Below are 72089 nucleotides of genomic sequence, written 5' to 3'. Positions count from 1 at the left end.
GTCTCCATCGTCTCCGTCACTGGGGCCGTCGGCCCCGCCCACTCGCTGTGCGTCACCAGAATGACCGCACATGCCCCTCGTCCCAAACAAAATGGCGGCCACGGCCCAGGTGCCGGGAATTAAACTCAGGGCTGAAACCGCGGGACCCGCTAATACTTATTCGGTTCGCGGGGCCTTTACTGGATTTTACCAAGACGGATTGCACCACCTCTCCCACCGCTGGCTCTGTTATTCCTCCGGAACCACCCCCTCCCCGCCATGGTCGGGAGACTGAAAAAGGGGCCTTCAGTCAATGTGCGCATGCTCCAATCTGCTCAATCGGCGCCTGCGCACTTGTGTCCTTTGGGGTAGACATCGCGCGCCCTCTTCAGGAATGTCCTAGAACTTCATCCTGCAGCCAAGTCTCAGGGAGGACCATTCAGTCAGACTGTGGTCTTCTCTCACTCACTTTCCTTCTCTTTAATTAGCTTCACAGATTATGTGAAGGGGACAGTCTGTGGTCAGGAAACAGAACCAGGTATCATATTATAATTCGAAAGATTGATTTTTATTTTATGATTGGAATATTGTTCAACTCTGAACTTGGAAGGAGAAAACACCAAGTGAGGAGAAACTGTGCACCTGTCCTGTGTGTGGATGAAATCATCTGAACTGTCAAGATATAATCACAGTCACGCTGGGAGAAAGTATGGGAATATGAGGAAAGTGAAGGGGGATTCAAATCCCCACCTCAACTGGAAATTCATTAATGCACTCACACTGAGGAAAGGCCATTCATCTCCTCCAAATGTGGGAGGGGATTCACTCAGTCTTCTCAACTGCAGGCAGACCATAGAGTTCACCCAGATAAAAGAACTTTTAAAATGACAAGACTGTGGAAAATGCCATTTAATCTGGGCAACTGATGTGCCATTGATGTATTCGAACAGAGGAGAGACCATTCAGGAGTTCTCACTGCGGCATTAAGTTTAGGCAATCATTTCAACTCCCGACACACCAGCGAGATCACACTGGGTAGAGGCTGAGAACCTGCTCTGACTGCGGCAAGGCGTTCATTCAGTCATCCAGTTGCAGATATATCGGCAAACTCAGACTGTTCCCCTGAGCCGAATCAGAAGGCATTCTATATCATATCCTATGTGCAAAAACACCGGTGAGTTCACACAAGGGTGAGACCATTTCGTTACGCTGTGTTTAGGGAGGGATTTACTCACTCTTCTGCCCTACTGGGAGGCCAGTGAGTTCACACTGAGACCAGGCCTTTTAAACGTCCAGACTGTGAGACGTGCTTTAAAGGTTCCAGGAAACTGATGTTCCACCAATATGTTCACAATGATGAGCAACCTTTCTGGGGCTCTCACTGCAGGACCAGGTTCAGTCAATCATTTGACATCAAACATCAGTGAGTTCACACCAGGGAGAGGCCATTCACCTGCTCCGTGTGTAAGAAGGGTTTGCTCACTCATTCCACCTGCTGAGACACCGACGTGTTCATAACGAACTACAGCAATGAGATTGTGCTGTGAACCACATCCAGGCCCAAGCAATGTTCACTGAGTCTGTTTATGCTCAGGTTCATTAACCTGTGTGAGACAGGTTTAATATTTTGGATAATAGTCAATTAAATTAGTTTTGCATTAGATATATTGAGCCATTTTAGCATCTCTGATGCAAGTTAGTTCCTTTTTGAAGGGATCACCCCCACTGTGGCATTTCACCATTGGCCCTACTGAAGGTTGAAGGTTCATGGATTAAGAACTCCAGAAATGGACTGGAGGACAGTCAAGTTTCAGTATCTTAAGGAATAGCTGGTGAGAAACAAGAGAATACCTGACTGAAATCTGGGCTTTCCTTGACAGTGTATATCTAGGGTGAATGATACCTGACGCCCTGATCTGTCTGACATTCAACCAGGTTGGTACAAGATAGGCTCAGTTTCTTCGAGAATACGGACAAATATTCCTCACAACTGAAGGCATTAAATGTAGCCATTAGAGAAGTGGAAAGGTCTTAAAAAAAGATAGTGAATTATTGTTATAGAACTGAACAAAACCGAAATGTTGCTAAAAGAAAAACAAAATTGAACATTTCTGCCCGACACTGGTCAGGATTAGAAGACAAGTAAGCAAACTGAAACAGGGAGAACCAATTGATGAGTGATAGGGATTGCCATGGAGATGGAGCAAAAGCTATCAGGATTTGGGTAATCCACGATGGAGGATGGGAAAAGCTTTGGCTGTAAGAACTGCTCGCTTTTAGGGTATATTAGGTGTTGGAAGTGAGTTTCTCGAATTCCACAAGCAACAATTACTGTTTCTAAGCCGTTGCATTGTTTTGGAAGTTTGAGAGAAAAGATCAAAACAATCACGCTTTAAAAAGGAGGAAGTGAACAAAGGTAGTGACCACATGGTCAGGGAGAGAGCCAGAGAGGGAGAGAGACAGAGACAGAGACAGAGACAGAGACAGAGACAGAGAGAAAGAAACCTACACTGCTGACTGACACAGCAGTGAATCTGCACAGTTACTGCCTTTGCTGTTTGAGTTCAAGTGTTTCCGGACATTGGGGTGCGTTGAAGAAAAATTGACAAATAGCAAAATTCACAACTGACATCCGAAGAAACTATGTTGGAGAGCACACAGCACAGGAGCAGATAAGTGCATGGTTTTTAAGTGTAATACTGCTGTCATTTTTAAGAGTGAATGGAGTTGGTTATTTTTTGTTTTTTTTTAGATCTGCCCTTTGATTAAAATTAAAAAATATGAAACATAGATATTAGGTTAGACTGGATTAGTGTTTTCTTGAGTGCATAAGACTATGCTATTTTTTGTAGGTTGTTACGGTACAAAGATGGCCTTGAGTGGAGTGATGTGCTCTTCCTGTCAGCTGTTGGAGACATAATCATCAGTGATTATGTGCTGTTCCTGTGATGTGCTCTTCCTGTCAGCTGTTGGAGCTGCTGACATAATCATCAGTATTAAGGAAACTCTCCCATTGGGGAGAGTTTCCTTAATACTGATGATTATGTCAGCAGTAAGTGTGTTTGGTTCTGAATCATATCAGATCGCATCGATCAATTGAAGCGGCAGTTTGAGGCAATGAGGAATTTACAGGAACTAGGGGCATCTGACGGATGGTAGTTTTAAGGAAGGGAGAAAAACCAGGAAAAGTAGGAGAGGGAGGCAGGTAGTGCAGGTGTCTCCTGTGACTAACCCCATCTCAAACAAGTATGTTGTTTTGGAAAAAGTAGGGAGTAATTGACTTTCAGGAGAACGCAGCATGAACAGCCAAGTTTCTGGGACCGAGACAGGCTGTAATGTAACGAGCGGTATGTCGTGTACCAAGCGATCAATTGTGAGAGGGGACTCTCTAGTCAGAGGCACAGACAGATGTTTCTGCGGCCGACAGCGAGAAATCAGAATGGTTTATTGCATCCCTGTTTGCAAGATCAAGGCAGAATATTCTCAAAGGGCAGTGGGACCAGCAGCAGGTGACTGTGCACACTGGAATCAATGACACAGGAAGGAAAAAGAATGAGATGCTGAAGAGAGGAGAAAGAAAATTAGGCAGGAATTTTAAAAGGAGGTCCTCGAGGGTAGTAATATCTGGATTACTCCCGATACTGTGAGCTAGTGAGGCTAGGAATAGAAGGATCGAGCAGATGAACGTCTGGGAAAAAGTGAAGACTGCAGATGTTGGAGATCAGAGTCGAGAACATGGTGCTGGAAAAACACAACAGGTCAGGCAGCATTTGAGCAGCAGGAGAATAGACATTTTAGGAAAATGTCCTTCATCAGGAATGAGGCTGTGAGCCAAGGAGGTGGAGAGATAAATGGAAGGGGGGGTGGTGGGCCTGGGGTAAGGTAGCTGAAAGTTCATTAGCTGGATGGAGTTGGGGGTAAAGGTAAAAGGTGGGAGGGGAGGGGAGGGTGGAGTGGATAGGTTGGAAGGAAGATTGACAGGTAGGACAGTTCATGAGGGCGGTGCCAATTGGAAGGTTGGGGCTGGGATTGGGGGGGATGTTGAGGGGGAGGAGAAATGAGGAAACTGGTGAAATCCACATTGATAGTGTGTGGTTGCAATGTCCCAAGGCAGAATGTGAGGCATTCTTTCTCCAGGTGTCGGGTGGTTAGGGTTTAGTGATAGAGGCCCAGGACCTGCATGTCCTTGGCAGAGTGGGAGGGGGAGTTGAGAGGTTTTCAGCCACAGGGTGTTTGCGTTGGTTGGTGCGGGTGTCCCAGAGATTTTCTCTGAAGATCTCAGCAAGTAGGCGACCTGTATCCCCGATGTAAAGGAGACTGCATTGGGAGCAACGGATACAGTAAATGACATGTGTGGAAGTGCGGCGAAAGCTCTGATGGATGTGGAAGGCTCCTTTGGGGCATTTGGGAAGTGAGAGGGAGTTCGGGGCACAGGTTTTGCAATTCCTGTGGTAACAGAGGAAGTTGCCAGGAGGGGAGGGTGGATTGGTGGGGTATGGGGTATGGACCAGACAAGGGAGTTGCGGAGGGAATGACTTTTACAGAAAGCAAATAAGGGTGTGGAGGGAAATATATCTCTGGTGCTGGGGTCCATTTGTAGGAGGCGGAAATGGCAGAGGATGATGAAAAGCATCCGGAGGTTTGTGAGATGGAAGGTGAAGATCAGGGGGATTCTGTCCTTGTTTAGCTGTGGGAGCCGGTGGGTTTGTAGAAGATGTCTGTGTTGAGTCGGTCACTGTTGATGGAGATGGAGAGCCCCAGGAAGGGGAGGGAGGGCAGTGTCCAAATGAATGTATAGCTGTGGAGCTGGTGTATGGGAGAAGGGATCACATTTTAGATCACTAGAAGCTCTTCTCGCGTAGGAATGACCTATACAAGAAGGATGGATTGCACCTGAATTGGAAGGGAATTAGAGGGAGATTGCTGCAGTTGCTTGGGAGTATTTAAAGTAATAAAGTGGGGGTATGGGACCCAGGGAGATAGTGAGGAAAGAGATCAATCTGAGGCTGGTACAGTTGGGAAGAAAAGCAAGTCAAACAGTCAGGGCAGGCAGGGACAAAGCAGAGAACAAGGTAGGACCGATAAATCAAACTGCATTTACATTAATGCAAGGGGCCTAACACGGAAGGCAGATGAACTCAGGGCATGGTTAGGAACATGGGACTGGGATATGAGAGCATTTACAGAAACATGGCTCAGGTATGGACAGAACTGGCAGCGTAATGTTCGAGGATACAAATGCTACAGGAAGGATAGAAAAGGAGGCAATACAGGAGGGGGGGAGTGGCGTTTTTCATAAGGGATAGCATTACAGCTGTACTGAGGAAGATATTTCTGGGAATACATCCGGGAAGTCATTTGGGTGGAAGTGAGAAATAAGAAAGAGATTATTACCTTTGCAGGACTGTACTATGGAGCTCCACAAAGTCAGCGGGAAATTGAGAAACAAATTTGTAAGGAGATCTCGGTTATCTGTAAGAATAATAGGGTGGTTGTGGTAGGGGATTTTAACTTTTTAACTGTAGACTGGGACTGCTGTAGTGTTAAGGGTTTAGATAGAGAGGAGAAAGTGAGGTCTGCAGATGCTGGAGATCAGAGCTGAAAATGTGTTGCTGGAAAAGCGCAGCAGGTCAGGCAGCATCCAGGGAACAGGAGAATCGACGTTTTGGGCATAAACCCTTCTTCTTAAGATAGAGAGGAATTTGTTAAGTGTGTACAAGAAGATTTTCTGATTCAGTATGTGGATGAACCTACAAGAGAAGGTGCAAAACTTGACATACTCTTGGGAAATAAGGCAGGGCAGGTGAGTGAGGTGTCAGTGGGGGAGCACTTTGGGGCCAGCGACCAGAATTCTATTAGTTTCAAAATAGTGATGGAAAAGGATAGATAGAATCTAACTGTTAAAATTCTAAATTGGATAAAGGACAATTTTGGCAGTATTAGGTAAGAACGTTGAAAAGGTGATTGGGTGCGAAGTTTTGCAGGTAAAGGAATGGCTGGAAAATGATGAAGATTTCAAAAATGAGATAATGAGACAGAGTGTTCCTGTTGGGGTGAAAGGCAAGGCTGGTAGGTGTGGGGAATGCTGGGTGACTATAAAAATTGAGGGTTTGGTCAAGAAAAAGAAGGAAGCATATGTTAGGTATAGACAGAATAGATTGAGTGAATCATTAGAGTATAAAGGCAGTAGAAGTATACTTAAGAGGGAAATCATGAGGGCAAAAAGGGGGCATGAGATAGCTTTGGCAAATGGGATTAAGGAGAATCCAAAATGATTCGACAAATACATTAATGATAAAGGGGTAACTAGGGAGACAATAGGGCCCTTCAAGGATCAGCAAGGCAGCCTGTGTGTCGAACCACAAGAGATGGGAGAGATACAAAAGAAGTACTTGCATCAATGTTTACTGTGGAGAAGGACATGGAAGATATAGAATGTGGGGAAATAGATAGTGACATCTTGAAAAATGTCCAGATTACAGAGCAGGAGGTGCTGGATGTCTTAAAATACATAAAGGGTAAATCCTCTTGCTGAGATATTTGTATCGTCGATAGTCACAGGTGTGGTGCTGGACGACTGGAGGTTGGCTAACGTGGTGCCACTGTTCAAGAAGGGTGGTAAGGACAAGCCAGGGAACTACAGCCCAGGGAGCCTGACCTCGGCGATGGGCAAGTTGTTGGAGGGAATCCTGAGGGACAGGATGTACATGTGTTTGGAAAGGCAAGGACTGATTCGGGATAGTCAACATGGCTTTGTGCGTTGGAAATCATGTCTTACAAACTTGATTGAGTTTCTTGAATAAGTAACAAAGAGAATTAGTGAGGCAGAGCGATGGACGTGATTTATATGAACCTAAGTGAGGCATTCGACAAAGTTCCTCATGGGAGACTGGTTAGCAAGGTAGGATATCATGGAATAAAGGAAGAACGAGCCACTTTGATACAGAACTGACTCGAAGTTAGAAGACAGAGGGTGGTGGTGGATGTTTGATTATCAGATGGAGGCCTATGACCAGTGATGTGCCACTAGGATCGGTGCTGGATCCACTGCTATTTGTGCAATACCACTGCTAGAAAGATTGCATAATTGGAGCCAACACCCCCTCTCAATTTAATCATTCACAGTTCAAATATGTGGTCGTTGAACTCTGACTCACTAATTTCTCCTTATTTATTTTCAGTGGTCCTCTCAGCTCATGCCCCAAAACTCATTGATGTACAAATGGAATTCCTTTATCCAGTCGTTTGGATTGTCTTGACAATAAGCCCTCGATATGGTCTTCTCTAAGCTCACTTATGGTCTTTAAAGTTTAACGCCACCTTTCGAACACTCCCTTACCATGCTTGTTGGTAAGCAGGTGATAAGCTCCCCATGCTGAAAATGTGTTGCTGGAAAAGCGCAGTAGGTTAGGCAGCATCCAAGGAACAGGAGAATCGACGGTTCAGGCATAAGCCCTTCTTCAGGAATCTTCCTTCTTCCTGAAGAAGGGCTTATGCCCGAAACGTCGATTCCCCTGTTCCTTGGATGCTGCCTGACCTGCTGCGCTTTTCCAGCCACATGTTTTCAGCTCTGATCTTCAGCATCTGCAGTCCCCACTTTCTCCTCCGATTAGCTACCCATACCTTCCATGCATACATTTGATGTAAAATTTGACCCTTGACCTGATTGTGGGTGGTCTGTATCGAGTTAAACATTGGTGTACCTCTTCTACAATCTTTCTAGCAGTGGTATTGCACAAATAGAATGGCCTGTGAATATCAAATGGACGCATCTATAATTGTTAACAAATACTGATAACCACTTGTTGTTTTGTGTAGGGGTCCTACACAATCAAGTAAGACCCTTGTAAAAGGTTCCTCAAATGCAGGGATGGGCATTAAAGTTGCCGGTTTTATTGTTGCCTGAAGTTTTCCGGTTACATGACATGTGTGACATTTCTGGCAATTTTCATCTCCACCTAAATGAAGTCCAGGCCAGTAAAAATGTTTTTGTATTTTGCCGGGAGTTCTTCTCACTCCCACAATGACCCACAGGTGACTGATGTGCTACCTGCCACACCTCCTTTCTTTAAGTCCCACGTTCCCATCTGCCTGAATGTCTCATCAAGACATCATGTTTAAGTTAGTAACATTTGGGAATGCACTCAGATTCTTCTTCTGTCTTTGCTTTTCAATGCAATTGCTTCAGTTTTTCATCTTTCTGTTGTAGCTGAGTTCATTTCTCTGAACTAAAAATATCCATTAGTTCTCCATCTGTTCTTGTTTTGTCTGAGCCATTCAATCAAATGTGGGCTCTGATAATTCTGCTTCAACTTGCTTTTCTGTATTCTTTGATTCCTTCTCCTGTTTCAATTGGTGACTTTATGACCTTGTTACCTCTCCGTTAATGTTTTCCAATTTTTTCATGATTCACATAGCAGTGATGATCATTGTATTTTATTTAGAACATGAGATAATCCATCCACAAGAATGTTGAATTATTGCCCTCTATTAGAATGAAGACGAAGTTATTGATTTTTACTGCCCAATTCCAACAGCAGACCTTGTCCCAACAATAGTCTTCACTCCTGACCGAGAAGTCGGTGTTTTGGGCAGGAAACTCCATGAAAGGCTTATGCCCGAAATGTTGACTGTCCTACTCCTTGGATATACTGCCTGACCTGCTGTGGTTTTCCAGCGCCACACTTTTTGTCTCTGATCTGCAGTCCTCAGCTTCTCCTTTTCCCTCAGATGTCTGGTCTGGTCTGAAGTAAGCTGAGGGGTACAGATGCACTTGCAAGGAGTTTTGTGGTCCTGGAACATGCAGAGGGAGGAGTGAAAAGGCTGTTGTATGGAGACCTGCAGGGGTTGTTGGGTTAATTGAGATGTGGGTGAGGGTATCCCAGTTGGAATGCTGAGATTTGGAAGTGACATGACAAATTCTTGAATTCTGTGTCCTCTCAAATGGAGAGTTCCTAAATCATCTAACAAGTGTGTCTTGGACATGTCAACAGAATGGAAGCATGTGACGTGTGAATTTACTTCCTGCATGGTGAGATTCCTACAGCCAGGCAGCTAGTGATGGACCAAAGGGTCCGCTTCAGGAATGCTGAAGAATGGTATGACAGCCCTGAACATCGACTATATATGGAGAGAGTCCCTATTGGCTGAGAGAAATGAATGGGAAGATTTCCATTGGTTTGCCATGAGCTATCAGGGTGACCAGACATCACCTTAGACGCTAAAACTAAAGGCATAAAATGACACTCTGTAAGTGTTAGTGAGAAACTGGTGATAAAAGCTGTCTGTTATGAATTAGTATCTTCGTCAAGCAGCAAAGTTACATTGCATAGAGGCACGCAATCTGAAATACATCAGAGCACCTTCCAGCAACTGGAGCATGCTGGTGGCCTCTGACAAAGAAAGTCGTTTCAAGGAAATATGATGTGCTTCAAAATGCCACGGACACAGAAATGTACATCCGCGCGTGCGCGCGCGACACACACTCATACTCGCATTCACACTCACACACACACACACAGAGACAGACACATAGCCATGGATATGCACAGACATACACACACACACACACACAGACACACACACAAATACACATGCACACACACATACACAAATACAGACACACAAATACAGTCACACACAAGCACTCACAGAACAAAATGACATCCTGTGTTAAGAATGAACAAAGGTGCACCCCAACCATCACACCTTGACTCTTGGGAGGAGCTATGTCATTGAAATTTGAGAGGTTATGTCTCCACATTATTTTTCGGGTGGGGTGATGAGTGATATTTTGAGGTAAATGGGAAAGCACTAATGTCCACGGTTTTCTCAGGGCAATATCCTCTTAAACATTGAGGATAGGAGCAGGAGGAGGCCATTCAGCCCTTTGAGCCTGCTCTGCCATTCATCATCATCCAGCTCAATAGCCTCGTCCTGTTTACTCCCCATGACCTTTGGTCCTATTTGCTCTAAATGCTACATGTAGCCGCGTCTTCAATACATTCAATGCTTTGGCATTAACAAGTTCCTGTGGTAATGAATTCCACAGGCTCATCACTCTTTAGGTGAAGAAATGTCTCCTCATCTCCATCCTACATGATCCACCCCGAATTCTCAGTCTGTGTCCCCTGATTTTGGACACACTCACCATCAGGAGCATCCTCCCTGTATCTACCCTGTCTCGTCCTGTTAGAATGAGATCCCCTCCCATTCGTTTAAACTCCAGCGAAAACAATCCTAAGCTAGACAGCCTGTCCTCATATGTTCGTTCCACCATCCTCGGAATCAGTCAGGTAAACCATCGCTGTACTCCCTCCAGAGCAAGAGCATCCTTCCTCGGAAAAGGAGACAAAAACTGCACACAGTGTTTGAGGTGTGGCCTCACCAAGGCCCTGTACAACTATAACAAACCATCCCTGATCCTGTACTCGAAACATCTCTCAATGAAGGTCAATATAACATTTGCCTTCTTGACTGCCTGCTGCACCTGCATGCGTACCTTCAGCGACTGGTGCACAAGGACATGTGGGCCCTGCAGCACACTCCCCTCTCCCAATTTGCAGCCAGTCAGGTAGTAATCCACCACCTTCCTTTTGTTTCCAAAGTGAATAACCTGACATTTATCTAAAATAAACTGCATCTGCCATTGATTGGCCCACTCACCCAATCTGTCCAGATCATGCCATAGGGTCTCTGCATCCTCGTCACAGTTCACCCTTCCACCCAACTTGGTATCATCTGCAAACCTTGAGATGTTACATTTTATTCGTTCATCCAAATCATTAATATATATTGTTAATAGCTGGAGTCCCTGTGGCACCCCACTAGTTACTGTCTGCCTATTTGACACGGGCCCATTCAGCCCTCCTCTGTTCCTTCTCTGCCAACCAGTTTTCCATTTATCTCAGTACACTTACCCCAATCCCATGTGCTTTAATCCTGTACAGTGACCTCTTAAATGGGGCATTGTCAAATGCTTTCTGCAAGTACAAATATACCATATTGACCAGTTCCCCTTTGTCAACTCTGATAGTTACATCTTCACAGAATTCCAATGGATTTGTCAAGCGTGATTTCCCCTCCATAACTCCATGCTGACTCTGTTTGATTTTGCCACGGCTTTCTCAATGCTCTGTCATAAAGGGTAAAGGATTTGAGAATTTTCCCCACTACTGATCTGAAGCTTACTGGTCTCGAATTCCCTTTCTCTGTATCTCTCTTTCTGAGTGTTGGAGTGGCAGTAGCTGCCCTCCAATCTGCACGACTGCACCAAAATCTAAAGAATCCTGACAACCAAACCCATCCACTATTTCTAGAACGACTTCCTTAAGTGCTCTGGGATGCAGATTTATCAGGCCCTGAGGATTTATCAGGTTCAATCCCCTCAATTTCCCAGCACCATTTCTCTACTAATATTGACCTCCCTCAGTTCTTCCCTCTCACTAAATCTTGCATTCTCCAGGATTTCTGGTACTTGATTTGTATCTTCAAGTCAGAGAGTCCTAAAGCACAGAGACATGTCGTTTGACCCAAAGTGGTCCATACTGACCAAATTGTCCACCCATGCTAACCCCATTTCCCTGCATTTGGTCCACTTCCTATCCATGTATTTGTCAAAATGCCTTTAAATGTTGTTAACGTACCCACCTCAACCACTTCCGCTGGCAGCTCATTGCATACACGTGCCAGCCTCTGTGTAAACAAATTGCCCCTCAGGTTCCCTTTTGTACTTTTCCCCGCTAACCTTAAACTAATGCCATCTAATCCTCGATTCCCCAACCCTGGCAAAAAAGACTGAGTGTATGCCTCTCATAATTTTGTACAGTTCTGTAAGGTCCCCTCTCAGTCCCCTAGACTGCCAAGAAAAGAAGTTCTCGCTTGTTCAGCCTCTCCTTATAACTCAGACCATTGAGTGCGAGCAACATCCTTATAAATTTCTTCTGCACTCTTTCCAGTTTAATAACATCCTTCCTTGAGCAAGGTGACCAATACTGAACACATGCTCCAACTGCAGCCTGACCAACCTCCTGTACAACTGTCCTTTTTTGTGAAGACAAAACTAAAGTATGTATTCAGTTGCTCAGCTGTTCCTTTGTCCTTTGTCATCCATTTCCCCATTTCTATCTGTAGGGACCTACATTTGTCTTCACCAATCTCTTTCTCTTCACGTTCTGTAGAACCTTGTAGCGTTAGTCTTCATGTTCCCTGCAGCTTACTTCCTTTTTACTGTGTTTTCCCCATCTTAATCAATCCCTTGGTCCTTCTTTGCTGAATTCGAAACTGCTCTCAAACATCAGACCTATTATTCTTTTTGGCCAATCTCTATGCTTCTTCCTTCAATTGGATACTGTCTAATTTCCTTTATAAGCCATGGATTGGCCCTGTTACCCATTTTGTTTTTGTACCAGACAGGAATAAATAGTTGTTGCAGTTCCCCCATGATTTCATTGAATATTTGCCAATGCCTATCTACTATCGCACCTTTAAGCAACTTCCACTAATCTATCAATGCCAACTCATGCCTTATGTACCTTCATAGTTTCCTTTATTAAAATTCAGCACCCTAGTCTCCAAATCAGCTGGCTCACTCTCCATCCTGATAAAAAAGCTGTATCATGTCATGCTCGGTCTTCCCCAAGGAGTCACACGCCGCTAGATTGGCAATGATTCCCTTCTCATTACACAGTACCCAGTCTCAGATGGCCTGCTCTCTAGTTGGTTCATCCACATGTTGGTTAAGAAAACCATCCCATATGTAGGCCAGGAATTCGCCCAAGAAGACATTGTGGCTAATCTGATTTGTCCAATCTGGATGCAGAATAAAATCACCCATGATCACAGATGTCTCCATATCATTAGCTTGGCTAATTTCCTGTTTAAGGAGAAAGTGAGGACAGCAGATGCTGGAGATCAGAGTTGAAAATGTGTTGCTGGAAAAGCGCAGTAGGTCAGGCAGCATCCAAGGAGCAGGAGAATCGATGTTTCGGGCGTGAGCCCTTCTTCAGGAATGCGGAAAGTGTGTCCAGCAGGCTAAGATAAAAGGTAGGGAGGAGGGACTTGGGGAGGGTCGTTGGAAATGCGATAGGTAGAAGGAGGTCAAGGTGAGGGTGATAGGCCGGAGTGGGGGTGGGGGCGGAGAGGTGAGGAAGAAGATTGCAGGTTAGGAAGGCGGTGCTGATTTTGAGGGTTGGGACTGAGAAACGGTGGGGGGAGGGGAAATGCGGAAACTGGAGAAATCTGAGTTCATCCCTTGTGGTTTGAGGGTTCCTAAGCGGAAGATGAGGCGCTCTTCCTCCAGCCGTCGTGTTGCTATGGTCTGGTGATGGAGGAGTCCAAGGACCTGCATGTCCTTGGTGGAGTGGGAGGGGGAGTTGAAGTGTTGAGCCACAGGGTGGTTGGGTTGGTTGGTCCGGGTGTCCCAAAGGTGTTCTCTGAAACGTCCCGCAAGTAGGCGGACTGTCTCCCCAATATAGAGGAGGGCACATCGGGTGCAGCGGATGCAGTAAATGGTGTGTGTGGAGGTGCAGGTGAATTTGTGGATGGATCTCTTGGGGCCTTGGAGGGAAGTGAGGGGGGAGGTGTGGGCTCAAGTTTTGCATTTCTTGCGGTTGCAGGGGAAGATGCCAGGAGTGATTACTTCAGATTCAGATTACTTTACAGTGTGGAAACAGGCCCTTCGGCCCAACAAGTCCACACCGACCCGCCGAAGCGCAACCCACCCAGACCCATTCCCCTACACTATGGGCAATTTAGCATGGCCAATTCACCTGACCTGCACATTTTTGGACTGTGGGAGGAAACCAGAGTACCCGGAGGAAACCCACGCAGACACGGGGAGAACGTGCAAATTCCACACAGACAGTCACCAGAGGTGGGAATTGAACCCGGGTCTCTGGTGCTGTGAGGCAGCAGTGCTAACCACTGTGCCACCGTGCCGCCCATATGGAGGTTGGGTTGGTGGGGGGTGTGGACCTGACGAGGGAGTCTCAGAGGGAGTGGTCTTTTCGGAACGCTGATAGGGGAGGGGAGGGAAATATATCCCTGGTGGTGGGGTGGGGTCCGTTTGGAGGTGGCGGAAATGACGACGGATGATACGATGTATATGGAGATTGGTGGAGTGGTAGGTGAGAGCCTGTGGGGTTCTGTCCTGGTGGCGATTGGAGGGGCGGGGCTCAAGGGCGGAGGAGCGGGAAGTGGAGGAGATGCGGTGGAGGGCATCGTCGAATTTCCTGTTTAATACTATTCCAACATGACCACTGCAGTCTGGGCGTCTCTGTATGACACCCACTAATGTTTTTGTCCTTTGGTATTTCATAGCTCCACCCACACAGACTCCACATTGTCGAAGCTAATGTCCTAAAAAGAGATGAGCAAAAATACGTGACCAGGTATTGAGATATTTCTGCTCAAATATTGATCTTGGTTGGATGCTAATTAGCCTTGTCGACTTTCAATGAATTGCTTCGTAAAATCTGGGACCACCAGCAAAAGGTGATGAGCTAGAACATTTGTGGAATTGTTTTCTCAGTAAATGAACATAGATATATTTTGTTGAGTTTTTCACAGTAGATGACAGTGCTTCTCCAGCAGTTGGAAGTGAGGGCTGATAGTAGACCCTTCACCCAACACCTTCACTCACAAAAATTAAGGCACACAAAAGATTGACTGAGGCTACTTAGTTTAACATCATTTATTGAAAAAAATGGTTGAGTGTTTAAAAAAGGATGTTACAGCAGAAAACTGAGAATGGTTTTATAAAATGGAAATCTTGCCTGATAAAAGTATTGGAATTCTTGGAGAAAATGGAGGAAACCGTGATTGTAATATGTTTTGATTTTCTGAAGATGTTTGATAGCACCCATGCATAAGATTACTGAATAAGATAGGAGCCTTGGCTTTGGAGGTACTGTATTAACACGGAGAGAGGATCTTTGAAATCCCAATCAGAAAAGTTTGATTAAGAGTTTTATTTTACAGAATGTCAATCTGTGGAGTATCACATAAATCTGTTCTGGGGACAAAAAAAATTTACAAAGTATTTTGATGACTTAGATGAGGAAAGTGAGTATATTGTAGGTAAGTTTGCGAATGACTCAAAAATTGGAGCAGAGACAAGTGGTGAGTATGACACAAAAAGAAGTTTGTGGAGGGATACAGATAGGACAAGAGAGTGAACAAGGAGCTTTGCATAATAATGTAATGTGGATTAAATAAATAAGCACAGACATAAACAGTGAAGTTATGCATTTTAACAGGCAAGATAGAGATTGAATTCAGAAATCTACAAGGAGTCAGCATCTCCGAACCACAAAAAGTTAGCTTTTAATTTCAACTGTCAATAAGGATGGCAAATGTCATGTTGGGGTTTGTTTAAAAACTAATGGAATATTGAGATTAGGAACAGTCAGATAGAGCAGCTAATGTGTGGCTGAGGAGCTGCTGCAGGGATTATGATTACCATTTTTCAATCACTGGGATCTCTTCAGGGATAGAAATGACCTGTATAAGAGGGAGCTGAATTGGAAGGGGACCGATATTCTTGTGGGGAAATTTGCTAGCAGTATGCTGAAGGTTTTAAACTAGTAAGGGGAATGGTGGGAAACAACAAGATAGTGAGAAAAGAGAAATGTTTGAGGTGAGATGCAGTGAGCAATTCTAGGGGTCGAGGCAGACAACAGTTTGGCAAGAGCGAGGTAAGACTGCGAAATTGCATTTACTTCGATGCAAGAGGCCAGACATGTGAGACAGATGAACATGGGGCATAGATGGGAATGTGGGACAAGGATATCATTACCATTACAGAAATGTGGCTCAGGGATGAACAGGACTGGCAGCTTAATGTTCCAGGAGATAGATGCTATAGAATGTATAGACAGAGGAGCAAGACAGGAGATGGAGTGATGTTTTTGGTTAGAAAGAACATTACAGCTGGATGTAGAGAGGATACGTCTTGGAGACTGCCCAGTGAAGTTATATGGATGAAACTTAAAAATAAGAAAGAGGTGATGACCTTGCTGGGATTGTAAAATGGGCCTCCTAATAGTCAATGGGAAATTTACAAGCGATTATGCTATCTGTAAGAAAAAAGGAAAACGGTAGGGACTTTTAACTTTCCAAACAGAGTTTGGGATAGTGTTAAGATCTTGGAATGTGGAGAAATTGGTTAAGTGTGTACAAGAAACCGTTGTTATTCAATATGTGGATGCACCTACGAGACAGTTCGCAACACTTGACCTTCTGTTGGGAACCAAGGCAGGGCAAGTGACTGAGGTGTCCATAGGGGCAGGCTTCAGGGAAAGTGATCATAATTCTATTGGTTTAATAATAATGATGAGAAAGGATAACATTGATTTAAAAATGAAAGTTTCAAATTAGAGTGTGGCCAGTTTCGATGGTATTAGACATTGATAAGTTGGTTGGGGGAGGTTATTCACAGGTAAAGGGATGGCTGACAAGTGGGAGGCCTTTAAGAATGAGACAATGAGAGTTCAGTGATGGTATGTTTCTGTTTGTGTGAAGGGCAAGGTGTGGGAAAAGCTCAATGATGAGGGAAATTGCAACTCCTGTCCAGACAAAGAAGGGAGCATTCATCAGATATAGACAGCTGGGATTGAGTGATCCTGAGAAGGGTATAAGGGCAGTAGGAGTATACTTAAACAGGAAATCATGAGGGAAAAAAAGCGACATGAAATTGCTTTGGCAAATAGAATTAAAGAGAATCCGAAAAGATTCTAAAATTATTTTAAGTTTAAAAGAATAACTAAGGAGAGAATACAGGCCTTAAAGATCAACATGGCTTTCCAGCATGTAACCACAGGAGATGGCAGAGACACTAAGGAAATATTTTGCATCAATATTTACAGTAGACAGGAGCATGGAAGCTAAGAAACTTGGGAAATAAATAATGTGATCTTAAAATGAGTTTATTTTACAGAAAAGGAGGTGTTGGAGGTCTTAAAGAAGAAAAATGGAAATAAATCCAGGAGACCTGAATAGGTATTTCCCAGAACTTTGTGGGAAGCTAGGGAAGAGATTCATGGTCCCCTTGCTGAGATATTTGTATCGTTGATAATCATAGATGAGATGCCAGAAGACTGAAGAGTGACTAATGTGGCAGCATTATTGAAGAAAGTTGTATGGAAAAACAAGGGAACCATAAACTGGTGAGCCTTTCACACCAGAGATGCTGCCAGACCTTCTGAGCATTTCCAGCAGTTTCTGCTTTTGTTTCTGATACACAGCATCCACAGTTCTTTCCGTTTTTATTTAGGAGTTAGAGAGCATTACTTTTTGAATTGGAGGCCTGTTAAAACATAACAACATCCGAACATAAGAAATGCAATCAGGAGTAGGCCATCTGACTCCATGAGTCAGCTCTGCCTTTCAATAACATCATGGATCATCTTTCAATGGACTGAGACTCCACTTACCCACTGCTCACTATAACCCTTCATTCCTTTACTCTTCACAAATCTATCTTCACCTTTAAATCATTCAACAGGTTAGCCTCAGCTGCTTCACTCGGCAGGGGATTCCAGAGATTCACAAGACGTTGGCTTGACCAGCTATCCTTAGTAGCCACACACGCAGATGACAAGCAATATGAGTTCGACTGGGACAACACTACTATTGGGACAAGCCAAACAGAGAACAGCCAGGGAATTCCTAGAGGCATGGCATTCATCCACAGATTCAATGAATAAGCACATCGACCTGGACCCAATATACCGGCCACTGCAGCGGACAGCTAGAACTGATAACCGGAAGCGGCAGATACAAACCACTATAAATGCCAGAGGAAACATCGCAGAAGCGCTTCACAGGAGGCTCCCAAGCACTGAGGATGTCACCTAGACAGGGGACGAAACGTCTGCAACACAAATTCCCAGCTCGGCTAACAGAACCACAACAACGAGCACCCGAGCTACAAATCTTCTCCCAAACTTTGAGCCTCCCTCCTTCTGTCTTATCTATCGCATTTATAATTTTACAATCCCCTCCCCCATTCTTCTGAATTCCAATGAGTATATTCCCAGTCTGCTCATAAGCCAACCCCCTCATTTCCAGAATCAACGTAGTCAAACTCCTCAGCAAATCCCACCCCAGTGCCATCTCATGTAAGGCGATGAAAAGTGTACAGAGTACTCCAGGCGTGGCCAAACCAGCGCCCTATACAGCTGCAGCAAAAAGTCCTAATTTTAAACTCTATCCACTGGCAATGAAGGACATTATTCCATTTGTCTTCCTAATTAGCTACTGGACTTGCAAACCAGACTTTTGTGTTTCATGCACAGGAACACCCAGGTCCCCCTGCACAGCAGCATTCTGTAATTTTTCACCATTTTGAAGTAGTCCACTTTGTTATTATTCCTACCAAAATGGATGACCTCATGTTTACTAACATTATACTCCATCTGCCAGACCCTTGCCCACTGCCTTAGCCTATCTATATCCTTCTGCACACTTTGCTCCATCACTCATTTAAGTGGCTTCTGTGAACTACAACACACTACACTTGGTCTCTAACTCGAAGCAATCTCCCTGAATTGTAAACAATTGCAGTCCCAACAATTGTAAACAGTTGCATTCTCAACACTGATCCCTGAGACACATCACTAGCCACTGAGTGTCAACCAGAAAAACACCCATTTATCCCTAATTTTTGCGTTCTGTTAGTTAACCATTCTTCTGTCCATGCTAATGCATTGCCCGGAACACTGTGCATCTTTATCTTATGCAGCAGCCTTTTGTGCAGCACCTTGCTGAATGCCTTTTGGAAATCCAGATACACCACGTTCACCAGTTCCCCATTGTCTACCACGCTCATTATAACCTCAAAGAATTCCAATAAATCAGTTAAAGATGACTTGCCTTTCATGAACCCATGATTCATTAAATAAATGTAGGTGTTGCATTTTTGTAAGGCAAACCAGGACAGGACTTATATAATTAATGGCTGGGCCTTGGGGGGTGTTGCTGAGCAAAGAAACCAAAGGGTGCAGATGCATCATTCCTTGAAGGTGGAGTTGCAGGGAGACAGGGTGGGGAAAAAGGTGTTTGGCACTCTTTCATTCATTGGTCATAATGTTAAGTGTAGGAGTCGAGATGTCATGTCTCAGCTGTACAGAACATTTGTGAGGCCACGTTTAGAATTATTATAGACAAATCTGGCTGACCGTTTCTATGAAGAATTTTGTGAAACTTAAGAGGATGTAGAAAAGATTTCCAAGAATGATGCTGGAACTGGAGTGTTTAAGGTATAAGCTGAGGCTGAATAGGCTGGGGCTTCTCTTTTCCCTGCAGTGAGAGAAAAGGCGGCTAAGGAGTAGCCTGGACAAGACTTATAAAATCATGCAGGGCATTGATATGGTGAATAGCCAAGGCCTTTTTCCTCGAGCGGGAGAGTCCAAAACGAGAGGATAGCGGTTTAACGTGAGAGGAGATACGTTTGAAAAGAACCTGAGGGGTAACCTTTTCACATGTATGTGTGGGAAAAGCTGCCAGCGGTAGTGGTGGAGGCTGGTTCAATTACTGCGTTTAAAAGGTGTATGAACAGGTCACATTTAGTGGAAGATTGGCCAAATGTTTGTCAAATGGTACTCAGTCAGATTGGGATATCTGGTCAGTGCAGTTGGACCGAAGGGTCTGTTTCTGTGCTGGATATCTGTATGACTATAATGTTTGTTAAAACTGAAAAGAAGCTGTATTCTTACCACAGCTGGAATACTGTGACCTGTTCTTGGGACTCATATCACAAAGAAAAGGTACACTGGACAGAGAGACAATCCACACGAGGTTCAGTCGACTGATCCTAAAGATGGAGGGACTGTCTTGAGAGTAGAGATTGAGTCGTTTGGCCTATACTCATTAGAACATAGAAGATTCAGTACTGACATTCTGAAACATCTATTATTTTCAGGAAACTTGATGGTGTAAATGCAGAAATGTTGTTTCCCCTTGTGGGAGAGTTTCGGACCAGGGAGTAGAATCTCTGAATTAGAGGTCACAAATTTCGAGCAGAAGAGAATTTTGTCTCCCAGAATGTAGTGAATTTGTGGAATTCTTTACCACAGAAAACTGTCGAGGTTGGGTCATTCAGTATTTTGAAGGCGGAAATGGACAGATTTTGATTGGTAATTGAATCAATGCTGACAGTTAAAACGCTGGAAAGTGGAGGTGAGGATTATCAGTTCAGCCATGATGTCATTGTTTGGAAGACCAAACCCCATTGGCTGAACCGGCTGCTTCTGGTTCCCTATCATTCACCTTGGCTCTAAGTTAGTCTTTTCAGAATTATCTCGGCCTCATTTCAATTAACCTCCATTTCATGTTTCAAGCCCAGCTGCTTCAATGCCTCCTCGTCATGAAAAAAGACAGGGATCGCCTTTCTCCCTGTTTGATGGCATTGCATTCTGCCTCTAATGCAGTGACTGCATTTAAATTCCTCCAGTTCTGTTGAATATTTGTCAAACACAACCACAGCTATCACAGAAAAGGTTAAAGACAGATCAAAACTACATTTAAACTACCATATCAAACGCATTGTCGGTATGCATTGCATGGAATACACACATTGCATATTAAATCTCTCTCAGCACTTATCCATTAAACACTGCAAGGGTCGTTCATAGATGATTTGCTTATGTGTGTATGTATGTCTGTGCCTGTAGATGATAACCTACTTGTATAACAAAGTTTCGATGCATCGTGTTGTTCCCTTTTTATTCTGGTATCAAGCATTTCAAAATCAGAAAGACAGTGGGTAGGAGTTCAAGTCCCTTTACACGGCTACATTAAATGTTTTCTGTGATTGTACAGCTCATGTAATGTGCTGGGTAAATCTCCCTCTATATTGTGCTGTCCAATGCAAGCATGTCAAATACATTTTGGTTTAGACACAGTATAGAGCTGCATCCAGGGTTCCCTAAAAAAAAACCCTCCCAGAGCAGGTACAACACAGAGTCGACACAGAATAAATCACCCTCTACAATATTAAACATTCCATGAGATGTGCAGTAAAAGTTAATTATAGACTAAATATGCATTGCACTGAACCATTAAACATTCCTCAGCCAAGAATAATACTGCTGAATTACAATGAAAACACTATCACAGTAAAGTCTTTCCGATCAAGCATTTCCAGATCACTCAATACTCGGACAGATTTTTGAGAAAATCTGGTTGTACTGACTCAAATCTCTCGAAAGAAATGGATGAATTTGGCTGAGAGCATATGTTGGTGAGGTGTTGGCTTCATGTTATTAAGGAAAACGTTGTCCGATTGTGGAGAGGCAAAACAAGGCATCAGATATAAAGGAAAATGGGGGGAGGCAGGAGGGGAAGAGAGACAGAAATATTAGCTGTGCCAATGTATCACTTAATTATAGTTTTTTTTTTGACTAAACATGACAATTGATACCTCTGTCATTCACAATTATACAAATTATGTATTAAAAAGTCCTAACATCAATTAGTATTGGAATCCATTGAGTTATTTGCATTTTTTCCACAATTCGTGTGCTGTGCTTGTGGGGAAATATAAATTGCGGTTTTGTTGTTCTGTAATTTATTCTGAGAATTCTATTTCTGTGTTTATTTACATAAATGCTTAATTGGTTTCAATGAAGTGATGGGGACAGCAAAGCCAGATGAAAGAAGTGATTTGTTGGTAAGATTCAAATCGAAACAAGTTTATTTTAAGAATGGTGACCATTTTCAGAAGTGAATACCAATTTATGAAGACGAATTGCAACAGATTTTATTTATTTCTGAATGATAAACACAATTTAAAACTTTTATTTAGGTTAAATATGCAGTGCTGAAAATTCTGCAATTAAACTTCAATGTTGAACTGGATCTACTCTGAATGTCGCTGCTGAAAATGTGTTGCTTATGCCTGAAATGTCGATTCTTCTGCTCCTTGGATGCTGCCTGACCTGCTGCACTTTTCCAGCAACACATTTTCAGCTCGGATCTCCAGCATCTGCAGTCCTCACTTTCTCCTACTCTGAATGTCCCACTAATTTATATTGTAGTCCGTTTAGACGGTTCAACATCACTCAAAGTGCATTTTAGAATATTCACATGAAATACTTGAAATGACATCAGGAACTGCGCAACAATTACATTTAATTGATATAGTTGTTGTGAGGTTTTGTTACACGTATTACTTTCTGGTAAGGGTCAGCAATGAGTCCCTATCCCCAACTGCCCATTCAATAGCTTGCTAAAGCCACTTCAGAACACAGTGGGTCTGGGATCTCATGTCGGCCAGACCATGGAAAGGTGACAGATGCCTTGTCATTCGTGAACAAGCTGTTTTTGTATTTTCCCATTGACTCGGGTGACATGGTCACCATTTGGCTTTCTTTCCGAGTCCAGGCTTTCTTAGAATTCAAATATCACCCTGGGCAAACGATGGTATTCCAAAGGCCGTCCATTCAGCATCAAACTGGAGTTTGGGAATACTGGTGGCATGGTGTCACCGCTGTGATCCTAATATTGGGAATGCACAGAAAGCGGTCACAAACAGAAATGCAATAAATCTGACACTTTACCTCATCAACAAATATTGGAGTGCAATACTGGCAAGAACTCTCCTGCTGTTCACAGCAACGTCACAGGAGACTTTGCATCCAATCATCAATCTAAACTGTGTACCGGACTCTGTCTGAAGAGCCTGACTCACCGTCATTTGCATTTTTTGAATTCTTCACTGACTTATGAAAAAGTTAGTCACATATCCCAAGAAGGTGGTCATCAGCTACCTTTTTGAAGGCCTGCCATCTTGCCCGGCTAATTATGGTTGATCTTTCTTTAGAAGCTTTATTACAGCCAAATGGCTTCTCAGTCGAGACTGTAGTGCTGGAAAAGTACAGCAGGGCAGGCAGCGTCCGAGGAGCTGGAGAATCGATGTTTCGGGCATGAGGCCTTCATTAGGATACCTGATGAAGGGGTTATGCCTGGAACGTTGATTTTCCTTTTCCTCGGATGCTGCCTGATCTGCTGTGCTTTTCCAGCACTACACTCTCAACTCTGATCTCCAGCACCTGCAGTCCTCACTTTCTCCTGATGGGTTTCTTAGTCAGGTTCGGCACTGGAAAAGACCATCACCTTATTGTTGAACGGGTAGTGCAGGCCAGGTATGAAGGTCAGACGTCCTCCTCTGAAGGACAATACTGAACCATGTAGCATGCTTCAAACCTTTGGTAGGTCTGTGATTATCGTTCATTATTCCAGCATTTTCATTTCATACTCTTTTATTAATTGGAGCTACCATGGTACGGACTGATTCTGGAACTTGACTCCAAACCTTTTGATTGCTTATTACATACTCATAATGCCTCCTCAACCACTTTATCAAACTGTCATGTTAGCTTCAATGATTTTTTTTATTGACTCCTGGAACATGGTGGTTGCTTTTAGTTGTCCGTAGTTGTCCTTCAGCAGATGGCAGTAAGCTGCCTTTCTGAAATAACATGTTCCAAAATGGCCTGAGGAAGGGAATTCCAGATTTTGACCCAATTATAGTAAAGGATCGGTGACGTATTTCCATGTCAGGATGCCGAGTGTTTTAGAGAGGAGCTTACAGTGGTGCTGTTCCCTTGTATCTGCTGCTCCTGTCCTTCGAGATGCAAGTGATAGTGGGAAGGTACTGTCTCAGGAAGTGGCTAAGTTACTGCAGTGTAGTATTTTAGATAGTGCATTTGGCAGATACTAAGAATCAGATTTGGAGGCAATGGACGCTTGTGGATGTGCTGCTGATCAAGTGGGATGCTTTGTCCTGGACAATGCCAAGCTTCTTAAGTGCAGTTGAAGCTGTTCCTATCCATTCAAGGGCGAGCTGTGCTATTAGCCTCCTGACCTCTGTCTCTTAGACAGTCAATTGGCTTTGCGAGTCAAGAGGGTGAGTTACTCGCTGCAGTATTCCTAGCCTCTGGCCTGCTCGTACAACCATTGTATTTATATGGAGTGTCCATTCCTGAAGAAGGGCTTATGCCCGAAACGTCGAGTCTCCTGTTCCCTGGATGCTGCCTGACCTGCTGCGCTTTTCCAGCAACACATTTTCAGCTATGGAGTGTCCAGCTCAATTTCTAATGAACAATAAAACCCAGGTGTCGATGCTGAGGGATTCAGTGATGGTAACACTATTGAATGTCAAGGGGTTTTGGTTAGGTTGTCTCTTATTGTCAATGGTCATTGTCTCGCAGCTTTGTGGTGTGAATGCTATGTGCCACTTGTCAGCTCAAGTCTGGATATTGTCCAGATTTTGTTGTGGTTGAATGTGGACTGAGGAGTCACAAACAAGTGCTAGATTAATGCAGATTTCACTTCTGACCTTCTGATGGAGGGAAGGTCATTGCTGAAGCAGCTGAACATGATTGTGCCAAGGACACTTTCTTCAGGAACTCCAACAGGGATTTGCTTTGGCTGAGACGACTGCCCTCTAACAAGCAAAGCTATCTTTCAATGTGTGAGGTATGACTGCAGGCAGCAGGGAGGTTGTCACCTGATACCCATTGAACCCAGTTTTGCTCGGCTCCATAATATCACCCTCTGTCGAATGTGACCTTAATGTGAAGGGCTGTCACTCTCCCCTCATTTCTGGAATTCAGTTCTTTGTCCAAGTTTAAATCAAGTCTGTAATTCAGACATGAGCTGAGTAGGCTTTGTGTAACCCACATTTACGCAGGTTATTGCTGAGCTCGTGCTGCTTGATAGCACCTCCCTACATCTAACTCATGATTGAGCATGGACTGATGGGACAGTAATTCGCCAGGGTGGTTTGACCTATTTTCTGTGCACAGGACGTGCCTGGCCTATTTTCCACATTGTCCATGCCAGTGTTTTAGCTGCACCGGGATTGCTTGGCTAGCACAAGTCATCAGTATTATTGCCAGAATTTTGTCAGGCTCCATAGCATTTGCAGTAACCCCTGCACCCCCCCCCACCCCCCCCCCTCCCCACCCCCCCCCCCACCGGCCAACAGTGTCTTGATTTCACATGGAGAGAAGCGAATTCCCTGCTGACAGGTATCTGTGATATTGGTGATCTATGAAAGATGCCGAGATGGATCACGCAATTGGCACTACTGGCTGAAGATTGCTGTGAATGCTTCAGCCTTAACTTTTGTGCTGATGTGTTGTGCTCTCCAAAGCAGAGCAAGGAAATATCTGTGGAGCTTATTCCTTCAATGAGTTGTTTAATTATCAACTTTAATTCATGTCTTGATGTGGCAGCACTGTGGGCTCAGACCCCTGTTTCCTGAAAGAATGGTCTAGCCACAATATCTCCAGACTATAATTCCAACCCCCACTCCATAATGTGGATATTCACAACAGAAGATCGCTTATTCTTTGTATTGTGTAGATTCCAACAATGCATCGTATATTCGCTTAAATTGTTAGTCTCGAAAATACTTTACTTCACAGACTTTAGGATATAATGTTCTGTTTTCAATTCTTCTCTCCGACAGACAAGGTCATCGATGTCGCACTGGCTTTCCTCCTCACTAATTGCAAAACCAAACGTTTTTCACCTCATCTTTGAACTTACTGATGAAAATTGCTACATTCTTGACTAGACCGTTCATATACACTGCAAACATCAAAGGATCCAGCAACCAGTCATGTAGTAAGCCACTGGACACAAGATGTCTTCACAATGACTACCTTCGACCATTACCTTCTGCCAACAAATAAACCTTCGAATCATTTGCCAAACTGCACCAGATCCCATGAACCCTTACCATATTAAAGATGCAAGATCTGGTCAAAAACCTGATTGAAGTCAAGAAGCATTACATCCACTTTTTACACCCGATGTTACATCTCATTGCCTCTCCGGAAAACAGAATCAACCACTTCCGATATGATATCACTTCCACCAAAGCCATGCTGAATTTTATTGCTTAAACCTTACAATTCCAACTTTTAATGAATGCTGTCTCTTAGATTTACTTATTAACTTCCCTCAAGCTTTCTACTTTTAAACATAGGTTTATGAGTGAAACTACACATTGTCACTTAGCTCCTTTCACCCGATGACAACTCTTCTTATCTCTCTGACAGATAATTTACTCTAGCTGAAATAATCTTGTGTCTCTTCTGTTTCATTCTGGGAAATGGGAATGGAATTGAATACAGTGTTGAAACCAACAGCAATCTATCCGTTTGTTCTTGACACTGCCAGTGTGTGTTCCCCCTCAGAGGCAGGAAGACTTTGTGCTGATAATACGGAAAGTAGCGCCTGATGTATCATTCTCAGCTGGCACACAACTTCCTGTTTCTATGTGCCAGCAGCAAGCCACACATCTCACTTCTGATCAGAAAATAAACCCGGGGGATGCAATCTAGCGGAAACATCTGCCAATGTGGCCTATATCAGGACACAGAGTATGAAGTGATTACATTGAAGTGACATTTGCAAATTGACCTTTTGATCTCTGTTTCGCGGTCTGATTCCAGGACATCATTGGACGAGTCTCTCGACCATCTCACAAACTCATTCAATTCACTAACGTCTGGGACATATCGACATGCACCTTGTCATGTCTTTGATCTTGTACTACTTGTTACTCTCTCTTCAGATTTAATGTTCCCAGTTTTTGATTCTGTCTTCTGTATCCATCACCTTCCCAGCCGAATACATTCTGTTTGATCTGTTTCCTAAATTTTGATCAACTAAACAAATAATACAGTTTTGTACAGACAGGCATGTCAGTGTGTCAGATTAACAGAATCAATATATGGAGAGATCACCTTGGCTGTATCAAACTCTGACCGACATTGAATTCAAATAAAGCACAGCACTGTATGGTTTCAATCTTTCCAAATCCTCTCTCTTTGAAAGAGCTTGTTCTAACGGTTAATTCTTTTCTTGATTATTTCAGAAACTATGACTAAAAATCCCTATTTTTAAAAATGTTTCAAATATTATTAAAAGTTGCAGCCCTGGCATTTCCTACAGTGAGCTTTGTGGTGTTTAAATGTTCTGGTCAAAATGTGCTTCAAGCAGAAGACTGAAACATTGGTTTCTCCGAGTTCCCAGCCATTGCACTTTCAGTTCCATAATAACTGCAAGCTATTGCTAAGCCCCAGAGAGAACAGAATGTCCAGGCCCTGTACACATCCAAGCGCCATGATGTAGGCCTCGAAGCCCTCCGTTTCTTCCTGTCACGCCAACCCAAGCAGTACATGCTCAACCTCAACTACATTTCCTTTCAATCCTCCCACTTCCTCCAAACCAAAGGGGTAGCCATGGACACCTGTACGGACCCCAGCTATGCCTGACTCTTCGTCAGATATGTGGAACAGTCAATCTTCCACAGCTACACCGGTATCATTGCCCATCTTTACCACTGCTACATTGATGACTGTATCAACGCCACCTCATGCGAGCACAAGGAGGTTGAACAGTTCATCAACTTTAATAAAGCCTTTCACCCTGACCTAAACTTCACAGGGACCATCTCGGACACCTCCCTCCCTTTCCGAGACCTCTCCACCTCTATCTCTAGTGACCGACTAAACATTTACTGCAAGCCCACTGACTCCCACAGCTACCTGGGCTACACTCCTCACACCCAACCTCCTGTAAAAATGCCATCCCTTCTTGTCAATACCTCTGCCTCCACCGCACCTGCTCCCAGGAGGACCAGTTCCACCATAAAACATCCCGGATAACCTCCTTTTTCAAAGACTGCAATTTCCCCTCCCATGTGGTCGACGATGCCCTTGAACCCCAACCCTCCAATCGCAACAGGGAGCCCTCCTGGCCCTCTTCCACCGCACTAACCTCGCATACATCATATCATCCTCCGCTGCTTCCACCACCTGTAAACAGACCCCATCACTCGGGGTATATTTCCCTCCCTACCCATATCTGCATTCCGGAGACACCATTCCCTCCGCGACTCCCTCGTCAGGTCCATGCCCCTCCACCAGCCCACACCTCCCCCCTCACCTCCGACAAGGCCACAAATGATCCTACCACATCCCGGAGCAATTTATCTATACTTCCACAAATGTCATCCACTGTGTCTGTTCCACCTGCTGTGGTCTCCTCTACATCATGGAGACAGGACACTAACTTGTGGATCATTTCAGAGAACATCTCTGGGACACCTGTGCCAACCAACCCCACGGCCTTGTGGCTGACCACTTTAACTCCCTCTCCCACTCCACGAAGAACAGGCCGGTCATATTCTGTTCATTTCCAATGAAAAAATACAAAATAACCGAGCCTGAATTTGGGATGATATTAACAGGATTTATTTTGATCAAAGCATGAACAGATTATTTTGACAAAACAGGTGGAGAGATTCACTTCCTGAAAAAGCAGCTCAAGTGATATAAGCTGGCACCAAACCAAGTTTGGTCAATACTGAGGCAAAAATATAGCATACAGTCTTGAATGAAATAAATAAAGAAACTGTGTTAGCTCCGGAACAAGATAGAGTGTATTAAATATGAACAAAGACACAAGTATTTTAGGATATAATAGAAAAGTAATTTATAGTATATTGAAATGCAAACAGAGATGTGAATTTGTGTCTCGATATTCTTCCTAGCTAAATTAATCATTTCAGAAATGCCTTTGTTAAATTTCATGAATCATTTGTTGGTCCATTCCACGAACCTTGCGAGGTCCTTGTTAAATTCTGAACCATCGCCTTCCAGGTTCACAGTGGTTGCGAGTTTCATGTTACAGCAAATTGTGAAGTTGTGCACTGTATGCCAATGTCTTAGTTAATAAGTTAAAGCAATCACAGCTCCAAACATTTACAAAATATCACTATGGATCTTCCTGGAATCCAAAAAAAATTGTCCCTTTGATCAATGATTTCTAAAATTTACTCACATATCTGTTGTGAAGGAAGTTTTCAAATAACTTGAAGTGCAAATGGCTCACATCAGTCGGAATACAGTAACATTTCATGTGTTACCCCACACAAAAAGAAATCAAGCAATATTCACGAGTTGCTCTCAGCAAGTCTGTGATGGACTGTTTTATCAAACAAAATCATTTCCAATGTTGTGAGGGCTCGTCTATCTTCTGTGCAATGGTCTGAATCTTAAGTTGTGTCTGACTGCAGATGAAACTGGCTGATCTGGGTAAAAGTACAGTTTGTGCCTTTCACGTTGTTAATGTATATTGCTGACTTTAGTTGAAGAACGTGATGTTGTCCCAGGCATCGTCTGGCACCATTAATTAGACCATTAATTTCCAAATCACTATCAGGTGGGGTGTATTGATCTCATTGATCTCATTCATTGAAACGAATGCTTGGAATATTTCCGGTATGAATCATGTGAATTAGAGTCTATGAATGAGACATAGAACATAGAACAATACAGCACAGAACAGGCCCTTCGGCCCACGATGTTGTGCCGAACATTTGTCCTAGCTTAAGCACCCAACCATGTACCTATCCAATTGCCGCTTAAAGGTCACCAATGATTCTGACTCTGCCACTCCCACAGGCAGCGCATTACATGCCCCCACCACTCTCTGGGTAAAGAACCTACCCCTGACATCTCCCCAATACCTTCCACCCTTCACCTTAAATTTATGTCCCCTTGTAACACTATGTTGTACCCGGGGAAAAAATCTCTGTCTATCTATTCCCCTGATCATCTTATAAACCTCTATCAAGTCACCCCTCTTTTTTCGCCTTTCCAATGAGAAAAGGCCGAGCACTCTCAACCTATCCTCGTACGACCTATTCTCCATTCCAGGCAACATCCTGGAGACAAAGTAGGAAAGATGAATTTCGAGTAGTAGGAAGTTTTCACGACAGAGCGAGATTACTTCGCCCATCGCACCTGTATCACGTGAAGACAGAGCCTTCCAGCCAACACCCACTTTATAGCATGTTGTCCATAACCATGCAGGTGATAGCACTGTAAACATTCGGGAACATTGTGTAGGGCCTAACTCATTATCAACATAGATATGATCTCCAATGCTGTAAATCCTGGCTTATGGGGAAAAAGTAAGGGCAGAACTGTATCAATATTCAAACAGTTGGTACAGCCCTGAGAAGCTAATAGGTCCTGAGGATATTTTGACTATTCTTGACTTAATATCATTGTAAACTGACATGAAAAAAATGCAGACATGCTCCCCAGAAATGCTGACATCAACATACCTTTATTCAGCCAAGATCAGCAACATGAATTAAGAAAGTTTAAAAAAAAAACTTTCTTTTAACTGATTATTGACAACACGGATTTCACAAAGTGCAAAGTACAGAGGGGAAGGGTGGAGGGGTGGGGGTGGGCGATATTCACTATTCCCTGATGTCTGGTTGCGTTTGTGAGCAACAGATGAACCTGCGAACCAGATTCAGGATGGTACTGCAGGTATTTCAGCAGATACTGTGTACACGGAATTCTCCCATAAATCAGCAATGACATGAACATTTATTTTTTATGGTGTTTGAAGCCAATTAAAATTGAACAATATGGTGGGAGAAGTTCCTTTCATTTCTTTGAACTAGTAACAAGGGACGCTCTTTGTGGACTTGGGGTGGCAGGAGGGAATGTGAGGGAACAGAATCAGAATGTGAGGGAACAGAATCATGTTGGAAATCCAGATAGACTGGAACTTGTTTCACTGGAGGGTGAGAGTTTGGGGGAGGGGGGGGGGGGGGGGGGTTGGGGGTGACCTCATACAAGTTTATAAAGCCATGAGTGCAAAGGTGAATGGCTCTAATTGACATGATTCATACTGGAAATGTACAAAGCTTTCGTTTCAAAAATATCACATATCAATAAACTCCACCTGACCCTACAGCTAGCGATGTGGAAATAAATGGTCCAATTAATGGTGCCAGACGATGCTGGAACAACATCACTTTATTCAACTAAAGTCAGCAATATACATTCACAATGCGAAAGGCACAAACTGTACTTTTACCCAGATCAGCCAGTTTCATCTGCAGTCTGACACAACTTAAAATTCAGACCATTGCACAGAAGATAGACGAGTGCTCACAACATTGGAAATGATTTTGTTTGATAAAAGAATCCATCGTATACTTCCTCAGAGCAATTCGTGTCAACAAACTTGTTTTTTTGTGTGTGGGGGGTAGCGCAAGAAATGTTACTTTAATCCGATTGATGTGAACCATTTGCACTTAAGAAGTTATTTGAAAACGTCTATCACAGTAGATACGCGAGTAAATTTTATAAATCATTGATCAAAGGGGACAATCTTTTTTTGGATTCGAGGAAGATCCATAGTGATATTCTGTAAATGTTTGGAGCTGGGATTGTTTTCAATTTTTGACCCAGACATTGGTGTATTTCCCCTATGGTGGGGGATTTCAACAATAGGGAACATGTTTTTCCAATGAGAGGAGAAAAATATTAAAAAGGATATCAGAGACAACCTTTTACACAGAGAATGGTTTGGATGTGGGATGATTGGGTGGTGGATACTTACAACCTTTCGAAGACATTTGGATCAGTAAATGAATATCACATGTTTGGAAGGATATGGGCCAAGTGCACACAGGTGGGATTAGTTTAGTTTGGGATTAGGACTGGCATGGACTGGGTGGATCGAGGGGTCTGTTTCCATGCTGCATTACTCCATAACTCTCTGACTATTTATCAATTTTTCTCAATACTAAACAGTGCTACAGTGATCCTTGAATGAACTGTTGATGGTAAGTTGTGTCTGAGACTCTGCGAATATTACCTTCAATGAGAGGAGTGACTAGTTCTCCAAGTTACACAACTGAAAATAAACTTTTCTCCAGCATTGTTGCTGAGTCGTTTTGTTTCTGCGGAGGCGGTGGTTATAGTTTGCAGTTGGCTTTCCACCAACTGGTCAACCGTGAGACAAAATATCTTTGACCCACTGCAGAAACTCCACCTGCTTCCAGTAAATGAAACTGGGAACTCAAGGAACTTTTCTGTAGTCAGCTTAATTGCTGACAACTATTGTATCTGGCCGCTTAAAGGGAAAATAAATCAACTAAAGTAAAATCCTACCAAACAAATTATATTTTCCCATTTACTCACAATGGACACATTTCACTTGGCATTTCTCCCTTTAAAAGGAAAGTCACTGAATACAGCATTCACTGTATGACTATCAGAAAACAGGACATTGAATGCAGTGACGTTCTGGTTAGTTCAGCCTGTTTATTGAGTATCTTTAAAGCTCCTGAATATGAAGTTAATGGATCCAAAATCCCACATTGAAATAACATTTGTTATCATCTCAAAGTAAATTAACAAATTTGAATTGGTTCAAACTCACATCACTTGTTACACCATTCTCTGATTCATGCATCTCATTAAAACTGAGTTGGCCCTTTATACATGGTTAACACTGGTGTAGTGTAACAGCGAATTTTTGCTGATTTTTATGAGTTAACTGCCCTGTCAGAGCTATCAGTGAGCAGAGAATTGTACTGTTTATAACCTACATTCGTGGTAATTATTACTGTAATACTCTCTAACTTAACCAAACATTCCTGATGTACCCAGACTGTTACATGCAATGGTTTAGACGTTGAGGGTTTAAAAAAAAAGTTATGGACTGTCTTGTTCTAGTTCATTAGATGCTCTTTCAAAAGTTTACCTAGGTGTTATGTATCACTGCGGACTCACATTTTGTTTCTCAGCCACACAGCTTTCCTTTACTGTGTATTTTAGTGTCGGAGCAATTTGAAAAAAACAGATTCAGGGAGAGACATTCTGCAATGTAAGGAGGTGCTTCTAATTTCCGGGTCCAAACTGTTTAGTGACATACACTCACATTCTGAATATAATCACTTTAGTCATGCTCCATATTAGGTTGCCGAAACTGAATTTAGAAACGCAGATTAGAAATGATATGTTATTTTGTAATGTGAGAGAGACTTTGAGTGACAGCAAAAATAAAGTCATTCATTTTGTTGGCTAATAATATTATTGAAGTTCTTTTTAGCTTTATCTGCTTGTAGTGGAATGTAGGATTAAAGGGAGTTAACTTCTAATTGAATATTCTAAATATAATCACTTTGGACACGCTCTGTATTCAGTTGCCTAAATTGAATTTTGAAATGTTTAGTATGAATTACATGTTATTTTTTAGTGCGACAGAGACTTGCAGTATCCAGGGAAGAAAAGCTCAACTGTTTTATTAGCTAGTTATATGTTTGAACTTTAATTTTAGTTTTATCTGCTTGTGAATGAATGTAGAAATAAAGGGAGCTAACTTCCAGTTGAATTTTTTTTTTCAACAAAATACATGCAACTATCATGTGAAACAGACCTGAAGCTACTCAAATTTACTTCCAAAGAAGCTATTCAGCAAAACCAATATCCCAAGATGTGTATGTGTCCATGTTTAAGCAGAAGCTCATGTAAAGACATAATCCCATGTGTTCGGGCTGTACAAGCTGATACCAGGATCCAGTCTGAGCCTCCAGCAGGAAACCAACATGCGGAAGCTGTAAGCCTGCCCCTTCCGATGGCCATATAAATCCTGGGCACTGGACCGTAATTCAACACTCCTGGGTCGGATCTGTTTAGAAAGATCTTAGCAGAACCGCTTCCCACAAGTTATCAGAATGATTGTGTCGACACTTTTTCTCAGTTTGTTACTGACTTTCTTATCATGTGAGTGTTTTTTGTTCAAGTCTCTCTTTGTGACTGTCTCAATGTTAGTCTACCGCAGGAATGTAAAAGACTCAGCCATCATTTCACCAACATTAATGCTCATGGTTTGTTTGTTTTCTTTTTAAAGGTGTCCAGTCGGAGGTTGTTTTGACCCAGCCAGAGGCAGAGACTGGCCGTCCTGCAGGCAGCCTGAAACTGACCTGTAAAACCAGCGGGTTCGATCTTGGCAGCTGCACCATGCACTGGGTCCGACAGGTTCCCGGACAGGGTCTGGAGTGGCTGCTGAACTACTATAATTCAAACAGCAATAACTATGCACCAGCGATTAAGGGTCGATTTACTGCGTCCAAAGACACTTCAAACAACATTTTCGCGTTGGACATGGGGAACCTGAAGATCGAAGACACCGCCATCTATTACTGTGCAAGAGACCACAGCGAGAGGAACCAGGGCTGGACCCGTTCAAAAACAGCTCGAGGGAACATTTTGTCAATTCCATCATAAACTGACGGTCAGTACGAGTTTTAAATGCAATAATACCAACTGCAATCTGAAGCAGACCTCAGGCTGCCTCTTACAAAACTATCAAAGAGGAAATGTACCATTTAAACTAGCAAACTGGTGACAGAATGGGACAATGTTTTGGGCATGTCATATGTACTGCTAACACTTCCATCAATTAACTGCTCTGACAAAATGTTAGTTTTAATATATCTGACAACCCAGGAGATCACTGCTAATTGTTATGTCAACTATGGCATTCATTCTAAACATGATCAGTACTAAATGGCTCTTTCAAATGAAAATTGAGACCTCGAGTAAAGAACAGAGAATGAGTGTACTGGTCGACATCATTGTGATACTACAGTGGGTCACAGTGTTGTGCACAGCGACATCCTCATACAAAAACCACTGACAACTGTTTATCTCAAATTGGTGATTTCTACCATGGCAGGAGCGAGAAATAATGTGAGATGCAATTTAAACGCAATCCAGTAGTGCTAGTTTGTACAAATGTATAATTTTTTCTACCTTCTTCGTGTTGATTGCCAAGTTAAATGCAGACCAAACCTGGAAAAGTATTCGAAGCTTTCAAAATACAATGGATCGTAAAAGCTGAAATAACACACTGAATCATTTTTAGAGCAGTCTGAATCACTGCTTTCTCGGAAGTGAAGAAATTCTCTGCATTTTACAGTTTACAGTCTGTCATAGTATTTGACCCAACGTGTCTCACAGTGATATAGCTGGAGTGACACTGCAATTATGACCAATACAAAAACCTATTCAGCCTCCATTGTTTGAAACTAGTCAGTGATTACTTCTACAAACCGTCTTAACTTGCAGTGCAGTATTAGTTCTGTGCGGTTTAATGCCAGTATCACTATTTAATTTGTAAAAGTGTTGGGTAATTATCGATACACCAGTTGGGGATTTTGAGAATCAGTTTTATACTCTGTGAAGTATAAAACAGTATTTACATTAATCAAGAATGTTCAGAATTCACTAGCACAATTATGTGATGAAGATTTATCGTGACTTTATTTTGTCTGTGGTTCTGAAAATGTAAAATGATGGCAGATTTTTGATTTGTTTTATACAGAGCTAGTTATTGTGTGACCTAGTCCATAGAATGTAACACTGTGACTATCTTGATTTCTGGGGCCAAGGGACCATGGTGACAGTGACTTCAGGTAAGACCCTTGAACTTTCTTAGTGACTTTTTAAAAACTTTCTATTCATGTGACTAATTTCTGAATTAAATTAAACTCAGATTCTGTGCTGAGTTTGGTTTGGTTCGGATTGATTTTTGTTCAGTCTGATTACAGACTTCAGTTAAGGCTCAGCAAATAGTTACAGTGGGGATGATGGAGTCAGTTACTCGGTGTATCTCTTTTTTTGATCAGATGGGCATTCTGTGTGGCTGGGTTACTTGAAACACCGAATGTCTCTTAATCAGTCAGCTATAAATAATGGTTAATGTCAGTGACACCCTGACTGTGAGTTTTATTATCAACAACAAACGCTAAGAAATCAAAGATGTTCGAGACATTACCAAACATGATTAAAATATGCTAAAATATCATTATTAATTTCTTGAATATATGTTCTTACCCTGATTATATTTTCGCATTTATTTTGTTAATTAGTTGATGACAAGCAGGTTAGAAACTGTCATAAAATTTTCTTGCGGTGCTATATTGCATTCTGTTGATTAGATTCTGAGTTTGTTTTACTTGATTCTGTTGAATTGAGTTGATTGGATTTTGGCTTTGTTTTAGTTGATTTGGTTTGAACTGTGTTGATTGGATTCTGACTTTGTTTTTACTTGGTTTTGTTGAATTGTGTTGATTGGCTTTTGAAATTGTTTTATTTGATTCTGTTGAATTGAATTGTTTGGATTCTGATTATGTTTCATTCAAATCTGTTGTTTTGAGTTGATTGGATTCTGATTTTATTTTCCTTGATTCTGTTGAATTGAGTTGATTGGATCTTATTCAGTTTGTGAAATTGATCAGCGTTTTCATGCTTTCTGTAATCGGTGTTTTCTTTCTGGTGAGGAGATTGACTCTCTGGATTACTTTTCATTACCAATATTTGTGAAGTTCTTTGGTTTTTCATGAATCATTTCTGCATTTGTTAAACTTATATGACACATTTTTCTCTGCTTGATTGAAAACATTACATCCATTTGTAACGGTCTGAAAAACAACTTAAGGCAGAAACCCGGAAGTGTGAGAAATGAAAAAAAAAACGAGTTTTTAATGCATTGACTTTAAAAAAAAAACTCAGTTCTAATTGTAAACTAACTGAATTTTGTTTTGAGTAGCCTCATTCAAAATAAAATTTGGGACTAAAATCTGAAACTGCAGAATTGGTCAGATTATGTAATTAAAACTAATTTAAAATTATAATGTGGTAATATTTGTCCATTCAGTAATTTTGTTTTGACCATGAAGTGATTAATCAATATATGCCTTCAACCGCTCCACTGTGTGCTGCACAAGATTGTCATGATCAGGAAGGGTGTACAGGTTGGAAATAAATTGAACTGTTGCCAGAAACGTTACAGCTTTAAGTGTTAAGTCCCCTCACAAACAAGGTTGCTGTTATGACTTGTTATTTCTCTTCAATTTAATCATTAGTTTGCTGGATTCTGAGCAGCTTTGTTAGACTTCAATTTGTTTTTTTTTGTGAGGTTACATCATGTTCTTGGTTCTGTTGAAAATGTTTGCAGAGCTAGTTCTGCTGCAAACACACCGTGTTGTTATCTGGTGATCGTTGATCTGTTGAGGAGGGACTGTGCTTGGGTAACATTAAATGTGTTATATTTGGGAAACCGTTTCTGGTTTCTACATTGTTTTTGCAATGTTAACACGGTTGGTGACAGTGAACCGCTCCAGGTTCCTCATTCAATGAAATCAGCATGCGAGTAGAAATTTTGTAAAGCCTATTATTAAGTGAAAGACAAATCGCAAAGGTTTTAGAAATGAAGGGAAAACAGATACCTTTGGGCGCAATTTTTACTTAAAAGTAATAATTAAGGATTAATCTAATCCATGCTTTACAATCCACATTCAGAACTCCACTATCTAGTTCAATCACAAGGTCTGTCTTTAAACAGTTTACAAGTCATAGAGAAATATAAATAGAATTTCAAAAGTGTAATATTCTAATAGTTCTTGCTCTTGAGCAAAAATGCCATGACTGTGTTATAATTGATCAACAAACACCTTTCAATTCCGCTGTACACTACATACATATTTTTCTGGCTGGAAAAGATCATTGGCAAAGACCATTTGGAAATTCTGCTCAATTCTATGAAGAACAGGTCAGTTTCATTGCTTTGATCAGTTTCACACGTAACTTGAGTTAATTAATTGTTATGTCCCTGATTAAACTGGATTTACAGAATAAAATAAAACATTAACTGAATTATTTAATCTGCACAGTGCTTTAGGTGTTCCCAATCTGTGCATTTTAAATAAATAGTTACATTTTCCAACAAAATATCAACTGAGGAGTCATTATTTCGAAACAACTGCTATAGTGAATTATGTGACCAAGGCCAAATTTCGAATTAATTAAAATAATCCACTCATGAACTCGCAGGGCAGCATGGTGTCTCAGTGGTTGGCACTGCTGCCTCACAGTGCCAGGGTCCCAAATTCGATCCCAACCTCGGGTGACTGCCTGTGTGGAGTTTGCGCATTCTCCCTGTGTCTGCGTGGGTTTCCTTCGGGCTCTCTGGTTTCCTCCCACAGTCCAAAAGATGTGCAGGTCAGGTGATTGGCTGTGCTAAATTGCACACAGTGTTCAGGGATGTGTAGGTTAGGGTGCATTAGTCAGGGGTAAATATACATTAGGGGGAATGGGTCTGGGTGGGCTACTTACTGTTCAGAGGGTCAGTGTGGAATTGTTGGGCCAAATGGACTGTTTCTATACTGTAGGAACCCTACTTTTAAAACCATGGGAGTGCTTGATGCAAACGCAGAGAATTCATTTTACATCGATGTGTTCACACGGATGCAGAGTTCACAAATTTGCAGAAGACATGAACTAGAGGATAACAGAGCACATTGTTTATTCAGACACTGAAAAGAGAGTAATATTTATTTTAATTAATATACTTGACCGATTTATTGCAATGTAGCGATCGGAAGGAATCTGCTCACATTAGTTAAGTGTGACAATCATTTAGATTAGATTTCCTGCAGTATGTATCGGGCCATTTAGCCCAACAAGTCGACACCGACCCTCTGAAGAGAAACCCACCCAGACCCATTCCCCTACCCTATATTTACCCCTGACTAATGCACCTAAAACGATGCACGATACAGCATGACCAGTTCACCTGACATGCACATCTTTGGATTGTGGGAGGAAACCCACACAGACACAGGGGAGATTGTGTAAACTCCACACAGGCAGCCACCCGAGGCTGGACTCGAGCCTGGGTACCTGGATCTGTGAGGCAGCAGTGCCCACATTTACTTAGACATCCGCTAAAGCGGGCAACTCCAGACAGAAGCATGTTTTCAATTCATACCTTTTTAAACATTTTCGTTCATTAAAAGCAGTTAACAAGAAAATGACCTTGCCCTAATTCCTTCAACAGAAATGCTTTCCACACTGGAATGTAGTATTGACTTTATGCAGTGCATGCAAAATCTCCACAGTTCAAGGAACGTTTTAAGAATATGTAAAAATAATTTCGAGAATAATCCATTTCCTCCGGATCTGTGCTTTAATTGGCGATATTTCCCACCTCAATAATTTTGTTAAATACAATGACTTATTAAGTTTATTAACTCAGTGGTTATTTATGTTCATTGTGAACACATTCTCGTTCACATTAATCCTCTGGTTAGTTCCTCTGATGAATATTCAATTACAGCGAATATATTTGACGTGAGGAGTTGAGCAATGTATCCTCTATGATTAAGTCTGTTGTGCAGTTTGTTTCAGTGCAATGTCTGACTTACTTGTCTACGGTCCTGACCATTTGTAAATTGTCCAGTTCGGATACCTGAATCTCAGACAGTTCAATTTCATCTCGCGCTTCAAAACCACTTTTATCTGCCAGAAATACAATATTCGATTAGGTGCCTCAGAATTGAGAGCCCTGACTAAGTTGTTCCAATCAGAACGAACGTTTCAGGAACAAAAGGCAGATAGCAAGAGTTTTGAAATTGGTTGTTGGCAACAAGAGATATTTGATTGAGCGAAGCAGAGGGAAATATGCTGTATATTTTCTTTGTGCCTCAGTTCTGCAGGACATATTCCGTGGCACAATGTAGAATCAGAATTTTTTTGCATCTTATTATTTGAAAACCTATTATCAGCTTTTAATGTCACTGGCAACGGTCATATTACACTTCAAAACATTTTAATCTTTTCCAAACTAAGTCGACCGTCTGGTGCAGCAACATTCACAGGGGAAAGAGGAAGGGAGTTCTAGGTTGGAATCCAGTGACAGTGAATTGATGGCAATGCAATTCCTAGATTTATTCCTCTGTAGTTCCCATAGAGTTTGAACAATTTGGAGCTGCTGTCAAAGCATTCTTGGATAAATGTTGAAATGTTACTTTCATTGTACAAACATTCTGGAACAATCCCTGGTTGTTGGAAGGTGTTAATAACTAACATGGTTTATGTAGTGTCAAAACAGGTGGGCTGTATTCTCCGTGATAGTGTCGAGCTCATTGTGTTCAGGTCTGTTGTGATGTTGTAGTAGAGTCCCTGATTCTGTGCCAGGTGGCCTGTGTTCACTTACAACCTGTTAGAGAGGTATGTAACACAATCTCTTATCAGGTTACTTCAGTGCAAGAAAGCAGATTGACATGTCTGGGTGTTTGTTGGAATTCCACTCAAAGAGGCCAATGAAATCTATTCAATCGCTGTCCTGACTTGTGTCTCTTAGATATTAAACAGAAATTTGGTGGTTAGCAGCTTTTTCCAGATCAATATTTGTTCACAAGCTTTTGGGCATCGCTAGATGGGGTTAATAGAGTAAGTGCTCAAAGAAATCCCAGCTTTTGATTTGCTGTTCTAACAATATCATTTATAACTAATCCAGAATGAATCATTTTCGAAGCATATTTGATGAGATTAGTCTTAGGCTGGTTTACTTTATATTAAACCAGTGCTGTAGCTGAATTTGATTGTTCAGTACGCTGGGAGTTCCGCTAAATCCAACACTTGCTGCAGATGGTGATAGCTTTTCAGTTGGTCTTCAATTGCTATCTCAGACCATCCAGTACCTCTGCTAAGAATTCTTTTTCCAACAGGAGTCAAGCCAACGTAATCACTGTTTATCTTAACAGGCGTGAGCTCTTGTGCCAAAAACATGAAAACAACTTGGTGAAGAGGGGGGGCGGGGGTCTCTGGATGCGAAAGGTTAACCTTGCCTTCTCTCCCCAGGAGCTGCTAGACCTGCTGAGTTTCTTCAGAAATTTCTGTGTTTATTTTGGTTTTCTAGCATTTAAAGTTTGTTGTTTCATTGAAAAAAGTTCTGTTCGATGAAACACGTTCTTCAGAGAAAAGATGCATTTGAACAAATTGCGAATGTTCAGAGATATTAAATATCAGAGAATCATTGAATTGGAGCGCCCTGATCTCGAGCTGTAGTTTCACAAGAAACTATTATGAAGTAACAACACACTCCAGAGCGCAGCGGCTGCTGTAATTGGGTGGAAGTTATTTTGATCACTCAAATAGAGAATGTCAATGATCCCGTTCCAAATAATCAACAGAAGGTTTTTTACAGCATGTGTGAAACAATTAATTTGTTGAAATATTTTAATAAAAAGTGTTCACCACCAGTGCTAGCTTAATGAATGACACAATGATAGGAAGGTAGGAGCAAGAGGAGGGCACTCAGCCCCTCGAGCTGTTCCACCACTTACTTAGATCATGGAGCATCTGTGAGCTAAATCCACAGGTCTACCTTTGGCTAAAACTCTTTAACACCTTTGATTAACAAGCAAAAACTATCCCAGATTTACTGATTCGACTGCCCGAAACAAAGGGAGACACCATTTCTGAAACACATTCCTGTGAGTACTGTGACACAATGAGGCTGGAATTAATTGCTCATGAAAGTAAACATTCAATCTCTGACAATTTCCAATTGAAACATCCCAATCATCATATTTCTTTAATTTAACACTATACTTCCCTGGAATAAAGAAATATAATGTGTGATTGCCTTGCTAAAAATGAGGGAAGCTTCATTCCTATTACGTGATTAAGAAATAGCTCTGTTCATTCAGTGAAAACACAGTCAAATCACACAAAAGGAAACCATGTCATCTTGTGTAGACACACAAGTGCCTCAAATAATTTTCAATTCTTCCAGTGGTTGTTTGAAACTCTAGACAGGTGTGGAAGTGTCAGACTTTTTATATCGCCTTGATAAAGCAGTTATCATCAGCCCATTTGAATTGCTGAAGTTTGTGTGGTATTAGCACATTCACAGCGCTGTTAGGAAGTGAGTCCCATGGCTGTGATTGAGGAAGAGGAAACGGCAGAGAAATAGTTGAGAGTCAGTTGAAGTCTAATTTGGAGGAGAGCTTTCAGGTGAAGCATTTACATGCATGTGCGCCCTTATCCTCAAGGATCACAGTTTTGGAACATGCTGCTGAAGGGACATGTCAGCATGCAAACTGGAAGCTGAAGAAGGCCCCGCGGCCCCTCTAGAATGCTATTCCATTCATGGGATCATCATTAATCTTGCTGCTCACCAGTCTTCCCAACACACCGATAACATTGAACCTGATTGTTTACTGTTCAGCAAAAGAATGGTGAACCTTTGGAATTCTCCACCACAGAAATTGATTAAGGACAAAACATTAAATGATTTCAATAAGGAGATAGATTCCTTCAATCCTTAAAAAAAATGCTCCGGATATGTGGGAGAAAGGCAAACAGGGTACAATATTGGTTGAAAGCCATGAAAACATTGAATGGGGCATGGTTTGTAAGTTTGCACGTAACGCCGATATTGGTGGTATAATTGGCAATGAAAGTTATCCAAACGTACAATGAGATCTTGATTAGCTGGGCCAATAGGCTGAGGAGTGGCAGATGGAGTGTAATTTAAATGAATACGACGTGTTGCTTTTTGAGAAGACAAATCAGGTCACAACTTAGAGTTAATGGTAGGGCACTGGATAGTGATGTTGAACACAGGGCCCTGAGGGTCCAGACTCATAGAGTCTTACAGAGTTCATGGTAAGGCACTGGGTAGTGATATTGAACACTGAGGACCCTGAGGGTTCAGAGTCATAGATTCTTGAAAGCGTTGTCTCAAATAGCTAGTGTGTTGAAGGCATTTGGCACATGTACCTTCATTGGTCAGAGCACTGAGTGCAGGAGTTGGAGCTTCATGTTGTACCTGTCCAAAACATTGAAATGAACTGCCAGAGGAAGTGGTAAATGCAGAGATAGGTCCAACATTTAGAAGACATTTGAACAGCTCCAGGAACTGGATAGGTCGGGATGGATATGGGCCAAAGGCAGGCAAGTGGAATTAGTTTAATTTGGGAACTCTGGTCAGCATGGATGAGCTGGACCAAAGGAACTGTTTCTGTGCTGTACGACTTTATGACTCACTGACTTTATGGTGGAGTGGGCTCAAAGTTGGAAGGTGGTGAGCAAGTGAGGGGCGAGATTGGGCATGTGGGAGAGTTTGGGCTGATAGGCTGTGAGGTGTTGGCTGGCTGCTGGGTAAGCTTGCATGCACTCTGTCTGGCAAGGTGGCATCAAGGTAAATGGTAATGGTCACAGGATAATTTGGTCGAATTGTGCTTGGTAGGTGAGGGGTAGTTTGAGCTGAAATGCAGGAGGTCTGTCTTTGCCAGGCTGGTTTATGGAGAGGTGAGCAGCATGCCGGGCTGGTTAGTGCAGAGGTTGGCAGTGTGCCAGGCTGGTTAGTGCAGAGGTGGGCAGAGTGCCAGGCTGGTTAGTGTAGAGGTGGGCAGTGTGCCGGGCTGGTTAGTGTAGAGGTGGGCAGTGTGCCAGGCTGGTTAGTGTAGAGTGGGCAGAGTGCCAGGATGTTTCGGGGGTGGAAGGTCACTGTAATGAAGTGACAGGGGGACGTGTTGTCAAAATGCAAAGCTCGGAGTCTGGAAAAATGGTAGGTGGTAAAGGACAGATGCGAAAGGAGCTTGGATGCAATGTGCACAGGTTGACTTGGGTAAGATGAGAGGTCAGTGATCATGGGCTGAGGTCATGTCTTGGGTAGTGGGCTTTTGTTCGAGGTTGTGAAAATGATGGTGCCAGATCCAGTCAGGGCCAGATTCACCATGGGCCAGGTGCAGGGCGGCAGGAGTGTAAATGAGTGAAAGGAATTGAGATCATATGTCCATCTGGAATATAGAATATAGAACATTACGGTGCAGTACAGGCCCTTCAGCCCTCGATGTTGCGCTGGCCTGTGGAACCAATCTGAAGCCTATCTATCCTACACGATTCCATTTTCATCCATATGTTTATCCAATGACCTTTTAAATGCCCTTAAATTTGGCGAGTGTACTATTGTTGCAGGCAGTGTGTTCCATGGCCCTACTACTCTCTGAGTAAAGAAACAACCTCTGACATCTGTCATCTATGTCCTTTCCTGCTAGCCATCACTATTCAAGGAAAAAGACTTTCACTGTCCACTCTCTGTTTATCTTTTATGTCTCACTTAAGTAACCTCTCAACCTTCTTCTCTCAAATAAAAACAGCCTCAAGACCCTCATCCTTTCCTCATTAAACCTTCCCACCATACCAAACAACATCCTGGTAAACCTCCTCTGAACTCTTCCAAAGCTTCCACATTCTCCCTATAATGTGGTGACCAGAACAGTACACAATACTCCCAAGTGCAGCCACACCAGAGTTTTGTACAGCCGCAGCCTAACCTCGTGGTTCTGAAACTCATTCCCTCTATCGATGAAAGCCAACACAAAGTATGCCTTCTTAACAACTCTATCAAACTGGCTGGCAACTTTTAGGGATCTATGTACATGGACACCGAGATCTCTCTGCTCAGCTACACTACCAATATGGATTGCCTTGGATGTGTTTCGTGTGATTGGGGTTGTGTGTTCCGGGCATGAATGGGTGTATAGCAGGGTAGGGTTTGTCAATGTGAGTGGGAATTTAGGTCTAGACAGAGTAAGTGCAGTGGTTAGTCTGAGACATGAGGTTTGGTGGTGAACTGTGTGTCAGTTTGATAGTTATTAAAGTTAAAGATTACTTGTTCATTTCTCAAATCATATTTACGTGAATACTCAGCTGTAACACTCCAAAATCTCTGAACCTTAATAGTCCTCCATTTTTCAGAGGCCTCCAGAATTCAGATAATTGTAAATGAGATGTTTCAACTTCCAGACAATTGGCATGAGTTCAGCCGTGACAGCCATCCTCCTAGTCCCAGTGCTCAGCTCCTGCCTGTGCTGCTGCTGCAGTGACCTTCCTCCCAGAGAGAACATTATGCCTTGCACTGATAAGTGAGGAAGGCTCACTGGACCTGATTTCCAAGTATGGGGACGGCAAACACGAGGGGACACAACTTTAAAGTGAGGGGAGATAGGTATAAGACAGATGTCAGAGGTAGTTTCTTTACTCATTGAGTAATAAGGATATGGAATGCTTTGCCTGCAACGGTAGTAGATTCGCCAAGTTTAAGTACATTTAAGTCGTCATTGGACAAACATATGGACGTACATGGGATAGTGTAGGTGGGATGGGCTTCAGATTAGTATGACAGGACAGCACAACATCGAGGGCCAAAGGGCCTGTACTGCACTGTAATGTTCTATGTTCTATGATTCACTCTGACTTCTCTCCGAGGGTACTGCCAGCTGTTGGGTATTTCCAGCAGTACGGTACCTCGTGGGGCGGCACGCTGGTTCCGTGGTTAGTGCTGCTGCCTCACAGTGCTAGGGACTCAGGTTCCATTCCAGCCTCGGGTGACAGTCTGTGTGGAGTTGGCACTTTCTCCCCATGTCTGTGTGCGTTTCCTCCCACACTCCAAAGATGTGCAAGCTGGGGGAATTGCAAATGTTGTGTTCAGTGATTGGGAGTTTAGGTGCATTAGTCAGGGTTAACTGTAGCATAATCGGGTCGGGGAATGGGTCTGGATGCGTTACTTTTCAGAGGGTAGGTGTGGACTTGTTGGGCCAAATGGCCTGTTTGCACACACTGTAGAATTTCGATGAATCTGCATTTCCTTGGTTTGTAGTTTGTGAAACTTCTCTGCTCTTCACAGCAATCCAGTGAAAGTGTCAGTTGGTGAGATCTTCAAACAGTTACTGGGGTGGGATCAGAATGTTCTTCTTCCGAAATTATATGGCAATGGTCAAGGTCGAGGCGTGTTTCTAAAGAGGGAACCAATGATCATGATCAGCAACTGATAGGAAAGAAAAATAAACCCCAGTTATGCTGTCGACTTCAGCGGGAGCATACTGGCAAACGTTTCCAGCTGAGGATACATTTGAGTAACAGATAAGGTCAAATTAACAGAAACTAACATGCTCAATTGGTCATTCTGTTGTAGAGACACCATCGCTCCCCACACTTTATGGCCTGGTCTCCTCCTGTCAGGAGCACAACACCGGTTCTGTGATCTTTGGTTGTTTGGCGATGGACTATTGCCCGGACATCACCAAGGTAACCTGGAAGAAAGGTGGGGAGCTAATCACAACTGGATTGAAGACTTACCCATCAGTGAAAAACAAGAAGGGAACCTACACCCTGAGCAGCCAGTTAACCCTGCCCGGATCAGCGGTAGATTGCCCCAGCAAAATCTCCTGTGAGGTTCAACACAGCGGGACACACAAGAGCAAAGAAATGCCATGTCCAGGTAAGTGTTGTGGGAACTGAGATAAACAGATCATCTGTGATTAACATGAATAAGGCATTATTTATAACCGTTTTCACAGACTCACCTTATACAGCACAGGAAAAAGGCCCTTTGACCCACCCAATTCACGCCTATCAATAACAGCCACCTAACTATTCCAGTCTCATGTGCCAGCCTTGTGTGACTTGCCCTTTCAAGGATACTTCATACTATTATGAGGGGCTCAGTCTCTACATGACTTATAGGTGCTGAGCTCCAGGCTAACACCACCCTCTGTTTGATTTTGTTTTCCCCTGATATCCACTTGGAACCTCCTGGCCTTACCTTCACCCTGTGCCCCTGAGGCATTGATCTCTCCATCAAGGGAAAAGGTTTCATCCAGTTTACCCTGTCTATGCCTAAAATAATTCTAGATATCATGATAATCTTCTCCCTAATTCTCCTCTGCTCCAAGGAAAACCCCTGTCTATCTAAACTAGTTTCATAACTAAAACCCTCCAACCCAGGCAAGAACCTGGCAAATCTCATCAATACTGCCTTCAGTGTAATCACATTCCTTCCATAACATGCACACACTGCTTAAGTATGGCCTAACCAGTGTTTTATTAAGTTCCAGTATCATCTCACCACTCTTCATTGTCAATGTCTAGGCTAATAAAAGCAAATATCCTCCCACTTTCTTAGCCTCTTTATCCAGACGACACAGTGCTATACGGGATCGGTGGGTACATGCACCAAAGATCCTCAGACCTTTCCAGGGTTCCACCATTCAAAACGTCATACCTCACAGATTCTTCTGCCGAATTACATCACCTTACATTTATTCAGAATAATTTCCATTTGCAACTTTTCTCTTCACATACAACCAACCCTTTTATATCTTCCTGAAATCTAAAGCCATTACGCTCATGACTTACCAACATGACAGTTTTCATTTCATCTGTGAATTCACTGGTTAATCCTCCGAAATTTGAGTCTCAATCATTGGTATGTAAGAGAAATTGCACGGAAATCAACACCAATCCCTACAGAACACCAGGAGACATAGATTTCCAGTCACGCAGACACCCGATGACTATTATCCCCTGCTCCCACCACTCAGCCAGTTCTAGATCCAATCTGTCAAATTAACTCGGATCCCATTGGCTCTGATTATTGCTATCATTTGGACATCGAGTTATCTCTATGAAAACCACTATCAAATTGTTACACATGACTTCCTCTCAATAAAACCGTGTTAAAAATTGTTGATTTATCTTCCAAATGAAGACTAATTTCACTTCTCAATAGTTTCCTTACCACTGAGACTAGCTTGACAGATCTGTGTTTTCATTATTTATCCCTTCCTTCGTCCTGCATAACAGTGCAACGTTGGCTGATCTACACTCACTTGGCACAACTGCTGTGGCCAGACAGGAATTCTAAATTATTGTCAGCAACCCAACTATTTCATCCTTTGCATCGCTCAACCGCTCGGTATATTTTTCATCTGCCCTGGAAATATAACCACTTTTCATTCAGCAAGACAACACAGAACATCACATCATGTGTCCTAATTTCTGAAAGTACATTACAACACCCCTCCATGATTTCTGTCCCCACATTGTCCCTCTTCCTAGTGAACACTGACACAACACATTCGTTTTGACCACAACCTAATCCTCCGGCTCCACTCCAATAATAACACTTAATGGATATTACTGTTTCCCGAATAATTCTTTTATTATGAATGAGTCTGTAACTTTTAAAAATATTTTCCTTTATTTTGACTGCTATTATTTTCTCATGGTCCCTTTTGCTCTTCTAATTCCTTTGTCTTTCAAACTCCCCCTTGCACGTTCTGTACTCCATATTAGTTTCTATTGTTTTGAGATTTCAGTATAGACCGGAAGCCTCCCTTGTTTCTCTTTATCTCCCCCTCCATGCCCTTTGGTGTCCAGAGCCCACTGCATTCTTGGTACCACGCAGTGGCTTCCTGGGAAATGTCCTCCCTGTGATTTTCCTATCTCTTTCTTAAATGTGTCACACTGCTCTGACTCAGATTTACCAATAAGTGTCAGCTTCCAGTCCACTCTGGTCAAGTCATTACCTGATCTTACTAAAATTGTCCTTCCCCTTTTCAGAACTTTGGGCCAATTTCTATTCCTTTGCAGTACAATCTGAAATCCAACTGATTTACCATCACTGTCTGCAAAGTGCTCCACCATTGGTGTTTTACCCACTGGGTCGACTTCATTTCCTAAACTTAAGTTCCGGTTCACCCCTCTCTTGCAAGGTCTGGATTAAAATTCTCTGTATTAACACATACTTTGTTAAAGTATTCTCCAGGGGGCATTTTCAGAATTGTGCTCCCTCTAAATTTTTGACAAAATAAATATCCAAGCCTATGCTGAGGAAGTTAAAAACCTCTTTTCTCATTCCCCTATTTAATTTACATGTCTCTGAAATTTGCCCATGTATTTGCACTTGGTCTTTTGGACCAATAGTAAGGTCTATCGTGCTCTCCCAGTAGTTGTGTTTGCTGTATTTTGGTTTTGAAGTACTGTCCATTTGCCTTTGTTCAAGGAGGTATCCATGATTTCATTTCTCTTTACAGCCTAAAATACTCTTGTCAGAATTGCGACAGAAGCAACATTCTGTACCGCACACCCCCGCCCCCATCCTTTTCCATCTTTCCCTGTCTCGCCTGAAGGCACCAAATCCTGGAATATTGAATAGCCACTCCTGCCCGCCTCTCAATATGTCTCCGTGATGGCAACGGCATCATTTCCTCATTTATGCCGGTAATTAATCTGTCTTGTTCATCAGACTCTGTCATTAAAACGAATACCATCCAACGTTGCTATCTCCCTTCTGATGTTACCGGCCTATAGTTACTAGACCTCTTTGAATCCCTTGCTGTGTCCTCTAACTTTAGCCTTTCACATTGTCCTGCTGATCTTTCTGTGTGGATCCCAGCTTCTCCAGCACTCTGCACAATTATGATTCCTGTGTCCATTAACCACAAGAAAGCTTGATATATGAGAACTGATTGTATTTGTTATGAAATTCGTTGGATAATGTATGTGATGTGTTTCCTAAAGGTCCAGATATTCTCCCACCAACTCTTCTCCTCACTGTGAGCTCCAGTGAAGACATCGCAAGCAGCAAGTTTGCAACCGTCGTCTGTTCAATTATCGAGTTCCATCCGAAGTCAATCTCCGTGAGTTGGTTGAAAAATGGCCGACGCTTGGATTCTGGCTTCTTCACGTCTCCCGTGTGTGAGGCGAACGGGAACTTCTCGGTGACGAGTCGGCTGACGGTCCCTTATGGTGAATGGTACAACAGCGCGGTCTATACCTGCCAGGTCACTCATGGAGAGAACACTCAAAGTAAAAACATCACCGCACTCCAGGGTAAGAGACACAGACTGAGAGAGCTACAAATCATTCTGAACTCTGATGTGAATCAAACACACTAATTTATCAGGCGTAGTAAACAGCACGGTACAACTTCTCATTTCCCAACATGCCACGTATCTCATTTCAGTTTGAGTGTTACATTAGCATTGCTCATAATTCAACCTTTTGGCAAGTCAGAAAAGCATGTTTCCTCTCTATTGAAGATAGATATATAGACAGTGAGCTTTGTTAAATAGTTTATTGCCTGACCATGCTGGGAGAGGCATTCAGAGTGCTGAATACTTGCCTGGTAGCCGCTTCAAGGATAAGTTTGGGGGTGGAGGGGGGGATATTGGAGAGATATGTGATTGAAACACAGAAAATACTGAGAGACTGAGGTCGAGTGAATGTGGAATAGATGCTTTGACTGGTAGGCGAGACTAGGACCCAAAGGCACAGTCTCAGGGTCAAAGGGGCACCGTTTAGAACTGAGATGGGGAGGAATTTCTTCAGCCAGAGGGTGATGAGTCTGTGGAACATGTTGGTGCAGAGGGCTGTGGAGGCCAGGCCATTGTGTGTATTCAAGCCAGAGATAGATCGGCTCTTGTTTCGTATGGGGAGAAGGCAGGAGAATGGCTTTAGCCCGAAATCTCGATTTTCCTGCTCGTCGGATGCTGCCTGACCTGCTGTGCTTTTCCAGCATCATTCTGATCTAAACTCTGGATTGGCCGAACAGCCTTATTCTGATCCTCTATCAAATTGACGTGGTTAAAATATGCAGTGACCCTTACTTGAAAATAAATCAAAATGCGTTCAACGCTTCATTCCCTGCTCAGGAATGACCTGTTGATTGGACATTGTACGACATCGATTTTTATCTGGTACTGAGCTCTTTAACTTCATTTATGGGATCAGACCACAGACCAAGTGGCTATCACATTTGATGAACTGGGATAAACGTGATCTCACTGAGCTTCTTTAAGATGCTCTCTGTAATTAGTGGATGAGGCAGGAGAATAAATTCTGGTGGGAATGCTACAATAGGGATGAATGAACGAGGAACTCGAGACAGGCTGATTTAGCCTGGTTTGGGGTGGCGATGTTTACACAGTGAGTAGTGGATGTCTATAAAATTAGTGACATTTCCATCGCGTTTGTAGATTAATTTAAGACGCTTTTGTTTGTTTTTTTTCTCTCCTGCTCTGTGAAGAAATTAAAAAATGCAGCTTGGTAAATAAAGTGAAAGTACAGACCAGTTATGAACTAACTGAATGGAGGGAAAGACTTAAGGTGATGGGTGTCCTTCCCGATATCCAATGCTGTACTCAATGTCTTGTTTTCAGATCTCTTCCAAACACAGCCCACGAGGAACAATGACATAAATTAGAGAATGACATCACACCAATAACGCAAAGTATTTTTAATCATGTTAAATATAATGAACAGAATTTCCATGGCTGTTCACTGCTTCTGTAACACTTTAGAACTCTGCAAAGAGAATAATAATTATTTATTATAATCTGTCCAAAATTTGGGATTTGATTTGGCAGTCAGTGTGACCAGCAGCACTTGCACCTAAAGGTTACGAACATGGAAATGAACTCATTATATTCAGATTACTCTTGTCACAAGTATCAATAGATGGTCTTAAGTGAGAGACAAACTCCGAAAGAAAGGTCATTCCATGGGTTACATGATGGTATTTTGATGATTTTACTTTTTTCACAGGTTTCACTTGTTACAAAGCCAGTGTTCTTTCGGAATAATTACACAGTGTATGTCCTAGGTAATCACAAATGTTTCACAGATCAAAATACATCAACAATAGTAAGCATCGTTTCAGAATAGTTGGAGTTGCCATTTTGAAGGTGGTGTCTTCACCCTGTGAATGAGTAATCTGAAGATTGGCTGTTTGTATCAGAAATGGGCATTTTTCATTGACTTTGATTTTTGTTTCATAGAAGATACCGAGTGCCACCCTAACACCGTTAAAATCCTCCCACCACCAGTAGAACAAGTCTTACTGGAGGCTACGGTGACGTTAACCTGCGTTGTGTCCAATCTTCCTTCTGGAGTCAATGTGACCTGGAAACAAGAAAAGAAGCCTCTGAAATCAGAAATTGCTGAGCAGCCTGGACAGAATCCCGACAGCGTGATCAGCAAATTAGACATTTCTACTGAAGCCTGGCTGAGTGGCGTTACTTTTGAATGTGTGGTGTACCATCAGAATCTACCGACTCCGCTGAGAGACTCCAGCCACAAGGAGAAAGGTGAGCGGTGAGATAAAGCACAAAGGATCCCATGTGTAATCCAGATCCAGTTACATCAATGATAGGCTTTGATTGGAAATGAACCAACACCGTTGGGAGCATTAACGATGCATCTGAAGGCAGGATAGCTAAGTAGCTGATTTAGAAAAAGTTGGACCAAAGGATATTGTATTCTGATTAAGTCAGATAAGGCGGGAAGAAGCCAGGGTTGTGACGTCATCATCAGCAATGACAAATGGCCAGAATGTCCTCGTTGTGGGCTGGAAACATGGAGGCAACTTTCACACTAAACTTTCCTTTTTTTACTGAACAGAATGTGTACCATACTGCTCTTTTAAAAAAAACGAAAGTGAATAAATCCCAAATTTAAAATGGCGTATCTTAATATTTAGTGAAATTGTGATATCGGTTCAGGATTTTTTTGGTTGATTTATATTTGTCTCAAATATTCTGCAGTGATTAATCCGCTGGAGCCATCAGTGTCGGTCCTCCTGCCACCAACAGAAGAAATCTCCGCTTAGAGGTTTCTCTCCCTCACCTGTTTAGTGAGAGGTTTCTCCCCCCGAGAGATCTTCGTCAAGTGGACAAACAATGACAAGCCGGTGAATCCCAGTAACTACAAGAACACCGGGGTGATGGCGGAGAGCGACAACACCTCCTTCTTCATCTACAGCCTGTTATCCATTACAGCGGAGGAGTGGGCCAGCGGTGCTTCTTACTCCTGTGTGGTGGGACATGAAGCGATTCCATTGAAGATCATCAACAGAACAGTCGATAAATCCAGCGGTAAACCGAGTTTTGTAAACATTTCACTTGCACTGATGGACACTGTTAATTCATGTCAATAAAAATCTCAAAGTTGCATTTAATAATTCAACAGAATTAATGAAGTTTTTTTTTCCTCCAGTTGTGAGTTAAATACTAAATTAGTTGTTTCTCACTCTGACTTACATTCCATCTGTGCAGTTAAAGTGGATTATTAACTGGTCTAGGATGAGTGTCTTGTGCAGTTAATGTTCTCTGCTCAGATACACCCTGGGTCAGAGACAGAGTAAAGCTCACTCATTGCAGGATTCCACCAAGTACTCATTCATCCTAAATCCCTCTGTGACAAAATCTGACAATGTCCAATTTATGTCAAGGGTAGGGCACGAGTTTTGAACTTGGTGTTTTTGATTCCCCCCATTTGACATTCTTACAAAATTCATGTCAGTTTTAAACTGCCAAATTGCACCAATTGGAAATGTAAATTTAAGACACTTTAAAATTAAATTTGATTGGAACATACCAATCATAACGAGTGCAGAACAGTTTGAATGGAACCTTTGTTTCTGGGGAAATGCCAGGGATCTTGCGCCAGCGCATGAGTTGACAGAATGTATCTTCACTTTCACACCAAAGAGAATCAACAGATAAGTTGTCGTGGAGCAGAGGGGAGGGGAACGATGAATGGTCTGTCCTCTTGCTCCCTGTCCAGAGTTTTCATGGTAGATGTCCTCTGTAATGTAACCCAGTTCCTAACAGGGACAGTCAGCTTCTTGCTTACTGTCCAAAGATTTAACATTTCCATGCAAAACAATACCTTTAAAGCATGTTAGACACGCGTGGCTCTGTTAACAAATGATTAACATAGATTCCCATAATCCAAAAATGGTGTTTGCATCGTCCCAGTTTGAATTCCATAGTTTTGTCTCAGTTTTCTGGAGCACATGGGATCAATTCTGGTATTCGAATACCTGATATCATTTTGTTTCACATACAGAACACACGTAGACATTTTCTAATAAACATATTCATAAATGTTATCTCTGGGGCAGTGGGGATTTGAACTCACGCCTTTTCTCTCAGAGACAGAAGTTCTATCACTGCAACAGAAGAGTTGCTCATAAAACGCTTATCTCTGCACGACGATGGGAAATGTTTCCTGCAAGACCAAGGTCAAATCTAATTATGGGCAATGCATTAAAATTAGAGCAATACATTAGAATAATGAAAATTGCAGTCTGGTCTAAGAACAGATGCAGAGAGATGATCGCAAATACACACGTACTGACACATATACGGGCTCTCACCGAAAGACACATATTTATGTGCACACTCAAATGTGCATATAGATAAGATGTCACACACGCATACTCGCACAGAGCCACACATGCAAGTGGTACTTGAACACTCACCTAAGCTCATACAAAAACTCACATACACCAAAAGAAAATCATTTGCACAAATGAACAGGAAGACTCACATATAACCATGAGAAACATCGACACACGGTAACACACAAATGGGCATGAATACATATAGGAGAAAGTGAGGTCTGCAGATGCTGGAGATCAGAGCCGGAGATGTGTTGCTGGAAAAGCGCAGCAGGTCAGGCAGCATCCAGGGAACAGGAGAATCGACGTTTCGGGCATAAGCCCTTCTTCATGAATACATATACATTCATACAGCTCAATGCGTACAAACATACACACATGAACACACAGATACAAATTCCGAAAAATGTCCTCCCACATGTCAACTCACACAGGCACGTAAGTGCACAGAGATAAATATTAATATCGTTATTTTCCAATTTTCAGAATCACAAACATACGATGACAGAGGCAGCTTAATTAGTTATTTATAAACCACATTGATCAGCATGGACACAATATCACACGCACACACAAATTCAGAGTCTCACATGCAGACACACAAGTGCATAGATGAACAAATAGAGGGGCGTTTATTAAATAAGGATAATGGGCTCAAGGATCAGCAAGCATCCACAAACAATAGCACAAACAAGCTGATCAGGAGATGGTTTGGGAAAGATTGCCATACAAGCAATCATCATCATATAAATATAAACATCCATCAAAACATAACATTGCATGCTAACATTTCTTAAGCATAAACATGAAAATAACCTAGTTTATGTAGGATTTGAAACAGACACATAAGCACACATTTTAGATAGCACTAATGAAAAGTGAACACTCACAAAGACATTACAAGATAAGCATAGGCAGCAAGGAAGTGGCATATTAGCATGATGATGCTTACATAATGTGAAAAGACAAAAAATTAGGTGCACAAACACATGAGCACACCAGCAGTAAAGGAACAGGAATATGTTTATTCATGCACAGACTCCAACATGGGCTAGAGTGAAGTAAGAGACTCTTATAACCACATACACAAACATTAAAGGGAAACCAAACACACCAAGCAGTAGATCAAATAAATTAAGGGACACACGTACAAAAACTTATTCCTAAATATACAGATCCTACAAACTAAAATATGAAGCAATGTCCTGACTGTGATGTCATTTATATTCATGATTTGCCAAGCAATTGGTCACCAATACAAAAGATGAGAATCACATTTGAAGTTTTATTCAGTGATGGCCACAATTTTCAACTAAAGTGCTGTCACAGCCTACATTTAAAATATGATGAAAAAATTAAAATCATCATTCGTAATAAGCATTCCTCAAATAATAATATCCTTAAATAATAGATGAAAAGAAAAATAATTTAAAACGTTCTGACATGGACAATGAAGAAAGAACATGTGCAGTTAGTATTTGTAATTTCTTGCTGAGAGTCGATAACGCACTAATAGATACAGATAAGAGTCACACTTGAGAAATCCCTGACTGCTTTATGAAGATGTAATGGTCTCCAATTACATGACTTGGATGCAGATAGATCGATCTGGATCAATAAACAATCTAAATGCGTTCTCTAGGCTTTATATTAATAGATTCAATAGATCGCACTTGGATTGAAGACTATGAGGATGATAACAGCAACATCTGGACAACTGCTTCCACGTTCATCACCTTGTTCTTCCTGAGTATTTTCTACAGCGCTGCCGTCACTCTGGTGAAGGTGAGGATAATCACATCTTTCTCACACCAAGCAGCCCAATATGTTTTGTGAAATCTCTAAGTGTGCCATTGAATAAACATTATATCAGAAAGTCCCTGATCATAAATATCTGTGTCATTGTTTTCTCTCTCTTTTCCAGGTTAAGTGAATGAGTTGTGGACCCCTTTGATTTTCCTGATCTGCTTATCAAGGTCTCTGAATTCCCAATCTCCAATCTGTCCTGTTGCTGACTCTAACAGTGAGATGACTTCAGTTTATCAGCGTGTAACTGAGACATTTATTGATGGATTTTCATTTTGACTTTGATATCTTTGAGATGGTTGTGGTTGGAAGAATTTGTAGCTTCCCAGTTGTTTGAAGCCCGTTTGTTTTGTTTTTATTTGTTCCTTACTCAGAATGTTGCCTACCCTTTCTGATGAGCCTTTGTATTGCCTTTCTTGTGACTGTTACTGATGTACAGAAAATTCCCACCTCACAGCGAATGTGTTCTCATCTCAATGTGGCATCCAGCCATTGTATTCACTTCTGTTAGCTTTTACATCAACCTTTTGGATAAAGATGCTTTCTGAAATGGATAATAAATCTCGAATGAATATGCACTAACCTTGAGTTTGCTTAATTCTTTCTTCAAGGCCAGTCAGTAATAATACACTTTCCCACATCCTACTCCTTTCCCAGCCAAATACTTTCACTTGTTCTGTTTGGTTGTGTTTCATCCAGTCATTTACTTTAATGCTGCGCTACCATGCAGCCCACTAAGGTAAATATATCTTTCACACGATATGCCTGATGGAACACTCCAGAGGCAGAATGATTAGAGAACATTTCCCTTATGCACCAAGGGTCACGGCCTCGGGTCACCTCATGATAATTTTATAGGCTCCACCAGAAGCCGAAAAAAGGCAGACAACGGAGTTTGAAAGTTTACTCTACACTGTCTACACTAAAAGTACTCCCAATGTCAGGGCAGAAATCGCCACCTAAAGCGCCCAACGAAACATTCATCAGCCAAAAATGTTAAAGTTAAGTCAGGTATTCAGACAACAACACGTGCACAATCCAAGGGCGGAATCTCAGAACTGGAGTTTTTCTCACACATAAATCTCATGGAACACAAGTTTTGGGATCTACTTGATGTACCACACCTGTCAAATCCCAGGGAATGAGACTGAGATCTGTCTGATACAGGGATATTACTGAACAGCAACCCTCAAAAATAATAAATCAGAGGGCGCTGTGACCAGGCAAGGCACAGCTCATGAGTACTTGAAATATTCAGCCATTGAGATCCATATGACGCAAGACGGAATCGAGAACCAATCATAGCACAGAGTCTGGAAACTATCAGCAGAGGAGAACAGTTCCAATTTCTCAGAGCTGGTGAGGTGTATCATCCCGGGAATAGTGTTGTGAATCAGTCACGCACCCAATCTCATAACTTTGCATTTTTTTTCAAAAACGTGGCACCTGAAACTAGATGCAACATTCCAGGTGAGACAAGAGACTGTTTTATTTCAGTTTAACATAATTGCTGTGTGTTTGTTCTCTACAGCGTAGGGTGATGAAGTAGGGTTTATTTGCTCTTCTGTCCATGTGTCATGGTACATTCCCTGATTTGTGCACATACACACGGGGGATCCTCTGCTCCTGCACCCCTTTGGGTTTACCCCCTTACTATTGTATGTTCCCCTGAGTTCATCACAAAACAAAGAAGCACGTCACACCTCCCTGAGACTGAGATCTATCTGACACACCGATATTAATGAATAACAATCCTCAACAATTATAAATCACAGGTTGATTTCGATCAGGGAAGGCAGAGATGAGAAGTTCTGGAAACCCTGCTGCTTTCCATATCCTTTCCCACAAGCCGTCTGTCAAGCTTTGAAGCTCTTAGCTGTTCTTCCAATATCCTAACATTTTATTTTAAATTGCTATTAATATTTTTCTGTAATTTTGCATTATAGACCAAAGCACAGGTTGAACCAACAAAGACTCCAAACACTGAATGGAGTTCGTTTTTTAAAATTCTTGTTTCTATCCAGAATTTTCCTTCCACACAATGTAACCTTTTATTTCCCATCACCCAAGTCACCCATATTATTTTTATTTTCAGCTACTAACCATCACCAGTAAGTTGAATAATTTATGTTCAAAGCCCCTCCCATCATCAAAGGTACGGCAGAAGTAGGAAGAGCTAGAAGGAGATTGGAGTCAAATTTTCTTGTGGTGAAACATTACTCCTGTTCTAACACAAGGGATTTCTGAGGGATGGTCCAGTGAAGCTATGTGGATGGAACTCAGAAATAAGAAAAGCATGATTACTTTGATGCGATTGTAATAGTCCCCCCAGTAGTCAGAGTGAAATTGAGTAGCAAATATGTCGAAAGATCTTATTTATACGTGAGAATAATAGGATTGTAATAATAGCAAATTTCAACCTTCCAAACATAAAGTGGGACAGCCATGGTCTTAAGAGCTTGGATGGTGAGGAATTTGGTAAGTGCTAAAGTCAATTTTCTTCATTAATATGCAGATGTAACTATCACAGAAGGAGCAAACCTGACCTACTCTTGTGATATAAGGCAGGGCAAGTGACTGAATGGTTAGTAGGGGAGCTTTTTGGGGCCGGGGTCATAATTCGATTAGGTGTAAAATATTTATGGAAAGGATTGGCATTATATATAAGTTAAAGTTCTTAATTGGACGAGGGCAAATTTTGATAGGATGAGTCAAAAACTTTCAAGAGTTGATTGGAGTCGACTGTTTGCAGCTCAAGCGACGGCCGGCAAGAGTGAGGCTTTCAGAAGTGAGATAACGAGAGTTCGGAGGCGTGATGTTCCTGTGAGTGTGAAGATAAGGCTGGTAAGAGGAGGGAACACTGGAGGAATAAAGATATTGAGGCTCTGGTTCAGATTAAGAATGAATCGTATATTAGATATAGAGAAATGAGATCAAGTGAAATCCGAAGAGTACAAGGGGTGCAGGGACATTGTAAAGAGGGAAATGAGGAAGGCAAGAAAGGAAAATGAGATAACCTTGCGAGATAATGTAAAAGATAATCCAAAGAACATAGAACATAGAACATAGAAGAATACAGCGCAGTACAGGCCCTTTGGCCCTCGATTTTGCGCCGATCCAAGCCCACCTAACCTATACTAACCCACTATCCTCCATATACCTATCCAATGCCCGCTTAAATGCCCATAAAGAGGGAGAGTCCACCACTGCTACTGGCAGGGCATTCCATGAACTTACGACTCGCTGAGTGAAGAACCTACCCCTAACTTCAGTCCTATATCTACCCCCCCTTAATTTAAAGCTATGCCCCCTTGTAATACCCGACTCCATACGCGGGACAAGGTTCACACTGTCAACCCTATCTAACCCCCTAATCATCTTGTACACCTCAATCAAGTCACCCCTAAACCTTCTTTTCTCTAATGAAAACAGCCCCAAGTGTCTCAGTCTTTCCTCATACGATCTTCCTTCCATACCAGGCAACATCCTGGTAAACCTCCTCTGCACCCGTTCCAGTGCCTCCACATCCTTCCTATAGTATGGCGACCAAAACTGCACACAATATTCCAGATGCGGCCGCACCAGAGTCTTATACAACTGCATCATGACCTCAGGACTCCGGAACTCAATTCCTCTACCAATAAAAGCCAGTACGCCATATGCCTTCCTCACCGCACTATTTACCTGGGTGGCAACTTTCAGAGATCTGTGTACATGGACACCAAGATCCCTCTGCTCATCCACACTACCAAGTATCCGACCATTAGCCCAGTACCCCATCTTTTTGTTATTCTTCCCAAAGTGAATCACCTCACACTTAGCTACATTGAATTCCATTTGCCACCTTTCTGCCCAGCTCTGCAGCTTCTCTATATCCTGCTGTAACCTGCCACATCCTTCCTCACTGTCAACAACTCCTCCGACTTTCGTATCATCCGCAACCTTCTAACCCCTCTTCCAGGTCATTTATAAAAATGACAAACAGCAATGGTCCCAAAACAGATCCTTGCGGAACACCGCTAGTGACGGCACTCCATGAAGAAACTTTGCCATCAACTACTACCCTCTGTCTTCTTCCATCCAGCCAATTCCTAATCCAAACCTCCAACTCACCCTCAATGCCATATCTCCGTATTTTCTGCAGTAGCCTACCAAGAGATTCGACTTGTACATTAAGAGCAAAGGGGTAGGTCATAGAGTCATAGAGATGTACAACTTGGAAACAGATCTTTCAGTCTCACTTGCCCATGCTGACCAGATATCCTAAACTAATCTAGTCCCATTTGCCAGTACTTGGCCCATATCCTTCTAAACTCTCCTATTCGTCTACACACTCAGATGCCTTTTAAATGTTGAAATTGCACCAGCCTCCACTGCTTCCTGTGGCAGTTCATTCCATACACACCATCCCCTGCATGAAAAAGTTACTCCTTAGGTACTTTCAACTTTTTCCCCTCTCACTCTAAACCTATACTCACGAGTATAGGTTTAGATGAGACTCCACCCACCCCAGGGAAAAAAGCCTTGTCTATTAACTGTATCCATGCCTCTGATGATTTTATAAACCTTTATAAAGTCACCCCTCAGCCTCCAACTCTCCAGGGAAATCAGCCCCAGCTCATTCAGCCTCTCCCTATATAACTCTACATGGCTGTGAATATGTATAAGCCAAGAGAGATGGTTTCATAAATCATGTTACATTTTATATAAACGCTGTTTTTTTTATTATCATTTCGTTTAAAATGGAGGATGGGTGCCTTTTCAATTTCATACCAGTAGCACAGAAAGACCTGGGGAAATAAACTGCAACAAAAAAGAAATGGACAAAAAAGTTAATTTCACCATATCATTGGTGTAAAAAATAATTCCCTGTTTTGACCTTGAAGTTAATAGAGTCTATTAATTAGTCCTGTGTGTGTAATAATTTTCATCTATCTGTCATTCTACATTTAGGTGTTATAGTTACCGTGTGGATTATTGCACCTCTCTAAAAATTCAACACAAAATAAAGTAAAACTGCAAATTAATATTGTATGTACTTACGAGAAAAATAATTAGCAATTCAATGACACCAAATTGGAAAGGAATGTTGAAATGTAGCCAATTCTGAGGACTACAAGAAGTTGCAAGAGATCATTAATTAATTTACGGTATGTTCAAATAATTAGCAAATGAAGATCCACACAGATAAACGTAAGGTGTTACATCTTGGTAGGAGTAATGTGCAGGTCATTTATTCAAAGATGCACGTCTAAGTGAGGGAGACAAACAAACGGATTTCAGACAATTACATCAGTCACTAACAATTTCACCACAGGTTCCAAAGGCCATAAAAATGCAAACAAGGCTCTAAGCTTTATCTCTAAAGGGATAGATTTGAAAGTAGGGTCACTTTAGAAATTTGGTTGACTATAATTAAGAGTATTGCCTGCAGTTCGAGTTGGCATATTATAGAATGTATGAGAGAGAGTGAAGAGAAGATTTATAAGAATGCTACACAAGTTTCTGGCTGTGTATATCAAGGAAGAATTGTTGCGCTGTTCACTTCTCTCTTGAAAAGAAGGATGACAGTAGTAAAATTATGAAAGGTTTTGAAAAGAGAAGGTACAGAGAAAACATTTCACTACGGGGTAGAACGTAACTAGAGACTGTCAATATAAGACAGTACCTCAAGAAATCCAAAAGGGAATTCAGAAGAAACCTCTTCACTGAAAGAATGATGAGAACGGGGAATATGTGACCAGTCGGAATAGTAGAAATCAATTGTTTAGATGTATTTCAAGGCGAGCACTTGGAAGGGATGGGAATAGAGAATTACAATGGGCGATTTAGATGAGGAAAGATGAGAAACACCTTGAGTGGAACATAAGCGCTGGCATGAACTGATTGTGCCAAATGGTCTGTTTTTCCTCTGTACTCCTATGTAGAAAATCACCATTGTATGAAACAAAAAGTGTATTAAGAACATCGAGAAGAATTATAAAGTTTCTCACAAAAAAGTCTCAAGAATTCAGCACTGAATGTAAATGATTTTATCACATGGTCACACTTCACTATTTGCTTGATAGTACTGAAACAGCAGCAATCACAGTACTCTTACTAGGAGTAGGAGTAACCCAGTGTCCATGCACCAATTGGGGGATCTTAATGACTTATTAATGGTCTCAGTAGGACCTGCTAACCTGGTCCTGGGAATGTTGTGAACACTCTAGCCCTCACGGCTTGTTTCACTCACTTACTCTGATTTCCAGTTCCCGTAATGATCGCCACCATGGACAGGAGACTGTTCCAGTTTGCAGATGGGATGCCCTGTTATGAGCCATAAGGTATTTCATTAGGAGGGACATCCTGCAAGCATGTCTCCAGGATGCAGCAGGAGGTATCCCACACAATGGAGGACCCACCTACTGCTAACAAACTGCCAGCATTGGCGGGAACAGACTCTACATTGACCACCTGAGTGGCCATCCTTTCCCTAATTTGGGATCAATAAAATACTACGGAGGTGGAAATATGAGAGCCACTGAAACTCCTTCCTTCCCTTATTATTATCCACCTAATGACCTGCAGCCTGTCCCTAGAGGGCTGATAAAACCCAGTCCCATTCCAATATTCAAGAACATGAAGAGCTGGCAAACTGGTCAAAATTGATAAAGCTTAACACAAACAGTCTTGTCCTGAGTGTTAAATTCTAAAGTGTAACTTGAGATGAGTTAAATAAAAATGGCAGAAGTACCGAAACAACCACTTTCATCCATCAGAAACAAATTTCTATGAATGGGAACGGGTGGTCCGCTATTTGGAATGGAGCAGTGCATTTGAAAAGTTAATGTGGAGCAGCAATGTTATATGATGGATGTGTTCACAGTTTGAAGCTGTTTGCTGATTCAGTTTTGCTTAAGCTTTGGCAGTTACATTCCAATTAGAATCAATTAAATCTGCCAAAGTGGACATTAAATACTCACATTTATGAGATGCTTTAACATAGAACATAGAAAAGTACAGCACAGAACAGGCCCTTTGGCCCACGATGGTGTGCCAAGGTTTAATCCTAATGTAAAATATAATAACAACCTACACACCCCTCAACTCACTGCTAAACATGTGCATGTCCAGCAGTCGCTTATAAGTCCCCAATGACTCTGCTTCCACCACCACCACCACTGGCAATGCATTCCATGCATTCACAACTCTCTACCTCTGACGTCTCCTCTATACCTTTCTACTAATATCTTAAAAATATAACCCCTTGTACCAGTCAATCCTGCCCTGGGGAAAAGTGTCTAGCCATTGACTTTATCTATTCCTCTCATTATCTTGTATACCTCAATCAGGTCTCCTCTTTTCCTCCTTCTCTCCAGAGAGAAACGTCTGAGCTTATTCCAACTTTCTTCATAAGGCAAGCCCTCCAGTCCAGACAGCATTCTGGTAAACCTTCTTTGAATGCTCTCCAAAGCCTCTACATCTTTCTTACAGTAGGGCGACCAGAACTGGACACAATATTCCAAGTGTGGTCTCACCAGGGACATGTAGAGCTGTCGCAAAACCTCGCGGCTCTCAAACTCGATCCCCCTGTTAATGAAAGCCAAAACACCAAATGCTTTCTTAACAACCCTATCCATTTGTGTGGCAATTTTGAGGGATCTATGTACTGCACACCCAGATCCCTCTGTTCCTCCACACTGCCAAGAATCCTGTTTTTAACCCTATAATTATTCGAGTTCGACCTTCCAAACTAGAAAAGGATGCACCAAATGCCAAACAGGGGAAGTTTATTGGCATGTATCAGAAGAGTTAGGACCAAGACCAAAAACATGAAACCGGCTTTTAAGCAGGCTTTCAAAGAGAGAATGAGTACCAGAGGTCATCTGAGGAAGTTTATCAGTAAAGTACAGCTAATTAAGGGGGCTTGGCCATACTCATGGACAAAAATATATAAAGCAATCAGAGAACCAAAGAACAGAGTGTGTATATAAGGGGTACAAGAGACAGCGTGGATCAAGGCTTTGAAGAATTTAGAGATACACATAAGTTTAAACTCAATACATTAGATGATAATGAGCCAGTTAAGATCTCAGTCCTTTCTCTATAAGCACAAGTTGAAATTTACCAGTCTTGTCCAGGCCAGCAATAAATGGGATTTTTATTTGCACTGTGCACATCTCCTGATTTCACAAGATATCTTAGTTTTGTAAATGCAATAGAATGCATTTTGCACCGTTTCAGCAATTCATTAAATAGAAATTGACCAAAGTAAACAACTTTCCAAAGCTGTCTTTCAACAGCCAGACTGATACAATATTCAAAGAGGATCTTCATGAACAAAGTGGGCTTGTCAGGGGGTTAAATCATTTCAAATTCGAAAACTAGATTCCATTTTAATCATATCAGCTGGATATTGGATAATCCATTAACAAACGTTTCCCAAATTCAAACGATTGTTTGCAAATACAGAAATATTTTGACATAAAGGGAAACAACATTTTATACTGAAAAAGAAAAGAGTTCTGATGCTTTGGAAAGTGCACAATGATTGATCGAGATGTTCCCAATGGAAAAATGGCCTGGTCAGATGGTGATGGGCAGTTGACAACTGAACTTTGTTATGTTTTCAATTGGCAGGTTGCCTAAGTGGTCAAGGTATTGTCATGCAAATGAGGCAGAGAATGGCCATCACCAATTTAGCCGAATCACAACAAGCATTGGCAGTTAACTGCCAACCATCACCTGGTCCACTCTCCATGCTTTTACCAAACAGCACTCATTACCCAGACAGATTAAATGCTTTCTCCCTTTCCATTGGAATTCTTGAGAGTGTCCTGATAAGTACAATATTAAAGACTTAAATAAAAAAACTTTATTTTCATCAATACTCAAATTTCCATGTTGTACCAGCTGGCAGAGGTGAAACTTAACTATAATGTATCAGGCCTACAATGAACTGGTAAAGTTCTGCACTGGTGTCAGAGGAAAACCAGCAACAATGTCCTTGTGGAGACATTACTTTGCCTTTGATCCTATACAACAACAATTTCAAAGCCATTGAGGAACAAAAATAAATAGAAACAAACCACATGCACATACACACAGCATACTATTATTTAAAGTAATAGAGAGAAATTCTGCACTAATAGAAAACCTAATTGTCATTCTGAATACTGAATGTGGCACCAAAAGCACCTTTGTGATAATGACAGTTTGAAAATCTAGCCCATATTGGTTTGCAGCAGTTGAAGAATTAGTCATTCTATTATGAACCCTGGCTAGTTCCGACACCAGTATTTGACCAGAGATTCAGATTGTTTTTAAAGGCAGATATCAATATGAAGTTGCACAGTGGCAGGAGCACGGCTATCCTATGGACAGCACTAAAGAGATCTCACACACATTGGCCCTTTAATAAAGAAATGGGGTAAACCTCAGAGATAGGGAAATGTAAATAAAGGAATCACTATCAAGATTTCATACAATTTGATAGTAACTGATACCTGATCACCAAATTCAGCTGCCACTTGAAAGGATGAAAGAAGCCCCATAAGGAGAACTCCAAATTTCACTTGATTTTGTGTCACATTATCGCAAGAGAGCTTTGTAGTTGTCTTCTAGCAGACATCATATTTTTCCACAAACCACAGAGATCAGACACGAATAGTGCAGAACCACATCATAATTCACCTTGAGAAACTGTGTCAATGGGTGTTTGGGATGGCAGTGCCTCTGTATTCTGAGCTTCGGCCTCAACCTCTCGCTGATTCCTAGTTTTCTCGATAAGTTGCAGTTCCAGTCAGTTTCTATTTCATCATTATCCCAGATTATAGAGGTTTCAATATCAGTGAGTTCACCAGTATAGCGCATTGGGTAAATCAGCAGTGGCTCCACTGAAAAGGCTTTTAAATCTTGAGGTTCATAGAACAGCACATAGTTATCCATGTTAAAAGATGTAATAACAATTAACAACATTATATTTGATCTGCTATATTTCCCATTACTGATTGCAATGAATCTACCTCATGGGATACAGAAACTCACCAATGTGAGTAAAAACCTCTTAAACTTTGGGCAAATCCCAGTCTATTGACTTAAGAGAATAAACTCCATACAATAATGCAACAAAGAAAAGCAGATTGAAGTCAAATGATGCACAGGTTTGATAGAGAGCAAAACCCTCTCTAACCTAGCAGAGTAGAAAAGTTGCGCATTTATATAACATCTTAATGCCACCTCAGAGTATCCTAAACATCTCTTTGCAGATCTCTGACACAAGTGCAGAACCCCTGGGGCCACTGTCAACTACATACTATCAAACCCAGGGAATCATAGACGGAAATATCAGCATGTGCCCATGTAACAGTTTAAAATGTGTTTAATACCTCTGTTCGAGTAACTAACAAAATTTTTTCGAGGTATGAACAGTAAATGAAAATATGTCACTTGGCGCTTCGAGCCTGTTCCACCATTCAATAAGATCCTGACTGACCCGATATTAACAAGCTTATAAAACATTCCGCTGACAATATCCCACTTTAGCTTCTCTCATTCTATCATTTTAGTATATTCCACTACATATCTATTCTAATCTGAAGAATAATTTTCCTGCTGTTAGTCACTGTTCCACACTGTACTCCTTTCCTCATTCTCGAATTTAAAGAGCTTGCAATGCTTTTCCTCAGCCTATACTTTAGACAAGATAAAATAGATTGCAACAGACTCCACTGTTTGCTTGTACTTGACACAATGAGAACTATTGAAATATTTCAATACACTCCTTTGGTGACAAATATGATTTGTTTTAATCCTTTAAAACTGGTTCAGTTCGTTTTATATTTGCATTGAATGGTATTTCAGTTTGATCCAGATGTTAGTATAAAGTAAAATGTTACAGCACTGAGCTTTGTCTCATTCTCCTTTGGTAGAAGTTGGAAAGGAGTGCTTTCTTACAACAGAGGGTCAAGAGAGTGAAAAATGAACGGCCATTTCAGTAATAACACATGCAGGTTCTGACAAAGTTAATATTCAATCAGAAATGTTCTACACAACAACCGAAGTACTTTTGATCATGTAGTCACATGTCAGAAATGTGATATCTAATTTGTGTACCGTGAGAAAAGCAGGAAGGAGATGATGACCAGATCATCTGCTCATCGGGATTGAGCGATAAATATTGGCCGGGACACCAGATATCATCTCACTTTAATTCAAAATAATAAGGGTCCCTTTAGAGGGCAGAGTTGCTTTGGTTTAATGCCTCAGACACGTCTGATGTGCAGGATTATCTCAGGATTGCACTTCAGTGGCAGTATCAATTAGTGTATTCTAACCCCGAGGGTAAATCTTGAACCCTCCGACTCAGCGATCAGCATTATACTCAGTGGCACCTGAGCAACACACAATGCTCTGACAAGTGGCTTATTATTTACATCCCCAGGGATTAATGAAGCAATTAAGGGCAATTGCATCAATTCTGTATGAGATGCACAACAGACCTCTGATGATAGAATGATCCTCACCCTACCCTTTGTCAGTAGGCTTAAGGTCCTAAATTAGATTTAGTAGACTTGGATTCCTGTCTCACCTACTCCAGAGGTGTGTCATACATCGCTGAACATTTTAATTTTTAAAAAAGGAAAATGGGCTGTTGTCATTTGGAAAGTGCAAGATGTGTAATTAGGAATCAGCACTTTGGGTCACCTTTGCTGATTCCCTGTGGGTTCTACGGGAATCAGTAATTTCTATCAGTGTCTACCGTTAAAGCTACAAAATGTTCTCTAATATCTCTCCTCAGTAGGTCATTCTTCCCTTTTGAATATGGGCAGTGAGCACTCAGTCCTATCTCTTTTTTAGCAACAAATGGCTACCTTGCTTCCAGCCTGCTATCAGCAAGAGGTTAACTTGCACTGTCAAAGTGTGGAAATACAGAGAACAACCCTCCCCATACATGACCCAGGCGAAGATCACAAAATGCAGCACAAGCCAGTGTTTCTGTCCAGAATTAGATAACCAGGAAGGATGTTCTCCATGGCTGGGGGGTCCCGAACCAGGGCTCACGGTCTAAGGAGACTGGCTCGGGCATTTTGGACTGAGATTAGGAAATTTTTCTTCACCCTGACAGTGGTGACACTTTAGAATTCAGTGTCATAGAAATTGATTGAGTCCAAAACATAATAGATTTTTTTTTCGGACGAAAGGGATCAAAGAATGATAGAACAGAGTACTGAATTGGATAATCAGCCATCATCATTTTCAACAGCAGCGCATGCTTAAGGGGCTGAATGACTTACTACTCCACCTATTTCTGTGACCATTCTGTGGCTTGAAGAGATGTATTTTGTTCAAAAGCTAATCAAGATGATTGTGAATTAGACATTCCTCAAATTAAATTGAACAATGAGGAAGTTCTGGAAAACTGGGATAAACTGCTGAGTTACTTCCAGATGAAAATCGAAATGACCTGAAAGAGTTGGTATAATCACATGGGGAGATATGTGGGAATAACCTGGGAATTGCTAATCTCACTACACATAATATTGATTGAGGAAATGCTGTCCAATCAAGCAACATCCTGCGGACTTAAACTTTGAAGATTGGCACAGGTTCAGAAAGAGACTGAACACATGCTGAAGCATAACATGGTCGTACATTGGATCAAACTTACTTTTTGACTGTCACTGTCTTTTCTCGTGAACTTAAATTGTCAACTTCCTCAGACTTTGGACAGAGTTTGGACTCCATGTTTGTTTCTCAGCTTCAACTGAACGTAAGGACAAATTAAGACACTTCAAGCAAGCAATTTCAACTACAATTAAAGCGGCAGCTTGATATAGCACTTGGGGCAAATGGGATCGAATGATATGGGAAGAAAGCATGATTAGGCTATTGAGTTGGACAATCAGCCATGATCGTGATGAATGGCAGAGCAAGTTCGAAAGATTGCATGGCCTCCTCCTGCTCCCAGTTTCTACGTTTCTAAACCGGCTTAAATATCCAAGAAAACTGAAGATTCAAAATTATAAGCCGTCATCAGATGATTTCGGTAAACAGGTTACACATTAGATTTTCTAGTCAGCATATAAAGTTAATCCATATGATCTCCCAGTATTGTTGCTTGAGGCTGAGATTACAGTTCATTAGAAGCTTTCCCACCACTAAGATGAATCTGGTTGCTGGATTTATCCAGACAATTTTGAACAAAAATATTTTAAATGTTGTGATTCTCCAGTCTCTGATTCCATGCCTGTATTTGAACAGGATTAGGTTGTTGTGGATATTACCACTGCAGCTTCAATGCTCCTCTTCTCTGTATCCCCAGGTGTCTCCAATTCAGTTGTTGTCAGTTACCAACACTCAATGACAATCAGCCTTTCTAAATGAAGCAGAAACAGCTGGAGATGCTCAAGTGTCACAGGACTCAAAAACATTAACGCTGCTTTCCCGCCACAGATGCTGCCAAACCTGCTGAGATTCTCCATCAGTTTCATTTTTGTTTCAGCTTTCCAGCTTCTGCAATTTTGATTTATTTTAGCCTTACTAAAATTCTGTCAAACTTCATCTCATCCAAGTCTCAACTACTTTTTTTCACCATGAACTGGGCATGAACTTCCTCTTCATAATACCACAGCCAGGCCCCTGCACCTGTGAATTTTAAACAGGGGATTCATGATCATTGGCCCCACTCATTCTTTTGCCACCCTTTCACTGTTTGTGACTAATGATGACTTTTGGATTCCCTTTTAATGTTAGCTGTCAGTCTCCCTTAATCTTTATTTCCCCTCTGAACTGTCTATGTTTAGTATGGTTCTCACTGGGGTTAACAATAATCCATATTCTTTGCAACATCATGCAGGGAATTAGAGTATTGTTTTTGCCACCATTTCCTGCTTGTGGAAATGTTAAGCTGTACTGTACAGCTGAAGCTGAACATTGCCCAGATTTGTGCTCAAATGTCCTTGCTCAAATGCCCTCTTGGCCCATTGAATTCAGCCCTCCTCCAGCTCAGAACTTTTCTGGATTGTTCCTTGTTCATTTTATACACAAGCTAAATTCTTTCGATACAAGTATCAATGCTTCCTTAAACGATCCCAGTCTAATATTTAATGCATTTTATACATATTGTGTGTATGCACACAAATTATGAAGTTGGCAGTGCAGATTGAAGATATCATTAGGATTGTGAACATTATAAATAGGACCGTGGCATGCAAAATAAGGAAATTATGACAAATGGTTATAAACAGTCCTGCTTTTCCCTCATGTCTAAGTATTTATGCAGCACGCTTCAGGAAGGGATTTGCGATGGTGCACAAAAGGTACACAAAATTGGAACCAGAGATGAGTAACTGGGCAACTATTTGGATAGTTTGAAGAAGCTCGGGCTGCTCTTTTTGGAGAACTGAAGATAAATAAGACATTTTACAAGTGTTCAAAATCAAGAGGGATTTGCATAGAGTAGAGTAAAAGGGTAGGAGAATGCATCTGGATTGGTTACTCTGTGGAGGGTTGGTGTGGATTTATTGGGCCAAGTGGCCTGTTTCCATACTGTGCGGATTATATTTTAAAAAGGCTTGAGAAGAAAAGGACACTGATTTAAAATGATCAGCAAAATAAATCAATGGTGACAAGGAATACTTTAAACAAAAAACAGCATAGTTCGGAAACTGGAATGTTCTGCCTAATGGTATAGTGGAGGAGGCAGCTTCAACTGAGGTCTTCAAAAGGAATCTACAATATTCATAAGGAGAGGTTTTGCAGTATCACATAGTAAAAGGGCTTGGGAGTGAACATAGGCAAGTTACTCTTTGAGAGCTGATTAAATCATTGTGTCTGATCTGTTACCATTGATCGTTGTATAACATTGCACAAACTACCAGCTCACCAGTTATTTCCTAATGGTTTGTCATATTCTGATATAATGACTAACTTAGTCATGCCTGTAACTAAACTTACTTTGCAATTACTTCACTTGATGCAGGAGAACCTGCATTCCCATTTCCCTCACTGTTTGCACTGACAATGTTTCCAGAACTGCAATTCATCAAAGAGCACAAATTCAGTCATTTAACATCAGTAAACTTATCAAGAATTAAGTCCAAAGCAATTTAACAACAAAAAATCGCAGACTTGATATTCAATATTCCAAGCCTGATCGACTAGTTTTCTTAAGTTAGTCAATGACTGTGCAATTTTAATAAATCGCATTATTTGCCATAGTGATAATAAAAGAACAGAGATATCCATGCAAAGTCAGAATCAGGTGTAACAGGCCTTTAGCTGATCGTTGTTCTCTTCAGAAATAGAGATTATAGACAGGAAATATCCTTTCAGTGTAAGTCTAATGAGTTGCTGTAATCCATTCCGTGGAGTGTAAGTGCTAGGTAGCCCAACATTGTAGCTCAGTGATGGTGAAGGGAGTGGAAATTAGGTACGTTAGTTCTTTTGTCAGCCAATCTCTTTGATCATATTGAGCTTCTTGACTATTGTTGCAATTAAACCAATTACCAGGTGAGCAGTGAAGATTCCAATGCTCCCGATTTTACCCTTGTAAGGATGAATTTAATGAGGGAGTAATGACAAAGCAGTATACCCTGAATCCCACTCTTGTAATCTTGCTAATGTTATTAGTTATTGCTGCCATCACCACCCATCCCCCTGGAGTGTATTGACAATGCTGTCCTATGATTTGGAAAATGTTGCTGGGACATTATTTGTTTTCAAGATGCATCATGAACCATCGTGATCGTGTTGGTATGTGATTCTTTTGAATTCCAAAGGATGTCTACAGTACAGCACAATGAGGGAATGCTGGGGTCGGGGTATGGAAGAGTCAGTACAGGCTGAAAAGAAGAGAAAACCATTTATTTAGTATGTCACCATTGTTTATAACCATTTCTGGGCTATGCAACACCTGCATACGTAAAAACAAGCAAAATTCAAACGACCATTGAAAAACTTTGGATGTTTTATGCTGATTCAACATTGGTCTCTCAAAATAAGCCAAGCATTTCTGAACCAGTCAAGCAGTTGTTTTCTGTGATTGTTCTCATCTATGTTAGTGTTCACCACACTGCCATTGGATGCCTTCGTGAGGCAACCCTGACATAATCTTACAACAACTGCCAGCACTTCCCTTTCACAATATTGGATCCCTAACATAGCAGATTTAAATCTGACATTGTACCAGACTTACTTGCCAATCTGTTTCCTTTTGTTTCTGACAAACTTAGGTTTCCACCTAATTCACAGTTTGTGGTGTCAACATTTTCACATCCGCAACTCATCGTAAAGTACCAGTTAGATCATTTTAAATATGTGCATGATCACCAAGTTAATATTTGGCACTTCTTATCAACATCGAGAGTTTTGGCTGTGAGGGCAGGAGCTGGTGGTTGGGGAGTAGAGGTCAAATAAAGACTTTCTGCACTAGGACAGAGGGAAAACATCCCAAAAGAAAGGATTTAAGTTTAACTTCCTGATCTTAGAAAAAGAAACTCACGCTCTTCACATACTATTGCTAATTTAACCCTTACAAGCACAGTTTGTAACTCAATGTTTGATTCAGAATCGGAATATAGTAATTTCTCATTTTT

The 72089-nt window shown here is 41.7% G+C and overlaps 2 gene segments (V, D, J or C); both read left to right on the top strand.

Annotated features, from left to right (window-relative positions):
- The first annotated feature begins 33440 nt into the window (after nucleotides 1–33440).
- LOC148136729 (Ig heavy chain V region-like) lies at nucleotides 33441–34155 on the top strand. The segment is given in 2 exon segments: nucleotides 33441–33602; nucleotides 33730–34155. Coding segments are annotated over 2 exon segments (426 nt in total).
- A 1093-nt stretch (nucleotides 34156–35248) lies between these two features.
- Nucleotides 35249–52479, top strand: LOC122552125 (Ig heavy chain C region-like). The segment is given in 5 exon segments: nucleotides 35249–35296; nucleotides 45652–45957; nucleotides 49041–49352; nucleotides 51299–51607; nucleotides 52064–52479. Coding segments are annotated over 5 exon segments (1011 nt in total).
- The last annotated feature ends 19610 nt before the right edge of the window (nucleotides 52480–72089 follow it).

Source organism: Chiloscyllium plagiosum, unplaced genomic scaffold (assembly GCF_037043375.1).
Source record: "Chiloscyllium plagiosum isolate Xiang-an unplaced genomic scaffold, Cpla_swu_hap1 HiC_scaffold_45, whole genome shotgun sequence".
Lineage (NCBI taxonomy): Eukaryota > Metazoa > Chordata > Chondrichthyes > Orectolobiformes > Hemiscylliidae > Chiloscyllium > Chiloscyllium plagiosum.
The sequence above is the reverse complement of the archived record's forward strand: the minus strand, read 5'-3'. Positions and strand labels throughout refer to the sequence as shown.